Source organism: Arachis stenosperma, chromosome 9 (genome assembly GCF_014773155.1).
Source record: "Arachis stenosperma cultivar V10309 chromosome 9, arast.V10309.gnm1.PFL2, whole genome shotgun sequence".
Taxonomy (NCBI): domain Eukaryota; kingdom Viridiplantae; phylum Streptophyta; class Magnoliopsida; order Fabales; family Fabaceae; genus Arachis; species Arachis stenosperma.
In genome coordinates, this window is record NC_080385.1 from 65905269 (window position 1) to 65977357 (window position 72089).

Sequence of the window (72089 nt, forward strand, 5' to 3'; positions counted from 1 at the left end):
GAAGCTCCATGGTTTGCAGACATTGCAAATTATAAAGCTGTAAGGTTCATACCCAAGGAGTACAGCAGTGTGCAGAGAAAGAAACTAATTTCAGATGCCAAGTACTACCTTTGGGATGAACCATATCTCTTTAAGAGATGTGCTGACGGAGTGATCCGCAGGTGTGTACCCAGAGAAGAAGCACAAAAGATCTTATGGCACTGCCATGGATCACATTATGGAGGACATTTTGGAAGTGAGCGAATAGCCACTAAAGTTCTCCAGTGCGGCTTCTACTGGCCTACTCTCTATAAAGATTCCCGAGAGTTTGTGCGTAACTGTGACAGTTGCCAAAGAGCTGGTAACCTGCCTCACGGATATGCCATGCCTCAACAAGGAATATTAGAGATAGAATTGTTTGATGTATGGGGAATTGATTTCATGGGACCATTCCCACCATCATACTCAAACACTTACATTCTGGTGGCAGTGGACTATGTATCTAAATGGGTAGAAGCAATTGCTACACCCACTAATGATACCAAGACTGTGCTTAAATTCCTCCAGAAAAACATTTTCAGCAGGTTTGGCGTCCCCAGAGTGTTAATCAGTGATGGGGGCACTCATTTCTGCAATAAACAGCTGTACTCTGCTATGGTTAGATATGGAATCAGCCATAAAGTGGCAACTCCGTATCATCCACAGACTAATGGGCAAGCTGAAGTCTCTAACAGAGAGCTAAAAAGAATCCTGGAACGGACTGTGATGGCCCGAAGAAAGGATTGGGCAAAGAGCTTGGATGATGCTCTGTGGGCATACAGAACAGCATTCAAGACTCCTATAGGCACCTCTCCATACCAACTGGTGTATGGGAAGGCCTGTCATTTGCCTGTGGAACTGGAACACAAAGCTTACTGGGCAACCAGATTCCTAAACATGGATGCACAGTTAGCTGGTGAGAAAAGACTGCTCCAGCTAAATGAGCTAGAGGAGTTCAGACTCAATGCCTTTGAAAATGCAAAAATTTATAAGGAAAAGGCAAAGAAGTGGCATGACAAGAGATTGTCAACCAGAGTCTTTGAGCCAGGACAAAAAGTTCTGCTCTTCAACTCCAGGCTCAAACTGTTTCCAGGAAAACTCAAATCCCGGTGGAGGGGTCCGTATGTGATTACAGGAGTATCACCATATGGATATGTTGAGCTTCAGGATATTGATTCTGACAAGAAGTTCATTGTTAATGGACAGAGAATCAAGCACTATCTTGAAGGAAATTTTGAGCAGGAATGCTCAAAACTGAGACTTGAGTGATTCTCAGTGAAAGTCCAGCTAAAGACAGTAAAGAAGCGCTTGCTGGGAGGCAACCCAGTCATTAGAAAGTTGTATAAGTTGTTCTTACAGAGGCAAGTATCAAAAATGAAGGAATTCACAGAGTTACAGAAGGATTCAGCTCAAAAAGCAGAGAAAATGAGCTTACTGGCGAAAAAACGCCAGTAAGGGGCATTTTGGGCGTTAAACGCCAGAATGGGCACCATTCTGGGCGTTTAACGCCAGTAATGGTACCATTTTGGGCGTTAAACGCCAGAATGGGCACCATTCTGGGCGTTTAACGCCAGGTGTGCAGCATCCTGGGCGTTTTAGAAAAACGCCCAGTGAGGAAGAATTTCTGGCGTTTAATGCCAGCCAGGGTACCTGGCTGGGCGTTAAACGCCCAAGTGGGGCAACAGATGGGCGTTAAACGCCAGAATGAGTGCCATTCTGGGCGTTTAACGCCAGCTTGGTGGGGGGACCACAATTTTGTTTTCAAATCAGATTTTTTTCAAACTTTCCTTTTCTCACCCATACTTTTCTACAAAATCACACTTCAATCATTCATCATTCACTTTCAAATCTTCAAAAATCAAAACCTTTTTTTTAAATTTGTTTCAAATCAATTACAAACATTGTTCAAAAATTTCACCCTTTTCTCAATTTCTTCTCATATCTTCTCAAATCTCCTTTCAAATTCTTCTTTTTTTTCGAAAACTCCCTCCCCACCTTATAAATACACGTTTGTTCCCCTCTTCCACCACACCATTCGAATTTTCTCTTCCTCCCCCTCTCTTCTCTCTTCTCTTTTGCTTGAGGACAAGCAAACCTCTAAGTTTGGTGTGCTTTTCCGTGATCACTAAGCCAAGATTCATCAATATCATGGCTCCTAAGGGAAAACAAACCAATTTAAGAGGCAAGAAAGAGAATAATCCAAAGAATCTTTGGAATGAAGAGAAGTTCTTAACCAAAGAACATGAAGACCATTATCATAAAATAATGGGTCTGAGGTCAGTGATCCCGGAAGTTAAATTTGATCTGAAAGAAGATGAATATCCGGGGATCCAAGAGCAAATTCGAAACAGAGGATGGGAAGTTCTAACCAATCCTGAAACAAAGGTTGGAAGGAACATGGTTCAGGAATTCTACTCAAATCTGTGGCTAACAGATAAGCAGAGAATGACTGGAACTGCTTACCATACCTACAGAACCATGGTCAGAGGGAAAGTTATATACTTTTATCTGGACAAAATAAGAGAAATCTTCAAGTTACCTCAACTGCAAGATGATCCTGATTCCTTTAATAGGAGGATGGTGAGAGTAGATAAGGGGTGGATCAAGTTCTAGAGGACATATGCCTCCCTGGAACTAAGTGGATAACCAATTCTAAGGGTGTCCCAAACCAACTCAAGAGGGGAGACCTCAAGCCAATTGCAAGAGGTTGGCTAGACTTCATTGGGCGTTCCATATTGCCCACTAGCCACCGTTCTGAGGTCACCATCAAGAGGGCAGTGATGATTCATTGCATTATGCTTGGAAAAGAAGTGGAGGTGCATCATGTGATTGCTTGTGAGATTTACACAATTGCAAATAGGAATTCTACTGTAACCAAATTGGCTTACCCAAGCTTGATCTCCTTGCTCTGTAAAGAGGCTGGGGTGAAGATAGAAGAAGATGAATTCATACCCATTGAACATCCAATCACCAAGAAGACAATGGAAGGAGCAAGAGAAGCAAGGGCGTGAAATTCAAGAGATGAAACGCCAAAAGCTCTCCTCTCAAGCTGAGGGAGCATCCACTTCTCAAAATCAAGGTTGTTGAGTCCTAACTCTGTGAACACCTCTATCATTAGAAGCCTATGTTTGCGTTTTTTTTGTTTTGTTTTCTATTTTTATTTTTAGTTCATCTTATATCTATATTTGAGTTTTGTTCTTAGTTTATAATTAATAAAATTTAAGTTTATGCCTTAAAGCTATGAATGTCCTATGAATCCATCACCTCTCTTAATTGAAAAATGCTTTAATCACAAAAGAACAAGAAGTACAGGGTTTCGAAATTTATCTCTGAAACTAGTTGAATTAGTTTGATGTGGTGACAATACTTTTTGTTTTCTGAATGTATGCTTGAACAGTGCATATGTCTTTGAATTTGTTATTCATGAATGTTAAAATTGTTGGCTCTTGAAAGAATGATGGAAAAAGAGACATGTTATTGAGGATCTGAAAAATCATAAAAATGATTCTTGAAGCAAGAAAAAGCAGTGAATTCAAAAAAAAAAAAATTCGAAAAAAAAGAAGAAGAAAAGAGAAGGAAAAGAAAAAGAAAGAAATAAAGTTGTGATCCAAGGCAATAAGAGTGTGCTTAAGAACCCTGGACACCTCTAATTGGGGACTTTAGCAAAGCTGAGTCACAATCTAAAAGGTTCACCCAATTATGTGTCTGTGGCATGTATGTATCCGGTGGTAATACTGGAAGACAGAGTGCTTTGGGCCACGGCCAAGACTCATAAAGTAGCTGTGTTCAAGAATCATCATACTTAACTAGGAGAATCAATAACACTATCTGGATTCTGAGTTCCTAAAGAAGCCAATCATTCTGAATTTCAGAGGATAGAGTGAGATGCCAAAACTGTTCGGAGGCAAAAAGCTACTAGTCCCGCTCATCTAATTGGAACTATGTTTCTTTGATATTTTGGAGTCTATAGTATATTCTCTTCTTTTTATCCTATTTGATTTTCAGTTGCTTGGGGACAAGCAACGATTTAAGTTTGGTGTTGTGATGAGCGGATAATTTGTATGCTTTTTGGCAGTGTTTTTAGTATGTTTTTAGTATCTTTTAGTTAGTTTTTAGTATATTTTCATTAGTTTTTAGTTAAAATTCACTTTTCTGGACTTTACTATGAGTTTGTGTATTTTTCTGTAATTTCAGGTATTTTCTGACTGAAATTGAGGGTCCTGAGCAAAAATCTGATCCAGAGACTGAAAAGGACTGCAGATGCTGTTGGATTCTGACCTCCCTGCACTCGAAGTGGATTTTCTGGAGCTACAGAAGCCCAATTGGCGTGCTCTCAACGGCATTGGAAAGTAGACATCCTGGGCTTTCCAGCAATATATAATAGTCCATACTTTGCCCAAGATTTGATGGCCCAAACCGGCGCTCAAAGTCACCTACAGAATTTCCAGCGTTAAACGCCGGAACTGGCATAAAATTTGGAGTTAAACGCCCAAACTGGCATGGAAGCTGGCGTTTAACTCCAGAAAAGGTCTCTACACGAAATTCCTTCATTGCTCAGCCCAAGCACACACCAAGTGGGCCCGGAAGTGGATTTTTCTGTCATTTACTCATTTCTGTAAACCTTAGGACACTAGTTTACTATTTATAGGATCTTTTGACATTGTATCCGTACCTTATGACCTCATAACATTTTGTACACGTTTCTTTCCACAGTATGAGTCTCTAAACCCCATGGTTGGGGGTGAGGAGCTCTGCTGTGTCTTGATGGATTAATGCAATTACTACTGTTTCTTATTCAATCATGCTTGCTTCCATTCTAAGATAACACTTGTTCTTAATCCGGATGAATGTGATGATCCGTGACAATCATCATCATTCTCAACTATGAACATGTGCCTGACAACCACCTCTGTTCTATCTTAGATTGAGTAGTTATCTCTTGGGTTCTTTAATCGGAATCTTCGTGGTATAGGCAGGACCTGATGGCAGCATTCAAGAGAATCCGGAAGGTCTAAACCTTGTCTGTGGTATTCTGAGTAGGATTCAATGATTGAATGACTGTGACGTGCTTCAAACCTGTAACCTACTGGGCGTCAGTGACAGACGCAAAAGAGGGATTCTATTCCGGTAGGGGAGGGAACCAAACCGGTGATTGGCAGTACTGTGACAGAGTGCGTGCATTAGCTTTCACTGCACGGATGGGAGGTAGCCATTGACAACGGTGAGACCCTACACGAGCTTGCCATGGAAGGAGACTTGTGTGTTTGATGAAGAAGACAGTGGGAAAGCAGAGATTCAGAAGACGGAGCATCTCCAAAACCTCAACCTATTCTCCATTACTGCAATACAAGTAATCATTTCATGTTCTTTTGCTTTTCACAATCAATCCTGATAATTTCTGATCTCCTGACTAAGATTTACAAGATAACCATAGCTTGCTTCAAGCCGACAATCTCCGTGGGATCGACCCTTGCTCACGCAAGGTATTACTTGGACGACCCAGTGCACTTGCTGGTTAGTTGTGCGGAGTTGCAAAAGTGTTATTGCAATTTCGTGCACCAATATCCTCTAGCTCTGATTCGAGACTCTCAGTCATATTGACCTCTTTTACCAGAGAGTCAATAATATCAATGCTCATGCAGTCATTTGGGGTGTCTGGATGCTGCATAGCTTTGACAACATTCAACTTGAACTCATCCTCATTGACTCTCAGGGTCACTTCCCCTTTTTGGACGTCAATAAGGGTTCGGCCAGTTGCTAGGAAAGGTCTTCCTAGAATGAGAGTGGCACTCTTGTGCTCCTCCATTTCCAGCACCACAAAGTCAGTAGGAAAGGCAAATGGCCCAACCTTGACAATCATGTCTTCAATCACGCCTGATGGGTATTTAATGGAGCCATCAGCAAGTTGAAGACATATCCGGGTTGGTTTGACTTCTTCAGTCAAACCAAGCTTTGTGATAATAGATGCAGGTATTAGGTTGATACTTGCCCCAAGATCACATAGAGCTTGCTTGGTGCAAGTACCCTCTAATGTGCATGGTATCATAAAGCTTTCGGGATCCTTAAGCTTCTCAGGTAAGCTTTTCAGGATAACTGCACTGCATTCTTCAGTGAGGTAAACTTTTTCAGTTTCCCTCCAATCCTTCTTATGACTTAAGATCTCTTTCATGAACTTAGCATAAGAGGGTATTTGCTCAAGTGCCTCTGCAAACGGGATCTTTATTTCAAGAGTCCTGAGATAGTCTGCAAAGCGAGCAAATTGCTTATCCTGTTCTGCTTGGCGGAGTTTCTGAGGATAAGGCATTTTGGCTTTGTATTCCTCAACCTTAGTTGCTGCAGATTTATTGCCTACAGATGTGGGTTGAGAAGCCTTTTTAGATGGGTTATTATCAGCACTTGTATGTGTCTGATCCCTCACTGGCATTTGAATGCCAGGGGTGGAAGCTGGAGTGGCGTTAGACGCCAACTCCTTACTTGTTTCTGGCGTCTGAACGCCAGAGCTATGCTGCCTTTGGATGTTCAACGCCAAATCATTGCTTGTTTCTGGCGTTGAACGCCAGGACTGAGCATGGTTTGGGCGTTCAACGCCAGCTTTCCACCCATTCTCTGGCGTTTGAGCGCCAGAATTATTCCTCTCTGGGCTCTTACTGTCCTCAGAGGGATTTTGGGTAGTTTGCTTATTTCTTGGCTTCCTGCTGTCTTGAAGTGAGGTATTTAATGTTTTCCCACTTCTTAATTGAACTGTTTGGCACTCTTCTGTTATTTGTTTTGATAACTGCTGTTCTGTTTGCTTCAATTGCACTTCCATATTCATATTAGCCATTCTTGTTTCTTGTAACATCTCTTTGAATTTGGCTAACTGTTTTGTTACAAAATCCAACTGCTGATTGAATTCTGTAACTTGTTCTGTAGGACTCATTTCAGCAGTTACTGTTTTAGCCTCTTCTTTCATGAAAGGTTCACTGCTTAGGTACAGATGCTGATTTCTGGCAACTGTATCAATGAGCTCTTGAGCTTCTTCTATTGTCTTTCTCATGTGTATAGATCCACCAGCTGAGTGGTCTAGAGAAATCTGAGCTCTTTCTGTAAGCCCATAGTAGAAGATGTCTAACTGCACCCACTCTGAAAACATTTCAGAGGGGCATTTTCTTAGCATCTCTCTGTATCTCTCCCAAGCATCATAGAGGGATTCATTATCTCCTTGTTTGAAGCCTTGGATGCTTAGCCTTAGCTGTGTCATCCGTTTTGGAGGAAAATAGTGATTCAGGAATTTTTTTGAAAGCTGTTTCCATGTCTTTATGCTGTCCTTAGGTTGGTTATTTAACCACCTCTTAGCTTGGTCCTTTACAGCAAATGGAAACAGTAATAATTTGTAGACATCCTGATCTACTTCCTTATCATGTACTGTGTCAGCAATTTGTAAAAATTGTGCCAGAAACTCTATAGGTTCTTCTTGTGGAAGACCAGAATACTGACAACTTTGCTGCACCATGATGATGAGCTGAGGATTCAACTCAAAACTACTCACTCTGATGGAAGGTATACAGATACTACTCCCATATGAAGCAGTAGTGGGGTTAGCATATGACCCCAGAGTCCTTCTGGACTGTTCATTTCCACTTAGTTCCATGATGGAGCAAGGGAGATGATATGGATGTTGATATTATTTATTTTATTAAATATAAAAATTTATTTTCGGAATAATAAAATAAAATAAGATAAAATAAAATGAAATAAAATAAAAAAAACAAAATAAAAATAAAATTTGAAAATATTTTATGAAGATTTTCGAAAAAGATGAGGAGAGAAATTGGTTAGGATATTTTCGAAAATTTTGAGAAAAGATAAGATAGAAGATATAATTTGTAAAAGATAAATATGATAGGAAAAAGATGTATTTGAAAATTGAAAAGATATAAAAGATATTTGAAAAAGATAAATTTGTTTTGAAAAAGATATTGTGAAGATTTGAAAAAGATATTTATGAGTTGAAAAGATTTTAAGAAGGAAAAGATATAGAATTATTTTGAAAAAGATAAATTTTTTTTTAAATCTTAAAAGCATAAGATTTGAAAAATTTTGAAATTGAAATCTAAATTTTAAAAAAAAAATTCGAAAAAGTAGCTTAAAAATAGTTATAAAAGCTATATATTTTTTTTTGAATTTTGAATTTTATGATGAAAGAGAAAAACACATAAAAGATACAAGATTTAAAATTTTTAAATCTAATGCTCCTTGTTTTCAAAAATTTTGGAGGGAAAACACCAAGGAACACCAAACTTAAAAATTTTAAGATCAAAACACAAGAAAGACTCAAGAACACTTTGAAGATCCACAAGAACACCAAGAACAAAAGAAAGAACACCAAACTTAAAATTTTTAGAAAGCTTCAATAAAATTTTCAAAAATTATAAAAAGATTAACAACAAAACACCAAACTTAAAGTTTGGCACAAGATTCAATCAAAGAAAAATTATTTTTGAAAAAGATTTTAAAAAGAAGATACCCAATTGCCAAGAACATAAGCCAACGCTCCAGCCAACTGAGCTATAAATGTAACGTATTTTAAAGATGTATTATTTTTATAGATAAGAATAATTTTTTTTGAAAACTAATGTTTTGAAAAAGCACAAGAAAAATAAGAAAAGACACAGAACAAGACAAACCAAAGATCAAACAAGAAAAACTGACAAGAACAATTTGAAGATCAAGGAAAAACAAAGAACACTAATTCGAAAATTTAAAGGAAAATACAAGATATGCAATTGACACCAAACTTAGAACAAGACACTAAACTCACGAAAAAATTAAAATTTGATAAAGAAAAATAATATTTTTGAAAAATTTTTGAAAAGGGAATAAAGGACTCAGAATTTATTGACTCTATAGCAACAAAAATAAATTATTCCTAATCTAAGCAACAAAATAAACCTTTAGTTGTTCAAACTCGAACAATCCCTGGCAACGGCGCCAAAAACTTGGTGCACGAAATTGTGTATGCCAATATTAATGGACTATTTAACACAGCTTCGCACAACTAACCAGCAAGTGCACTGGGTCGTCCAAGTAATACCTTACGTGAGTAAGGGTCGATCCCACGGAGATTGTTGGTTTGAAGCAAGCTATGGTTATTTTATTATTCTTAGTCAGGATATCAATTATAATTATCAGTTTGAATTATTAGAAAAATAAAAGAGCGTGAAATAATTACTTGTTATGCAATAATGGAGAATATGTTGGAGTTTTGGAGATGCTTTGTCTGCTTTATTTCAGCTTTTCTCTTGTAATCCTCTTCCCACATGCAAGGCTCCTTACATGGCAAGCTATATGTAGGGTGTCACCGTTGTCAATGGCTACTTCCCATCCTCTCAGTGAAAATGGTCCAAATGCTCTGTCACAGCATGGCTAATCAGCTGTTGGTTCTCGATCATGTCGGAATAGAATCCATAGATTCTTTTGCGTTTGTCATCACGCCCAACACTCGCGAGTTTGAAGCTCGTCACAGTCATCCAATCCCAGAATCCTACTCGGAATACCACAGACAAGGTTTAGACTTTCCAGATTCTCATGAATGCCGCCATCAATTCCAGCTTATACCACGAAGATTCTGATTAAGGAATCTAAGAGATACTCATTCAATCTGATGTAGAACGGAGGTGGTTGTCAGGCACACGTTCATGGATTGAGGAAGGTGATGAGTGTCATGGATCATCACCTTCTTCATAGTTAAGCGCGAATGAACATCTTAGATAAGAACAAGCGTGTTTGAATGGAAAATAGAAGTAATTGCATTAATTCATCGAGACGCTGCAGAGCTCCTCACCCCCAACAATGGAGTTTAGAGACTCATGCCGTCAAAGAGTATAAAATTCAGATCTAAAAATGTCATCAGATACAAAATAAGTCTCTAAAAGTTGTTTAAATACTAAACTAGTAACCTAGGTTTACAGAATATGAGTAAACTAAGATAATTGGTGCAAAAATTCACTTATGGGTCCCACTTGGTGTGTGCTGGGGCTGAGACTTAAGCTTCTCACGAGCCTGGGCTGTTTCTGGAGTTGAACGCCAGGTTGTAACGTGTTTTTGGCGTTGAACTCCAACTTGTAACCTGTTTCTGGCGCTGGACGCCAGACTGCAACATGGAACTGGCGTTGAACGCCAATTTATGTCGTCTATCTTCGTGCAAAGTATGGACTATTATATATTGCTGGAAAGCCCTGGATGTATGTTTTCCAACCCAATTGAGAGCGCGCCAATTGGACTTCTGTAGATCCAAAAAATTTATTCCGAGTGCAGGGAGGTCAGAATCCAACAGCATCAGCAGTCCTTCTTTCAGCCTAAATCAGATTTTTGCTCAGCTCCCTCAATTTCAGCCAGAAAATACTTGAAATCATAGAAAAACACACAAACTCATAGTAAAGTCCAGAAATGTAATTTTTGTTTAAAAACTAATAAAATTCTATTAAAAACTAATTAAAACATGCTAAAATCTATATGAAATTACCCCCAAAAAGCGTATAAAATATCCACTCATCAGTCCCCCACGCGTCCGTGTCGCTTGCGCCGCACAACTTTTCCAACACAGCCAAATATCTTATCTTTTCTTCCCTGTATCTAATTCTTTTCTTCCTTTCTTATTTCTTTTCTTCTTTCTTCTCCCTTTTCTTACTTTCTTCTTCTCATCCATCTTCACTTCTATTTAATTTATTTGCATAGTTTCATTCATTGCATTATTTTCATTGGTGTTAGAAATTTATTTATTTTGCTTGTGTGTTATTCAAGGAATTGTTTGACAATTATATATTATTTTTTATAGGGCTTCTTGCATGTCTAATTTATATTTTCAATAACATATTCACCATGCATGCTAAGTGTTTGTGAAAAAGCCCGAATGGCATTGTGCATTATTTTAAATTATTCTCTTCTACTATTCAATGCTTGCTTTTCACAAATTTCCTTTACTATTTTATTTATTAAATATAATTGTCAATACAAACGTTATTGTTAGTTTCTCACGACTAACAATACATTAAAGCTTTTGATGTTTGATCTATGCTACTCATGCCCTTGCCGGCATGCTAATAAACATCTTGCATCCAATACTCCCCATGCCTTGCTATATTTCCATTGATGAACTGATCACATGGAATTGCGACCATGTCTTTCATTCACTATTTTTTACTTGGCATGATTATCACTCGTACCGCCCTCCTCTTTGCTCCATCCCTTTGACTTCATGTCCCTTTCTCTTCTCCCTTTTTTTTCAGGCTGGCTAGCAGAACGGGTAAAGAGAAAGCTTCTACAACAAGCAACAGCTGAGGAACCACAACACCCACCCACCTGTACATCTCAGCATGCACCGAGGACGGTGTAATCTTTAAGTGTGGGGAGGTCGATACCGATCTCCACGGGTTAGTTAGTCCCTTCTCAACACCAACTTTTGTTTTTCATTGTTGCATTTGCATGTTTGATTGCATGTCTGTTTTTTGTGCATATTTTACCACTTGTTAAAGTAATATTTTCTTTTTCAAGAAATTTCTATAGTATTTCACTAATTTGAATAAAACTTTTCGAAAAACTTGTTTGAAGAAATATTATTTTGGAACATAGTTTAGAGCTCGAACACACAAAACCAGTGAAATTTTGAGCCTATTTGATTGGTTTCATTTTATCAACCAATATTTTATTTTTGGTGTGTGTTTCTCTCTCTAAAAATTGTGATCTTTGTCTTGCTTAATTCTATATTTCCATTATTTGATGTATGCATGCACTTATATGATTGAGGCCTTGTTTCACTGAGCTTACATACCCTTATGGCCTTACCTTTTATTATCCTTTGCAAACCCATGTTGAGCCTATCTTACCCCTTGTTCTTTACTTTAGCTCATCACTAACTCTAAGCGGAAAACAATAATGTCCCTAATTTGAATCCTTGATTAGCTTAGACTAGTGAGATACTCATGAATTAAGTGTGGGGAAAAGTGGGTTTGGAAACGTTTGGTTTGGGAATTGAGTATGTTAGACTTTGTGTGAAAATATGAAAAATGTTAAGAACATGTTTATGCATTCAAAACCTTAATCATATGCATTGAAAAAAAAAAGCAAGTAATAAAAGGGGACAAAATGCCCCAAAGTAAGTGTTGGTATCAATGCATATGTACTAAACTCAATTTTAGGATGCATGAACATGTAGTAAACACAGTTAATGGGAAGTTAGATTTTGTATTTTAATTAAGTGGATTGTCTTGAGTTAGGTGGAAAGTTTATGTTAATTAAGGATTCAGATTTTAGTCCACTTGGCCAAATCCAATCCTACCTTGACCCTAACCCCATTACAACCCTTAAAAGACCTCTTGATTCGTGTATTGGTGCATTAAATTTTTGTTGATTGTTAGATGAAGAGCAAGCTATAGAAAGCAAGATTAGTAGAGAATTGAGAGAATTGACCCTAGACACTTGAGAGTTAGAATGATATACACTACTAGTAAGGGTTCAGTGCTTAATTCTATGTTCCCTACTTTTATGAGCTATCTTCTTCTTGCAAGTTATTTATATTGTATTTTGTGATTTGAATTAGTGAAATCCAGTTCATATTTATTCTTGAAAGATTTATTTACTTTTTCACCAAGTAGGTAGAATCATTTTAGCATGTAGTCGCATTCACATTCATAGGTTGCATTGCATGAGTCTTGCCTTTCCCTACACATTGATTTGGTCTCCTTGAATTTAGCATGAGGACATGCTAATATTTAAGTGTGGGGAGGTTGATAAACCACTATTTTATGGTTTACAATGTGTTTAATTGTGTGGTTTTATCATGGTCTTTACCCACTTATTCATATAATTAGCATGCATTTATATTTCCTTCCTAAAATTATTACATGATTGAAAACATGCTTCTTTGGTCTTAATTTAGCTAATCTTAATCCTCTCTTATTACCATTCGATGCCTTGATCTATGTGTTAAGTGTTTTAGACTTTATAGGGCATGAATGAGTGAGAGATTGGGAAGGAAGCTTGCAAAAATGGAAGGAACACAAGAAATTGAGGAGATGACCAGTGAGAAGTGACGCGTACGCGTCAGCGACACGACCGCGCGGAAGAAAGGAATTCGCAGTGACGCGGTCACATGGCTCACGCGACCGCGCGGATTGGAAAAGCACAAGTAACGCAGAAGCGTGGACGACGCGAACACGTGGTAAGGAAAAACGAGAATGATGTGTCCGCATGGATGACGCGATCGCATGACGTGTGTGATCTGCAGGATTACAAAAGTCGCTGGCAGAGATTCTGGGCCGCATTTCAACCCAGTTTTCGGCCCAGAAACACAGATTAAAGTCAGGGAACTTACAGAGACTCCGGAGGCTCTCATAATTCACTTTTTAGTTTTAGATGTAGTTTTTAGAGAGAGAGGTTCTCTCCTCTCTCTTAGGATTTAGGTAGGATTTTTAGAAATTAGAATTTAATTCGACTCTTCATCAGGTTCAATATTCCCTTTACTTTACATTTATCTCTTATTTTAGATACTATGCTTTTATTGGTATTTGATTTATGTTGCCCAATTGGCTTATGAACTTTTCATGTTAGGATTATATATTATTGAGATGTTTTTAGATTTATGATTTCAATTTCTTATCCTTTTGGTCTTGGTTAAGAAATCAGTAACTCAAGAGTTATCTTAGCTTAACATAATTGATAACTGTTATCTTTGCTAATTGAACTGAACTTCAATAATCTCAACCTTTTCTTAGGAAATAAATAGGACTCGAAGGTCAAACTAATTAGTCCCTTGACTTTTCTTTGCTTTAGCAAAGGTTAACTAAGTGGAATTAAGATTCAACTTTCATTATTATTGATAAGAATAACTAAGTCTGGACTTCCAATTTCTTGTACCTTGCCAAAGGTTTATTTTACAGTTATTATTATTTTATTTTACTTGTCATTCAACTAACCTTTTACCTTAATCCAAAACCCCAAAACACACTTTTTCATAACCAATAATGAGAATATACCTCCCTGCAATTCCTTGAGAAGACGACCAATTTCAAAGGGGTTTGTTACTTGTGACAACCAAAACATTTGTAAGAAAGGACTTTTGTTGGTTTAAGAGCTATACTTGCAACGAGTACTTAATTGTAAAGATTCTTAGACCACGCAAAAATCCTCTCTTCAATGGTCATGTTGGCATAGGTGAGAAAGTAGCAACTTTCTTGATCATATTAGCTCATCATACCAAAAATCACAGCGTACAAATTAGGTTTTATAGGTCTGGTGAAACTATTAGTAGGTAATTTCATAAGGTATTAGGTTCGGTTTTGCGTGTCCAAAGTGTGTTATTTGCAAAGGCAGACCCTGTACCAGAGGATTGTATAGATCCCAGATGGAAATGGTTTAAGGTAAGGTGTTGCATAAAGTTTAAATTTTTATTGGTCAAGTTTACTTGTATGTAATAACTATTTTATTTTGTCCATTTGATAGGGTTGTCTAGGAGCATTAGATGGCACTTACATAGATGTCACAGTCCCCAAGGGTGATAAATCTAGGTATCGGACAAGAAAATCTAGAATATCCACCAATGTCTTAGGAGTTTGCAATCGGAACATGAATTTTGTCTATGTCCTTAGCTGTTGGAAAAGATCGGCATCTGATTCAAGGGTACTGAGAGATGCAATTACTCGATGTAATGGCCTAAAAACACCTGTTGGTATGTTTAAATTCATCTTTTGATAAGTGCATTAGCTATCTATTAAAGAATTACAATATACCCCTTATAATTTTTCCATCCTTCAATTTTAGGGTCTTATTATTTAGTGGACGCTGGCTATACCAATGGTAGAGGATTTTTATCTCCTTATAGAAATGTCACTGTGAAGCAAATCAGAAATAAACATAAGCGATTAAAAGAAAAATATATGTATGTGGCTGAGATGTTGGGTTGTAGCGGCTTTGGATGGAATTCGGAAAAGATGTGTATTGAAGTAGATAGCAAGCAAGTATTAGAAGCTTGGGGAAAGGTATTATTTTCATTTTTAACTTTCATGTGAATTTCACTTTTGCTATATTTATTAATGTCGACTTTGTTTTATAGTTTAGGGTCGCAATGTCACTTTCACTTTCACTCCTGGCAAGCCATTTCCCTTGTTTGAACGTCTTGGCAATATTTTTGGTAAGGATAGGGCTACCGGTGTTGAAGCATGTAGTGGAAAAGATGCTGAAGAATATGTAACTCCGGGGTCTACATTTGCTGCGGCCACAACTGGTGGCTTGGGATTAGGTAACGAGGATATTGACATGGAGGATTTAGCTGCTGCTAAGAGTGAATTACCCAACACCTTTTCGACCTCTTTTGCTTCATCAAGTGAGAAAAATCAAGGACAGCAATCTGCAACTAAAAAAACCAATGATGCTGCAATCCTATCAAACTTGGTTGAAACTTTTAAGTCTGCAGTAGAAGATCAAAGAAAGCATGTGCAAGTACTAGCAAATGCAATGAGTGGGGTAAATGACCAAGTGAATCTGGGCCGAACATTGAAGAGTCTTGGCTTTGACACAATGGAGATAGTGCAAGTTGCAAAGAAATTTGTGCAAAATCCAGAATTAAAGGCAACCTTTTGGAGTTTGGATGAGAAAAAGGCGGCATTTGTACGAGATATAATGGATAACTTTTAGCAATTATTAGTGTAGTTAGTTTAATTAGTCGTTAGTTTGTTATGGTCTATTTGCTAAACATACTATGGGTACTTTGCTATTATCTATAAGGGTTTAAGTAATTGTTATATTATTAAAGTGTAATAGCTATATATGCACCTAATCTCTGCATGAACTGACTTTTAGTTATAATATGCAATTCTATGTGTTGATTTTTTAGTTTATGCACCTAAGTTATGCCTCTAGTGTTTATTAATTATATTATGCAAATTTACACTTCATATTGTGCAATTATGCATTATTGGAATCAAATTGTGTAATTTTATCCTTAAAGTTATTTAGTGTTGCATATTTACAATCAAATTTTGCATTCTCTTTGTTGATTTACATATTTATTATCTTAAACTTTAAGAATGTACATTTTTACAATTATGAAAGACAAAAAAAATTATAAGCCTTAAGACTCATGCATGCTGATTGTAACAGCTTTGGTTTTAAAATTCTGCACTTTATTATATTTGGACAAACCAATATAAATTAAATGTGGAGTACACCAGATACTGTTAGCTAAACAGAAACAATAAACCAAATACATTATATAAATACATTGTAAAAATACATTGTATAATAACGTGGAGTACATCAAATACTATTAGTTGTCATGTTTCATTGTATAAATACATTGCCAACTTACATAACAACAAAAATACAAGAGAAAAAATCTATGTCATCCTAAGAGCCATCAACATCTACTAGCACTTTTTTCTCACAACTTGTAGCTTTATTATTTGGTTCTTCCAACTTTGCTCCTTATTGTTTGCTTCTTCCAAGCCACCAAGTAGAGGTCAACTCTAATTACTCAACTAAAGTTTAATTCTTTTCCTATATGTAAATTGAACAATGTATTTAAAATATGAGAACTCAACTGGAGTACTAGAATTTAATTGAAGTACTAGAATTCAATTCTTTGATACAATAACATAAGAAACTCAACTGGAATTTAAAAAGTACAACGACATTGATGATGTATAAAAGGTACTCATTAACATACATAGGATAGTAATTGTAAAACATGCTTATAGCCAGCTCACATGCTAGAAAAAGATTGACTACAGCATTTCATCAAACCTAAAATGGAAGCTATGGAGAAATGAACAAATTAGTAAGTTGAGTAAGAGATTGGTGAGCATCAACATCAAGTGCTATCACAGTAGCTACAACTAACATTAACACAATCTATAAAGATTTTGTATGCCAAAATAAATTTCATTTTACTACTACATTCACTAATGGAAAAAATAAAATAATAAATTAAATAAAATACTAAAGAAAGAGAGGGGATCATAATGCCCATATGATTTTCAACTAAAAAGATACAAAATTTGAAGTGTCAAAGCAATCCCTATTGGAAAAAACACTGGGATCAAGGGCTTAAAGGCTTCAAATGTTATCCAATTTACATATATGTTTAGAAATCTAACACAATTAACACTCATTCAATGTCACCAATTCTTGATTTTTTCAGTATAACCAAAAAAATTAAGCAGCAACTTTTCTCCACTAATTCTCAATGAAACCTTGGAAGAGGAAGAAATTGATGGAAAGAAGAATATTATACCTGGCCTCCATGGAAATTGACGTATACACAGTGGAGAAGAGGAGTTCACGACAAACAAAACAATGGACAGAGCCACACGAGAAAACAAGCACTGGATACGGAGATGGAGGAAAGGGTTTAGGGTAAATGCGGCCAACGTGCAAGGTGAAGACATTCACGAAGGAAGAGAGCAACTAAGGAGAAGGAAGTGTTTTGGGGGTAGGGATGACTGGCGATAAATGGTGAAGAATAGGGATTTTTATCACTCTTTTTTTTTACTTTTTATATTAATTATTTTTTAATTTAATTTATGAGGATAAAATAGTCATTTTTAGTTATGTAGTGTTCTTGTGTTTTACAACCAAACATAATATTAGACACTACACTAGTGTCATGTCTATTAACTCCAAAAACTATACACAAACACAAATATTTTATGTCTATGTTTCAAGTGTCTATGTCTTAATGTCTATGTCCTAATGCATACACAAACCAAACAGAGCCTTATGGCACTGGTATGTGCGCACGACACCCTCTTTGATGTTGGAGGCCATAGATTTGGTGATGGACGGAAAATGAGTCCAAGGACTTCTATTTGTTGAATTTGGGCATCAAAGTGTGGCCAAGGTCTTGAAAGTGCAGCCAAAGGCTTCAAAGTGTGGCCTTGGCTTGTTGAATCATAAGCTTCTTTTTTGCTTCTCTTGATCTTTGTTTTGTTTTGTTTTTCTTTCAAAATCTCCTAAAACTAAAATATTCAAAACACTTCAAAGTATTGCTCACTAATCTATGAAATTATTACTCATAAAAACAAGAACTATTGACTTATTGGATGAAATTCTAACAAAAAAATAAAAGATGCAAATGCATCACAACACTAAACTTAAGATGTTGCTTGCCCTCAAACAAAAAAGTAAAGAAAAAATTAAATTGATTAAAAAAGAGTTAATCCTTCTTATAGTTTATGTCCATCTTTGTTAATGGAGTTTACTAGACTTGTGACTATGTATGGATTTTTCTTCTTAAATGAATCTTGAAATCCTGAGAATAAAGAGTTCTTAAAAACTTAAACTTGGATGATATTGTGAGACCCTTCTATAGGATATTGAATAATCCTTGAATCACTTTTTTTTTCTTTCTTTTCAAAGAAATTGTCTTCAATTGTTTAGCTCTAAGTATTTTTTCTAAAAACAGCTTTTGATAATACATTTTCAATTAGTAATCCTAAACCAGTTGATCCAAGTTATGAGGTGATGAAGTACTCCATGAACTTAATCACCCAAGTCTCTCTTTGACATAGTTGCACCACAAGCATATAGCCAGAGGATTGGATTCATAAATTGGTGCCCATTTCTTTGGACTTCTAAATGCCTTGTTGCAAGGTAACTTTTGATAGTGGACCTTCGATCGATAATCTCGGATCAGTTGATCCAAGTTATCGGGTGATGAAGCACCTATCAGATCTAGCAGTCCAAGCTTATCCTTGGAACAAGAACACCACATGCACATAACTGAGTCTTAGCCATTGATGCTCAGAGCTTTTTATTCATCCATGAACCTCTTTTGTTCTTTTTGTAGCTTATTGATTTTCTTGCTGTTTTATGTTTTCGCTTTTTTTTTCTTTTTCAACTCAATCAAAGAATCTTTAAAGGTCTAGAGATCTCATCAATATTCTTCTAAGCCTTAGTTAAGAAGAATCATCCTGTCATTCAATCTAGATCATTCATCGTTATTCACATTCTATGAATCATAATCACACTTCTTACACCACCACTTCCTAGAGGATTTTTTGTGAATTTAACTCATTTTTCATTCAATCAAAACTCTTTTATGACACTTACATTATTTTAGGACAATACAACTAGTGATCTCAATGAAACATAAACTAAACTGGAAAGACTTGATTAAAGTAACAATAAAAGAAATAGACAAGCCAAATAGGACAATAATATAATTGACAAATGCAACAAAGCAAGAAAAAGTTAAAGAACAAGACTACTTCTTTTCTCTTCAATTGGTTGCTTGCCTCTTGGATTCCAGAATCCTTTTTTCTCCTGTTCTTTCCTTCCTCGCTCTTCAAGTTCTTCCTTCTACCTTTTGAGTTCAATCGTGATTACTTGAGCAACTTCAGAGTATGGCTGCATACTTGGGTTTACATTATGAGCTGCCATACCAAAATAACTTATTTTGGAGTGAGTGTTTATCATGTATTCCTCTAGTTCTCACTGGCGATGTAAGAACCGTTTCAATTGATTAACCGCTTAATTAATTAATTTAATTGTCCAAAATAGGTTCTAAAATTTAGAATATTAAGTAAAAAATTAAATATGATATTTAGACTCAGTAGAATTTTCTAAGTTGGAAAATGTAAATTTTTGCGAAAAATTATATAAAAATACATACTGGTAAATTAGCTGGCAATACCGGCTTAAATCTGTTTGGTACTATGTGAGAGCAATAAAAAATGTAGAAAAACTTAAGAAAATAATTAAAGTTGAAAATCGGATGCTAATTTTAAAGGTTTGGCCTAAAATTAGGCCAAACAGGCCAAAAATGCTAACGGATTGGACCGGACCCAAGTTGTGCCCAAACCCAACATATATAAACACACAAATGAACCCATTTCAGTCTTGAAACTCATTAAACACTAAACTTAGCAGCTGCATTGAAGAAGAGGAAATACACTATTCATTCTCTTCTTTAATTGTATCTTAAGTTACGATGTTCCGATTCGCGAATGGGTTGCGGCCACGTGAAGCTCTCGCTAAGGCCGTTAGTTTCATCTAACCAAGTTGGTAAGAGTTTCAAAAATCTCTATTCAGTTTTCAGTGTAACACCCTAATTACCCTAAGCCTTACTTCATGCCGTAAAGCAAAGATTAATCAAGGGATATGACAATTCTAAGGCTCATACATATATAAGGAATAATAATTCTAAAAGCCTGATGAAGAAAATAAACTCAAAACAGGATTTGAAAGGCGCAAAACGTACCCACGAAACTATTAACTTAACGCACAAGATATACATATAATATAACAAAATATAAGAGTATAATTATCATAAGATACTAGCCACAGCCAGCGGAGTTTGGGCTGAGTAGTTAAATACTAACATACAAAATTTTGGCAATAAAACAGCTTATACAGAATATCTCTCATAAAGTAAGCCTCTAAGGCAAAAGTAAATATAAAAGTGAGAGTACTAATCAAAATAACCAAGTGACCATAAAAAGAATAAGATCCTCCACTCTGCTACCATCAAACAACTCACTGAGGTGGGTTGCGACCTGCATTTGAAAAACAACAACAACGTATGAAATGAGAACCGGAGGTTCTCAGTATGGTAACAGTACCCAGTATTGTAAGATGTAAGACCCCGGGATGCCAAAGGCAATCATAGAGCTTCATACCAAACAAATATTCAAGCTTAAACGAAATAAATAACTTAAACCATAAACAATAAACAGGGTTTCTAATCTTAGAGGATTTCTAACTAACTAGTCACCGCTGTCCCACAGCCTTCACCAACCTACCTTCCATGTGATCCCATCACCTCCGCCTACCTAACCTCCTCAGCACCAGACAAACACAGATAATGAAAGTAAGGAAAGCACGGATAGTATTCGTACATGTAACAAGTAATTCAAGAAGCAATTAGGCATATTATACAATTAGGCAAACTCAAGTAATCAAAGCAAGCAAGCATATAGAAGATGCATATGATGAATGTCTGTCCTATTGGCTGTGATATCACATGTCGATTATAGTGCCAAACCCGACATAGAATTTGGTCAGCAACTCCCGGATTAGTCTCTCTATTGTGCATACTCAAGAGGAATATTTCAGAGGGATAAGTGCTCTACCACCTTCTCCTTTCAAAAGGAAACGTTCCGAAGGAGAGTGCCCTACTGATGAGTGGATAATTTATACGCTTTTTGGCATTGTTTTTAGGTAGTTTTTAGTAGGATCTATCCACTTTTAGGGATGTTTTCATTAGTTTTTATGAAAAATTTACATTTCTGGACTTTACTATGAGTTTGTGTATTTTTCTATGATTTCATATATTTTCTTGCTGAAATTGAGGGACCTGAGCAAAAATCTGATTCAGGATGACAAAGGACTGCTGATGCTGTTGGATTCTGACCTCCCTGCACTCGAAATGGATTTTCTGGAGCTAAAAAACTCCAAATGGCGCGCTCTCAACGGCGTTGGAAAGTAGACATCCAGAGCTTTCCATCAATATATAATAATTCATACTTTGTTCGAGTTTAGACGATGCAAACTGACGTTCAACGCCAGTTTCATGCTGCATTCTGGAGTCAAACGCCAGAAACACATCATAAACCAGAGTTAAACGCCAAAAATATGTTACAACTTGGTGTTTAACTCCAAGAGAAGCCTCTGCACGTGTAAAGCTCAAGCTCAGCCCAAGCACACACCAAAGTGGGCCCTAGAAGTGGACTTTTGCACTAAGACTTATTTCTGTAAACCCTAGTAACTAGTTTAGTATAAATAGAACCTTTTACTATTGTACTAGTCGTCTTTTGACCACACCTTTGGTCTTTTTCCCTATTTTTCGAATTCACATATCATTTGGGGGGAGGCTGGCCATTCGGCCATGCCTAGACCTTATCACTTTAGTATTTTCAACGGTGAAGTTTCTACACACCATAGATTAAGGTGTGGAGCTCCGCTGTTCCTTGAGTATTAATGCAATTACTATTATTCTTCTATTCAATTAAGCTTATTCTTATTCTAAGATATTCGTTGCACTTCAACATGATGAATGTGATGATCCGTGACACTCATCATCATTCTCACCTATGAACGCGTGCCTGACAACCACTTCCGTTCTACCTTAGATTGAGCGCGTGTCTCTTAGCCTCTATTCCGAATGATCAAAGTCTTCGTGGTATAAGCTAGAATTATTGGCGGCCATTCCTAAGATCCGGAAAGTCTAAACCTTGTCTGTGGTATTCCGAGTAGGATCTGAGATGGGATGACTGTGACGAGCTTCAAACTCGCGAGTGTTGGGCGTAGTGACAGACGCAAAAGGATCAATGGATCCTATTCCAATATGATCGAGAACAGACAGATGATTAGCCGTGCTGTGACAGTGCATTTGGACCATTTTCACTGAGAGGATGGAAAGTAGCCATTGACAACATTGACGCCCTACATACAGCTTGCCATAGAAAGGAGTAAGAATGATTGGATGAAAGCAGTAGGAAAGCAGAGATTCAGAAGGAACACAGTATCTTCATGCGCTTATCTGAAATTCCCACCAATAAATTACATAAGTATCTCTATCTTTATTTTACGCTTTATTTAGCTTCATATTCGAAAACCATTATAACCATTAGAATCTGCCTGACTGAGATTTACAAGATGACCATAACTTGCTTCATACCAACAATCTCCGTGGGATCGACCTTTACTCACGTAAGGTTTATTACTTGGACGACCCAGTGCACTTGCTGGTTAGTTGTGTGAAGTTGTGAAAAAGAGTGACATTACAATTGTGCGTACCAAGTTGTTGGCGCCATTGAGATCACAATTTCGTGCACCAAATTGTTAGCGCCGTTGCCGGGGATTGTTCGAGTTTGGACAACTGACGGTTCATCTTGTTGCTCAGATTAGGTAATTTTCTTTTCAAAAAATTTTCAAAAATCTTTAAATTTTTTTTTCTCTTTTTCGTTTTTCTAAAAATTATTTTCAAAAAATCCAAAAAAAAATAATAAAATCATAAAACGAAAAATATTTTGTGTTTCTTGTTCGAGTCTAGTGAAAATTTTTAAGTTTGGTGTCAATTGCATGTTTTTAAAAATTTATGCATTTTTTTTTCGAAAAAAATTCATGCATGGTGTTCTTCATGATCTTCAAGTTGTTCTTGACAAGTCTTCTTATTTAATCTTCATATTTTCTTGTTTTGTGTTTTTTGTTGTTTTTCATATGCATTTTTGCATTCATAGTGTCTAAGCATGAAAAATGTCTAAGTTTGGTGTCTTGCATGTTTTTCTTTTCTTGAAAATTTTTCAAAAATAAGTCTTGATGTTCATCTTGATCTTCAAAGTGTTCTTGGTGTTCATCTTGACATTCATAGTGTTCTTGCATGCATTAAGTGTTTTGATCCAAAATTTTCATGTTTTGGGTCATATTTGTGTTTTTCTCTCTCCTCATTAAAAATTCAAAAATAAAAATAATATATTTTCCTTATTTTGCTCATAATTTTCGAAAATTTGAGTTGACTTAGTCAAAAAATTTTAAAACTTTGCTATTTCTTATAAGTCAAGTCAAATTTTTAATTTTAAAAATCCTATCTTTTCAAAATCTTTTTCAAATATCAAATCTTTTTCATTTTTTTATTATTTTCGAAAATTTTTAAAAATTTTTTTCAAAATCTTTTTCTTATCTTTATTTCAAAATTTCGAAAAATTTACTAACAATTAATGTGATTGATTCAAAAATTTGAAGTTCGTTACTTTCTTGTTATGAAAGGTTCAATCTTTAAATTCTAGAGTCATATCTTTTAGTTTCTTGTTAGTCAAGTAATCAATTTTAATTTTAAAAATCAAATCTTTTCAAAATATCTCTTTCAAATCATATCTTTTTCAAAATTTATTTCAAAAATCTTTTCTAACTTCTTATCTTTTCAAAATTGATTTTCAAATCTTTTTCAACTAACTAATTGACTTTTTGTTTGTTTCTTATCTTTTTCAAAACCATCTAACTACTTTTCTCTCTCTAATTTTCGAAAATTACCTCCCTCTTTTTCAAAATTCTTTTTTTTACTAATTGTTTCAAATTTTAATTTTTATTTTATTCCTTTTCTTAATTTTTGGATTTTAACTTTAATATTTTTATTTTATTTTAGTTAATTTTTGAAAACTCTTCTCTCTCATCTCTTTCTATTTATTTATTCATTTACTAACACTTCTCTTCATCTTAAAATTTGAACCCTCTCTTCCTCTCTGATTTTGAATTTTTCTCGTTTCCTTCTTCTATTCTTTTCTTCTTCTACTAACATAAAGGAATCTCTCTACTGTGGTAAAGAGGATCCCTATTATTATTTTCTGTTTCCTTCTTTTTCATATGAACAGGAGCAAGGACAAGGACATTCTTGTTGAAGCAGATCCTGAACCTGAAAGGACCCTAAGGAGGAAGCTAAGGGAAGCTAAAGCACAACCCTCTGGAAAGGACTTGACAGAAAATTTTGAAGAAGAAGAGGAGATGGCAGCCGAAAATAATAACAACAACAATAACGCAAGGAGGATGCTTGGTGATTATACTACACCTACTTCCAACTTTTATAGAAGAAGCATCTCAATCCCTGCCATTGGAGCAAACAATTTTGAGTTGAAGCCTCAACTAGTTGCTCTAATGCAACAGAACTGCAAGTTTCATGGACTTCCATCAGAAGATCCCTACCAATTTTTAACTGAACTCTTGCAGATCTGTGAGACTGTTAAGACTAATGGAGTAGATCCTGAAGTCTACAGGCTCATGCTTTTCCCTTTTGCTGTAAGAGACAGAGCTAGAACATGGTTGGACTCACAACCTAAAGATAGCATGGACTCTTGGGATAAGCTGGTCACGGCCTTCTTGGCTAAGTTCTTTCCTCCTCAAAAGCTGAGCAAGCTTAGAGTGGATGTTCAGACCTTCAAACAAAAAGATGGTGATTCCCTCTATGAAGCTTGGGAAAGATACAAGCAAATGACCAAAAGGTGTCCTTTTGACATGCTTTCAGAGTGGACCATTTTGGATATATTCTATTATGGTCTATCAGAGTTCTCTAAGATGTCACTGGACCATTCTGCAGGTGGATCCATTCACTTAAAGAAAACGCTTGCAGAAGCTCAAGAACTCATTGACATGGTTGCAAATAACCAATTCATGTACACCTCTGAGAGCAATCCTGTGAGTAATGGGACGCCTCAGAAGAGGGGAGTTCTTGAAATTGATGCTCTGAATGCCATATTGGCTCAGAACAAAATGTTGACTCAGCAAGTCAACATGATTTCTCAAAGTCAGAATGGATGGCAAAATGCATCCAACAGTACTAAAGAGGCATCTTCTGAAGAAGAAGCTTATGATCCTGAGAACCCTGCAATGGCAGAGGTAAATTACATGTGTGAACCTTATGGAAACACCTATAATTCCTCATGGAGAAATCATCCAAATTTCTCATGGAAGGATCAACAAAAGCCTCAACAAGGCTTTAATAATGGTGGAAGAAACACGCTTAGCAATAGCAAGCATTTTCCATCATCTTCTCAGCAACAGACAGAGAATTCTGAGCAGAGTCCCTCTAGCTTAGCAAACATAGTCTCTGATCTGTCTAAGACCACTTTAAGCTTCATTAGTGAAACAAGGTCCTCTATTAAAAATTTGGAGGCACAAGTGGGCCAGTTGAGTAAGAAAATCACTAAAACTCCTCCTAGTACTCTCCCAAGCAATACAGAAGAGAATCCAAAAAGAGAGTGCAAGGCCATTGATATAATCAATATGGCCGATTGCACAAAGAAGGAGAAGGACGTGAATCCCAGTGAGGAAGACCTCATGGGACGTCTCCCAGACAAGAAGGAGTTCCCTATTGAGGACCTAAAGGAATCTGAGGCTCATATAGAGACCATAGAGATTCCATTAAACCTCCTTCTACCATTAATGAGCTCTTTGAACTATTCTTCCTCTGAAGAGGATGAAGATGTAACTGGAGAGCACGTTGCTCAATATCTAGGAGCCATCATGAAGCTGAATGCCAAGTTGTTTGGTAATGAGACTTGGGAAGGTGAACCTCCCTTGCTCATTAGTGAACTAGATACATGGGTTCAGCAAACTCTACCTCAAAAGAAACAAGATCCTGGTAAATTCTTAATACCCTGTACCATAGGCACCATGACCTTTGAGAAGGCTCTGTGTGATCTGGGGTCAGGCATAAATCTTATGCCACTCTCTGTAAAGGAGAAACTGGAGATCTTTGAGGTACATGCAGCCACATTCTCATTAGAGATGGCAGACAAGTCAATAAGACATGCTTATGATTGGTAGAGGACGTGTTAGTGATGGTTAAAGGCCTTTACATCCTTGCTAATTTCATAATCCTAGACACTGAGAAGGAGGAGGATGAATGCATCATTCTTGGAAGACCCTTCCTAACCACAGCAGGAGCTGTGATTGATGTTGACAGAGGTGAGCTAGTCCTTCAATTGAATGGGGACTACCATGTGTTTAAAGCTCAAGGTTATCCTTCTGTAAACATGGAGAGGAAGCATGAAAAGCCTCTCTCAATATAGAGTCAAACAAAGCCCCCACAATCAAACTCTAAGTTTGGTGTTGGGAGGCCACAACCAAACTCTAAGTTTGGTATTGAACCCCCACATTCAAACTCTAAGTTTGGTGTTGGGAGGTCCCAACAATGCTATGATGATCTGTGAAGCTCCATGAGAGCTCACTGTCAAGCTATTGACATTAAAGAAGCGCTTATTGGGAGGCAATCCAGTTTTTATTTATCTATATTTCTCTTGTTCTTTTATGTTTTATTAGGTTTATGATCATGTGGAGTCACAAAATTGCAAAAATTTAAAACAAAATCAAAAACAGCAGAAGAAAAAGCACACCCTAGAGGAAGAGCTTACTGGCGTTTAAACGCCAATAAGGAGCATCTGGCTGGCGTTCAACTCCAGAACAGAGCATGGATCTGGCGTTGAACGCCAGAAACAAGCAGCAATCTGGCGTTTAAACGCCAGGATTGCACCCTAAGGAAAGCTGGCGTTTAACGCCAGCAACAAGCATCAGGCTGGCGTTTAACGCCAGCAACATGCTACATTTGGGCGTTTAACGCCAGAAACAAGCATCAATCTGGCGTTGAATGCCAGGATTGCATGCAGAGGGCGTTTTACACGCCTCATTAGTGCAGGGATGATAAATCCTTGACACCTCAGGATCTGTGGACCCCACAGGATCATCTCAAGATCTGTAGACCCCACAGGATCCCTACCTACCTCAACTCACCTTCTCTCTTCTTCACCCAATCCAATAACACTCTTCCCCATACACCTTTCACCACTCACATCCATCCACTCTTCCCCATAAACCTCACCTACCTTCAAATTCAAAACCTCTTTCCCACCCAAACCCACCTTACATGACCGAACCCTAACCCCTCTCCCTCCACTATATAAACCCCTCCATCCTTCTTCATTTTCACACAACACAACCCTCTCTTCTCCCCCTTGGCCGAATACACATCTCTCTCCCCCTCCTACATATCTTCTTCTTCTTCTTTTATTCTTTCTTTTTTTGCTCGAAAACATGTTTAACAAGCTCACTAATCATTAAAAATTGTCTTTGTAACATTAAATAAAAAAATATCAATTTCTCCACAATCGGATTATATTTGTTTTTAATTATGTTATCAACATTAGTATTAAAAACAAAGAATCACAAAAAATAAATAACTTCAAATTCAAAAAAAATTAATATAAATCGAATTTGATTATATTTTTAGTAATTTATTTATATTATATAAATAAATATATTCTAATTGATATTTGTCATAGACACATCGCTACAAATTAAGAACTATAACCATGAAACCACATTAAAGTTCCTAAATATGCCATTGCTAAAAGCTTAAAACCATAACAAGAACCATCCATTTTCAACTAAGATAATCACAGATCTAATGAGTAATGACAACTGTTAAGCCATTAGAGCAAACACTTTGCGTGCATAAAAAATAACAATTACGGAGAAAGAAATCCAACGGCAATAGCAAACTCCAACAAATCATAGGTACACAAGTAAATACTACATTCATCTTTAACAATACAACTTAAGTAGGTACACTCTAGAAAAATTTAGGAAAAAAAAGTAGCAAAATACATGGTGTGATAAACACGAGAAATTCTCTTCTACTTTGCCTCGCTCTCTAAATCCAGAAAGCACACCGAGACGTAAAACCCAAAACAGAAAAGAAAGTCAAAACAAGACACCACCATGAGCCCAACACAAAAAATAATAATAATAAAATAAAATAAATAGAGGGAGAACAGAACCATCACTCCATCATCTTCTCTTTGCCCAACATTGATGAAAAAGGGAAAGCGCCGTCCCACAACCATCCATCAACACCCGGCAACCATCCATCAACACCTTCCCTTTCGCCAGTGATTATTAACCACTTGCAACAAAATTTAAAATCCAACAGAAAGAGAGCAGCACAAACCATGACTCACCATTGACGGATGCTAGTGCAAAAGAGGGCCAGGGGAGATGGTGGAAGCCAATGACAGAGAGGGTGGTTTCAGAGAGTTTGAAGACGAGTGCAATTAGTTCTACTCCCCTTGTTTTAATTCTTTTCATCTTCACAATTTCAATCTCTTTCAAGACTGCTGAAAGTCCTCATTTTAGTATATCTTAGGCTCTTTACCTCAGACAGTTAGAGATGCTCCATTGTCTGCTGATGTGAGATTTAGTATCATGGTTGCTGCCTTCAGAGCCCTGATAAATGAAATAATAAATGCATCAATAACTGTCACTACACTGCATTGACCAAATACAAACACATCCATGTTACTTAAACTTTTCCATATGGTTAAACATATCTATTTTGTGTTTTCACTCATATTATGAGTGCTTCATAGATTGTCTTCTTGGAAACTTCAGTATGACCCCAATGTTTGCGTTCCCATTGCAGAAAGCCATCATGGCCCCCGAGCCTGAGAGTGCAGAAGCAACAAAGTGTTGCTTCTCTACTGAAACCCATGTTTAGATCTATACTTTAGATAATATATTTTCTCATTTTTATAGTTGAAGAAAAACACACATAGACAAACTAACACCTTTGTAAATTACAAATGCAAAATTTGATTTTTATGAATGCTATCTTCACAACATATATTATTTGAATAAAGTTATTGTTAGGGACTTGGGTATTATAGGGTGCTCAAAGCCCCACATCGAGTAGTTTGGGATGCTTGATGTTGTATATAAGGAGAGTGGTTCTTCCCCCTTATCAGCTAGCTTTTAAGGTGTGGTTTTCCACTTTCCTCAAATACTTAACAATGGTACCAGAGTGTGGTTGTTGGCGCCATGGAAAGGGCTACCTATAGGCTGGATTAAGGTGAATTCCGAATATTGATAGATGGTAGCTAAGTGGCTACAATTGGGTCAGTGTCAATAGAGTGAAGCCGCCATGGACGTCGGCTCTCCAAGGCGGTTCTTCCCCTTATCAGCTAGCTTTTTTAAGGTGTGGTTTTCCACTTTCACTTTCCTTAGATACTTAACAGTTATCTATTAAACATAAATTACGATTTAATCATGGCCCAGGTCCTTTGGTCATTCTAAAAAGGAGTAAAGTTAAGGGAAGGACATTAAGAAAACATTATTTGATGCCATGACATGCCATTCTATCTTGGCAACATATATTATTTGAGTAAAGTTATCCACAAAAACATATATTATTTGATTAAAGTTACCTACACTATCTAAATTAACACCTTGGCATTTTAGGTTTCTCATCATGAGCATGCCCTTCCCCACCTCCCACAAAGACATGGGAAGGAAATGATTTAATCAAGGCTCAGATCCTTTGGTCATTCAAAAAAGGAGAGAGAAAAAAGTTAAGGGAAGGACATTAACACAACATTATTTGACGCCATGTCATGCCACACCATTAGAAAACCGATTGTAAAATACGAGAAGGGTGCAGAGAAACTAAATGTGCATACCAAGCTTCAGGTGCTTGATAGAGAGCTGCAGAAGTACCAAAGCAGGAGGCAAGCATGTCGGTGTTGATCACACCTGGATTAAGTGCAACAATGGCCATTCCTTCTGGCAACTCCTTAGCCACAGACCTGCTCAGACCTTCAATGGCCCATTTTGACGCACAGTAAGGTGCAACCAATGCAGCTCCAGATCTGCCCCAGCCAGATGATATATTGACGATTATGCCCTGCTTCTTTGCGGCAATCATGAGAGGGACAAAGTGGCGAAGCACATTGGCAGTACCTTTGACATTTGTGTCTAGGACACTATCAAACTCTTCTGGTGGCACCTCCCAGATCTTGTTATTCTTGTTGATTGTTCCTGCATTGTTCACTATGATATCAGGAACACCCGTCTTCTCCATCACAGTTCGCGCCAACTCTTCAACACTGCTATTCAACCTCTATAAAAAATCACGTTCAATGACAATAATAAATAAATATTTGATCATAGAATAGAGAAGAGTGAAGAAAGGGATATAACCAACCACGTCGGCATTGAGGAACAAGTGATTGTGATTGGGATTGGAAGAAGAGAGTTGGGAGTGGAGGGAGTTGAGGGCATCTTGGGCGCGGGAACAGCCAATTATGTTGTGGCCTCTGTTGGCCAACTCAAGGGCCAGCGCTCTTCCCAGCCCTCTGCTGACCCCTGTTATCAGCACTGTTCGACTTCCAATTGCATCCATAGAAGACCTTAAGAGCAATATCACTTACATTAAAATACGTGCAGAGAAATAGCAAATAAGAATGTCTTGTTTATATTTTCAACATCCCAGCTGAAAGAACTACGCATGACCTGCAAAATACATGCCAAAAGAAAAAAAACTGAAAAATCAAATCTCAGTTCTAAACTAGAAAATCATAACGTTCAATCAACTCCATAACATCAATAGCAGTTACAAATACAGGTTACAAAAGTTAAACAAAATATGTAGAATCATGAAAAGTAAACCAGAGAGAATGTGATCTTGAATAATTGATCTGGAAACACTTCCCATCATTTTCCTATGAAAATTTGTTTTCCACACACAGCAGTAGAAACAGTGGGCTACTGCAAATTCACCTCACTTGACCTCAATCACTAAATTATAGACTATCAGAGGATTTACGAAATATCTATGCATTGCTCACACTATTCGCAGAAAAAGAAATAATAAACACCAACCAGAAGTAGGGATCGCAATGCAGTGGAGCAGGGTGGGGCGGGGGATGCCTCCCTACTCCCCACCCCAGAACCCTGATCTTCTCCACGTCCTCGCCCCCAATCCCCGCCCTGATGAGATATTTACCCCCATCTCCAGTCCCTGCATTCCCCGTAGGGCCCCATTCTCATCTCTTCCCTTGATAATTTCTTTGAAAATCATAATGAAAATTTTTTAAAAAAAAGTAAAAAAATCATAAAACATCAGAGCATCATACAAATACATCTTGTCCAAGATTACAAATTAATTGAAATTCAATATCACAATACATAACACAGTACAACTACAAGTTCTCTGTCCAAGTTATCTGTTATAATAACACAATACATAAATATGTTAACATACATCATGAACGAATACAAGATATTAAATAAGAATTTTTTCAGAAAAAGGTAATTACCTAAACCTCCAATTCCCTATCATCCAATATGGCAGAAATTGATTCAGCAATCAACAGAAATTAATTTCATTTATTCTATACAACTTATAATAAATAAGTAGCAATCAACAGAAATTAACCCAGCAAATCCAGATTTCATTGATTTATATATGCATTAAAAAAATTGAGAAGATCATCAATAAGAAATGGAGGGAATAAATAAATCCAACCAATGAATTGCATAGAGTACAAGACGAATGATATAGTTACATCCCACAGTAAAGAAAACCTCACCTGCTTATTTTCAGTTCTAACAAAAGATCAAACAATGCTAAACAAGGTGTAATCTCGTAGAAGCCTACTTTCACTTTTCTTCTTAAAACTCTCAAACATCTAAACTCCCTTAACACATTATTCTTCCTCTCCGCCTACCCTTTTCTTACCTTTTCTTTTTTGCCTACTATCTATCACTCAAAATTATGCTAGTTCAGGCAGGTTAATAGGTTACTACACACCAAAATGAAAATTTCCAAGTCTTAATACATTTATTGTAATCAAATTCCCATAACCAATGCAAGAGGCTATAAGTAAATACATCCTACTGATTCAGTGAATTTCAATAAGCTAAGAAAAATAACAAAGTTATGTAACTTCTCAATCAGCACATCAGTTAGAGAAAGCACAAACCCTAAGAGAAAGGGCCATAAACACAAGCCTATCTCATGAATGAAAGATCAAATACACACCTTTTGAAAAGATTAATAAGGAGTCATCAAGATAAACCCTATTATCAAAATCCTGACTAATACGGCTCAACTCCATTGGAAAACCAACCAGCTTGTCTACACTGGACCAACCTAATCCGATACCGCTAACTCAGGTGAATGAACTCATCCAGTACCAAAATAGGTCATCGATTTCTCACTGCCTGTTAGAAGTCGGTAGAAAAGGGAGGGCATTGGAGGCAACTTCACCCATATATAAAAATTCAAGCTGATAATAAAAAAAATCAATAGATCACAGCGAGAGAGAGATAGAGTATCCAACCTGAAGTGGAGGAGGAGGAAGAACAACCAGCAGGGGACGGCAAGCAGCGCAGATGCAGATACGGCGCAGTGACGGCGGGCGACGCGGTGAGGGTGAGGCGCGGGAGGGGAGACGGCGCGGTGAGGGGAGACGGCGCACAGTGATGAACGCGATGGCTGCAGAGAGCTGGGAGAGAACTGGAGTAGGAGGGCGCGGCGCACAGCTATGATAAAGGGAAGACAGATGAGGATAAGAGTTTGGCCTTATCTATATATATCACATTTGAAATGACTAAAAAGCCCCCAATTAGAAAAAAATGAGAGAAAATACTTAATTTAGACCTTGAACTCGAACCTCAATTTAGTCATTGACATTTCAATTGCTTCTATTTAGTCTCTAAATTTTATAAATTTTAATCACCTTAGTCCCTGCGGTGGTTTTCACCACAGAGTCATTACTAGAGAGATGATGTGTACAATAGAATGCCACGCTGGATTCCACTAAAACGGCGTCATTTTTGTTTGGTGCTCAAACAGTTCAAAACGACGTCGTATCATGTTATATGAAGCTGGAAACGTTTTAGTTAAACAAGTAACACCATATTCTCTCCCATAATAGGATTGTTCTTCTTCTTTCTCTTATCTTCAATGGCGCTGCGAGTCTGACTTATCAGATTCGTTGAAGTCGCGATTCTCTTCTCTTCTCTTCAACCACTTCACATTGCACCGGTCGTCTTTTCTTCACCTACGTTGACTAAGTTCGAGATAAACAAAATATTAAATAAAAAAACTTCTATACCCATGATGATGATTTACTTTTTTGCTTCACTTTTGGTTCCTCCTCTTTTCCTTTTTTATGCATTCTAGCTAAATGCATTTTGTTTTGCATGTTAGTATATGTTATTTTTTGTGCTTATTCTATGTTAGGGTTTATGTTTTCAGTGAATATCATTTAATTTCTTGACTTATTGGTTAGATGTTCGATCATTCCTATTTTTGTACCATTAATTTGATTTTAAATATTTTAGGAGAATTTTTTTTGGGTTAAGGTTTCAACATGCGTGAGTTTGTCTGATAATCAATGGATTAAGAAATAAAAATATGGAATCAGATTGTCATATGTAATATATTACATTTGATTCTTACTCTATTTTATTTAGAAGAGATGTGCAGTTTCATCAAAGGCTTAATCTTATTAAGTCAATTGCTTATTTCATCTTGTAACATGGAGTAATTGATCTGATTTTTTAACTAAACTTGTTTTAGTTTGTTGTTGTCTCATAACAACAATGCAATTTATGTGTATTATGAGCATGGAATCTCTGAACCGGATTATGTTGAGGAACAACAACCATCTAAGGGAAAATAATTCATGTATCCACCACTGCCACAAGTACACACCCCTACCCCAAATCTAACTCCCACACAAATACTCACATCTACTCCAAAGCCAACTCCCATCCTAATACCCACCCCTGCCCCAAATCCAACACCCACCTCTTCTCCAAAATTAATTTCTATCCCAATATTCACTTCTACCCGAACTGAAACTCCAAACACAGCAACTGAAGTTAGGCCTAAATCCAAGCCTAATTGCAATCCAAAGTTACAACACAAGAAATCAACTAAGGTAAAAAAATCAACCCAACCCAATAAATTTACCCAACTCAACAAATCAAACTAGCCCAACAAATTAACTGAATCCAAAGATAGTAGAGGAAAAAAGAATTTGACCAAGGGTGGAGAATATGTTAGAAGGCCTGCGACAAGGCAAGCAAGCAAGGGGCCCCCAACAAGATCATCATCTAAAGGGAAGCCAATTCATATAGAGATAGATTCCTCATCAGACAGCCATGATAGCTATGATAGCGTGAAAGACAGCCTTTATAAGCCTGGGGTGAGAAAAGTTCAAGTGAAGATGAAGATTCATTGAAGATTTCAACTGCTAAAATAAAGAAATTCAAATCAAAGCATGCTTCACAGAGCTATCTGAGTAAAGAGAAGAGAAAGATTTTGTTAGAGTATGATGGTTTAGTGGTGGGAGAGTATGATTCTGGTGAGGATGACAATTACTTTTTCGGTGGATTTGGTACTCATGATATGGTCGTAGCGTATGATGCTCATGATGGATATCATGATGATTCGGATGGAGGAGATTCATGGCATTCAGAAGAAATGAAGACACCTCCAGCCTCCGAAGATGAGCTATCTGAGGTGGAATCTGACGATGTATTTCCTGTGTTTAACGAAAGTGCTACATTTGGAGAGCTACGACTTGAAGTTGGTATGAAATTTAACACAAAGCAAGAATTTAGAGAGGCTATCCGGGAGTATTGTATCCAGGAAGGTAGGAGGATTTGGTACAAGAAGAATGATAAAGAAAGGTGTAGAGCCTTGTGCAAGACTAAAGAGTGTGACTGGGTGGTTTATGCCTCAAAGGATACTGAGGGGGTTTGCTGGCAGATAAAAACTTTTAATGATGATAATACATGTGCAAGGGAGTACAAAAATAGGTTGGCAAATAGAAGATGGTTAGCATGTAAGCTAGTGAAGAAGTTAAGGAAGTTTTCTAATCTAAAGCACTCTGAAGCTCTTGCCTACTTCAAGAGAAAATGTGACTTGGATCTTAATAAATCTTCTGTTACAAGGGCTTTAGGAGATGCAAGGCACATAGTATATGGAGATGCAGCTGCTCAGTATAATATGGTTAGAGACTACGGTTTGACTCTTCTTAAGAGAAACCCTAGGTCCACAATTAAAATTGGAGTTATCCCTCAACCAAACCCTGATGAAGCTCCTATTTTTTAAAAGATGTATATATGTTTAGATGAATGCAAGAGAGGATTTAAGGTTGGGTGTAGACCCCTTATAGGGTTGGATGGAGCTTTTTTAAAGACATGCTTTGGTGGACAAATCTTATCAGCCATTGGACAAGATGCAAACAACCAAATTTATGTCATAGCCTATGCAATTGTGAGTGTAGAAAACAAAGAGAATTGGAAATGGTTCTTGGATTTGCTACTTGAAGATCTTGGTGATTACCAACCTGGATGGTCCTTCATTTTTGACATGCAAAAGGTAATGTTTAATCATATTATGTCTTCCTAATTGAATTACATATTAATAAAATGTATTACTTTGGATCTGGATTGGCCTTGTTACTGATTCTCTGATGTTGGAACTGATTGTTATTGACTTTTATTTTATCATAGTGGTTGTGTTAGTTTGTTTTAGGGGACCATTTTGAGTTTATTTAAATTAGTTCAGAGACTAGTTTGAGTTCACTTAAATTAGTTCAGGGGCCTTTTTGAGGCTCGAGAGTAACTACAGTTTGCAGTTTTTTTTGTTTAACTTTGTACAGGGGCTTATTTCAGCACTTCGGGAAGTCATTCCAAATATGCATCACAGATTTTGTGTATGGCATTTGTGGAAAAACTTTAACAAGCAATGAAAGGACAATGAACTTAGAGAATTATTGTGGGAATGTGCAAGGTCAACAACACAAGAAGGGTGGATTGAGGGAATGAGAAGAATTAAGAGGCTCAATGAAGAGGAATGGTCATACTTGAGCAAGTAGCCAAACAATGCATGGAGTAGAGCTTTTTTTCAGTAATGTACCCAAGATGGACAATATTTGCAACAATGCCTGTGAGATTTTTAACTCACGAATTAAGGAGGCCAGAGCTAAATCCATCATCACACTATTGGAAGAAGTTAGAATGTATGCCATGAGGACAATTAAACTTAGGAGCCATGTTGAAATTTTACCCCTAATATAGCGTAGTAGGTTGGAGAAGATACGGAAGGAATCAAAGAACTGGAATCCTGTATGGTCTGGAGACGAAAAGTATGAAAAGTTTGATGTCATTGGCCACCCAACCAATATAGTAGTTAATTTGGGAGAGAGGCTGTGTTCTTGTGGTTTTTGGCAACTAAGTGGTAGTTAATGAATTCTTTTTTGTTACATGATCAATATTCATCTTATATGATACCATGTTTTGGTTTTCTGATACAAATATATTTAATTATTGTTGGTTGTATCTATTGTAATTCTATTTGTAGGGATGCCTTGTGTCCATGCTTATGTTGCGTTGGCTAGGGCCAGAAAACGTCCTGATAAAATTTGTCACAAGTGGTTGACAATGGATGCATATAATGACACATATGCATTCCATTTAAATCCTATTCCTTGCCAAGCAATGTGGGAGAAGTCACCAAACAATAGACCACAAGCTCCGAAATTCAAAAAGATGCCAGGGGCACCCAAAAAAAACGTAAAAAAGAAGCTAACGAGGACCCTGATGGAAGCAACAAGCAAAAGACCAAGATGAGGAGGATTTATAAAAAAGGTTCCTATCGTTATTGTGGGGAAAAAGCCCACACCAAGAGAAACTGCCCAAAAAGAAAGGTTGAAGAAATGGCAGCTGCTATAGCAGTTGCAGCTGCTGCTGCTGAAAGTGGTAATTCCAATCCTGCTGTTCCTACCATTGTTGCTCCAGTTGTGAGCCCCACCCATGCTATTCCACCTGCTGATGTACCATCTCAAGTTGGTGCACACCAAGAAATTCAGCATGAAGGCCAGGCTGAGGTTGAACTTGGCATGAGCCAACCAATTATGTCTCAGAATGAAGATTCTCTACAGGTAATTGTATATTTTAAATTATATCTTAACTTTAACCACTATGCAAATTTATTTTTTGTTCAAATTTCACTAACTTCACACTTTTTATAGATGGAGACTAGTCTAGTGCAACATAATGCAAGGCCCCCAAAGCTTACAACCAAAAGAATGGTTTCCAACCATCTAGGGTGTGTTTGGGGTTCACGTTGGGGAACATAAAAGCTCGTTTGAACGTCTTGAACGCCACATTGTTATGTTTGGCAATTTTTTGGAATCCCTAACCCAGAAGTGCTTTCACCTGTGAACGTACGTTCATGTGAAGCTAAAAATTCAAGCTTCTGCGTTCACTTTGGGAAGATTAATGACTGTTGGAGGAGTTAGGTAAATCTACCAACTATACCCTTCATTTCTTCTATGAAAATGATGCCCATAACCACATAATTTCACACAGTAGTTCTTTCTATGTTCTTCGTTACAGAATTTTTTTATCAAACTCTTTCAGATTTGTTTTCATCACTGTCAAGGTAAAGATTTTAATTTTCTTTTTAATATTTTTTAGTTCTTTCTTTCATATTTTAATTTTTATATTTTTTATTATATTTTTATTTATATGATAAATATTTTTTATATTATTTTTTTAGTGTTCTGATATTATTTTTTTAATTTTCTATTGTTATATTTTTATTATATTTTTTTATTTATATGACAACTATTATTGATATAAATTTTATTTTTATTAATTTTTGTTATTTTTTATTTATATAAATTATTTTTTCTATCCTTTATTGTGCTATATTTATGTTATGTATAAAATTTTTTATTTTTTTTATTGATTATATTCATATAAATTTTATTTACTTTTTATTATAATTTTTTTATTTATATGATATATATTATTGGTTGTAATTATTATATATTATGTTTGTATGATTTTTTTTGTTTTTATTTTTTATTTTTATTGTACTTTATTTGTTTTTATTATATAGTAATTATAAGTAATAAAAGAGTCATAAATAATAAAAATTTATAGTCCAAAATATACTAAATTAAAGAGTACTTATGAAACTAAAATAAATTATAAACTCTTTTCTTTTTGTTTGACATTATAAAATGTATAGTACTCTCTTTTATATTTTTATTTCTTATTTTTTTTAATTTATATGAATTTTTTATCATTTACTGTTTTTTATGTTTAATATGTAAGGTGTCTTTTTTATTTTTATTTAACTTTGTTCTTTTTTATTTTTTACTTATTTTTATCATTGACCTTTTTTATATTATTTTTTAGTGTTCTAATCTCTCATCTCTCATGTATGTTATTAATTTTTTTATGGTATTCTTATTATTTCTTGTTTATATGAGTTTTATTTTTCTTCTCTTTTATGTACTGTATTTATATTGTTGGTTTTATATGATATATATTGTTGATATATATTGTTTATATATGAATTTTATTTTTTTTCTCTTTTATTATATTTCTTTTATTCATATGATATATATTGTTGGTTTTATAAAATTTTTATCATTTTTTATTTACATGAATTCTCGTTTTATATTTTATTATATTTTATTTTTGTTTTGGCTGAAATTTTTTATTTTTTATTCAACTATGTAAAATTTATAATTATAATTTTCATATATTATATTTGATTGTAACTCTTTTTATAATATAGATTAATTGATTCCATAAAAAAAAGACAAACTAAATAAAAAATATTCATAAGTATTAATAAAATTATGAATGTTGGATGTCAAAAAAAGTCTTATATGAATAAAATTATTGAGAGTATACTGATTTTGTATAAGATATTATTTTTTATGTATTTCATTAGTGTTTTATCTTTTATTTTAATATTTATTAGTGTTTTTATGTATTAAAATATATTTTGTCAATTTTTATATGTTACTTTAATTTAGTAAGTAAATATTAACTTTATTATAAAATAAATTAATAAGATCTATTCAAATATTTAAAGTAAAATAATAGAATAATATAAAAAATAATATTTTAATTGATGTCTATTTTAGTAATTTTTTATCTAAAAGTGATTTTGAATAGTATAATCCAAACAACATTTATTTTACTATAATCAATTTTGATATAAAGATTGCCAAACATAAATCACGTTAACACAAACTTACTTTTCATCAAAAGCAAGTTTGCAAAATCACTTTTATGCAAACTCCCGTTTACAAACTGAAATCCAAACACACACCTAGTACTCCACCAGCAACCAATGTACTAGTTGATCCAATGCAAGGTGCATCTTCAGGGACAGCTACACGACTAGTTAGTTTCATGAAATTTGTCCCTACTCCCGGATTCAAACGTCCAAGAAAAAAGAATTGAATTGTTGATCATTCTGTCTTTGGGAGCTTCATATGTAATAGGGCATTATACTTTTGGATTAGTTACCTTGTTTTTCTAAGTTTGGATAACTTTGTAATGATGACTTTTGGTTAGTTATACTTGGAATGGTTCCTTTTGGATAATTTACTTTGTTTTGTTTGTATGATGCATCACACTAAATTTTTTAGTTGTGTTTGAATTCAGTATCAATCTGGATGTTTTATTAATGAATTATAAAGAATTTGGATGATATTCTTATTTGAAATTGTTATATTTTATTTTGGGTTGTTTGATTCATATTAACACAGGTGCAATTTTTATTCATTGAGACTTAAAATAAAAATAGATACAACAATACATATGGTGCACAAAAATTACACTCACACTATGTAATTCCGCACAACTAACCAGCAAGTACACTGGGTCGTCCAAGTAATACCTTACGTGAGTAAGGGTCGATCCCACAGAGATTGCCGGCTTGAAGTTCTGTAGCTCTAGAAAATCCATTTTGAGTGCAGGGAGGTCAGATTCCAACAGCATCAGCAGTCCTTTTGTCAGCCTTTTTCAGAGTTTTGCTCAGGTCCCTCAATTTCAGCCAGAATTTACCTGAAATCATAGAAAAACACACAAACTCCTAGTAAAGTCCAGAAATGTGAATTTAACATAAAAACTAATGAAAACATCCCTAAAAGTAACTAGATCATGCTAAAAACTACTTAAAAACAATGCCAAAAAGCGTATAAATTATCCGCTCATCACAACACCAAACTTAAATTGTTGCTTGTCCCCAAGCAACTGAAAATAAAATAGGATAAAAAGAAGAGAATATACTATAAATTTAGAATATCAATGAATATTAGTTCTAATCAGATGAGCGGGACTTGTAGCTTTTTGCTTCTGAACAGTTTTGGCATCTCACTTTTTCCTTTGAAGTTTAGAATGATTGGCTTCTCTAGGAACTTAGAATTTCAGATAGTGTTATTGATTCTCCTAGTTAAGTATGTTGATTCTTGAACACAGCTACTTTTTGAGTCTTGGCCATGGCCCTAAGCATTTTGTTTTCCAGTATTACCACTGGATACATAAATGCCACAGACACATAACTGGGTGAACCTTTTCAGATTGTGACTCAGCTTTGCTAGAGTCCCCTGTTAGTGGTGTCCAGAGCTCTTAAGCACACTCTTTTGCTTTGGATCCTTTTTACCCTTGCCTTTTGGTTTTTAAGGGCTATTGGCTTTTTCTGCTTGCTTTTTCTCTTTTTTTTTCAAAATATTTTTTTTTCGTCAATTAATTTTTTAATTTTTTTCGCCATTCACTACTTTTTCTTGCTTCAAGAATCAAATTTATGATTTTTCAGATCATCAATAACATTTCTCTTTGTTCATCATTCTTTCAAGAGCCAACAATTTTAACATTCATAAACAACAAGATTAAAAATATGCACTGTTTAAGCATTCATTCAGAAAGCAAGAAGTATTGTCACCACATCAATATAATTAAACTAAATTCAAGGATAAATTCGAAATTTATGTACTTCTTGTTCTTTTGAATTAAAACAATTTTTTTTTTATTTAAGAGAGGTGAAGGATTTATAGAATTTATTCATAGCTTTAAGACATAGTTACTACATACTAATGATCATGTAATAGATAAACATATAAAAAACAAAAAGTAGGAAAAAAATTTTAGAACAAGGAATGAGTCCACCTGAGTGAGGGTGGCGCCTTCTTGAAGATCTAATGGTGCTTTTTGAGCTCCTTTATGTCTCTTCCTTGCTTCTGTTGCATGATCCCTAGTGATTTTGGTGTTCCTATCCTTAGTTGCTTCCATTAATTATGTGGAGGAACATGTATCCCCTGAGGTATCTCAGGGATTTCTTAAAGAGGGAATTTCTCATGCTTTCTTGATGTGCAGTCAAATGCTCTTCTACTGAGCTATGGACCCTTTACATGAAACTTTCCATCTCCCATGACTTGGAGGTGGAAGCTTTTTGTCTTTCCTTTTCTCTTTTTTTTTTTGAGGTTTCTATGAATTGTTGATTTTTAGTTTCTCTTGACTTCCTCTTCAGAGTCTTTTCAGGTTCAGGATCTGCTCCAATAAGAATGTTCTTGTCCTTACTCCTGCTCATATAGGAAAGAAGAGAACAAGAAAAGAAAGAGGAATCCTCTATGTCACAGTAAAGAGGTTCCTTATTGTTAGTAGAAGAAGAAAGGAATAAAAGTGGAGAATCCAATCACAATGGTGAGGATAGAGACAGTGATTGGAGATGAAGAGAGGTGAAGAGAAGTGTTAGTAAATAAATAATTAAATAGAAGAAGAGGAGAGATAGAGGATTTCAAAAATAATTTTGAAAAATGGGTTAGTAATTTCGAAAATTAAAGGAAGAAATAAAATTAAAATTAAAATTTGAAACAATTAGTTAATTAAAAAGAATTTTTGAAAAAGAGGGAGGTATTTTCGAAAATTGAAGAGGGAAAAGTAGTTAGGTGGTTTTGAAAAAGATAAGAAACAAACAAAAAGTTAATTAGTTAGTTGAAAAAGATATTAAAATCAATTTTGAAAAGATAAGAAGATAAGAAGTTAGAAAAGATATTTTAAAATCAATTTTTTTTTTGAAAAAGATAAAATTTTGAAAAAGATATGATATAAAAGATATGATTAAAAAGATATGATTTTGAAAAGATAAGATTTAAAAAGATATTTTTGAAAAGATATGAATTTTAAAATCACAATTAATGACTTGACTCACAAGAAATCACAAGATATGATTCTAGAACTTAACATTTGAATCTTTCTTAACAAGAAAGTAACAAACTTGAAATTTTTGAATCAAAACATTAATTTTTGATGCAATTTTCGAAAATATGATGTAAAGATAAGAAAAAGATTTTGAAAATATTTTGAAAAAGGTTTTTGAAATTTTCGAAAATGATGAAAAAAAATGGAAAAGATATGATTTTTGAAAAAGATTTAAAAAAGATACGATTTAAAAAGTTAAGATATTTTTTTGATTTTTGAAATTTTTTTATGATGAGAGAGAAAAACACTAAAAATACTCAATGCATGAAAATTTTGGATCAAAACACATGTTGCATGCAAGAACACTATGAATGTCAAGATGAACACCAAAAACACTTTGAAGATCATGATGAACATCAAGAACATATTTTTGAAAAATTTTCAATGTAAAGAAAACATGCAAGACACCAAACTTAGAAATTTTTCATGTTTAGACTCTATGAATGCAAGAATGCATATGAAAAACACCATACAACACAAAACAAGAAAATATGAAGATCAAACAAGAAAGTTCATCAAGAACAACTTGAAAATCATGATGAATGCTATGAATGCATGAATTTTTCGAAAATTTTATGCAAGAAAAAGATGAACATGCAATTGACACCAAACTTATGACTTGACAAAAGACTCAAACAAGAAACACAAAATATTTTTGATTTTTCTAATTTTTTTGTATTTTATTTGATTTTTTCGAAAAACATATAAGAAAAGGAAAATAAGAAATTCAAAATTTTTAATATGAATTCCAGGAATCATGCAATGTTAGTCTAAAGCTCCGGTCCAGGAATTAGACATGGCTTAATAGCCAGCCAAGCTTTCAATGAAAGCTCCAGTCCAAAACACTAGACATGGCCAATGGCCAGCCAAGCATTAGAATACATAGTTCAAGCATGTGAAGAGGAAGCCTCAGTCCAAAAGAATTTAGACATGGCTTTACAGCCAGCCAGGCTTCAACATGCTTCATGAAGCTCCAGAATGCATAGTAAAAAAAAAATTTTTGAATAATTTTTGAAATTAGGGAGAAGATTTTGAAAAGTTTTTCGAAATTTTTTTTTTAAAATAAAATAAAAATTACCTAATCTGAGCAACAAGATGAACCGTCAGTTGTCCATACTCGAACAGTCCCCGGCAACGGCGCCAAAAACTTGGTGTTGTTGCCGGATTAAAAACTTGGCACCATTGTGGGTTGGAAACAATTGTTTGAATTGTTGTTCGAAATTGATTGTTCCCCGGCAACGGCGCCAAAAACTTGGTGGGCGAAATCGTGATTCATTCTTTTCACTTCAACAATCCAAGGTAATGGCTCCAAAGACTTGGTGCATAGAACCATGGTCCAAAATTAACTTCACAGTCTCGCTCAACTAACCAGCAAGTGCACTGGGTCGTCCAAGTAATACCTTACGTGAGTAAGGGTCGATCCCACGGAGATTGTTGGTATGAAGCAAGCTATGGTCACCTTGTAAATCCCAGTCAGGTTAAATAACTAAATTAAGAGATTATAGGATTAAATTAAATAAACTGAAAATAAAGATAAAGTTACTCATGTAATCCAATGGTGGGAATTTCAGATAGGTGTATGGAGATGCTATGTTCCTTCTGAATCTCTGCTTTCCTGCTGCTTTCATCCAATTCTTCTTTCTTCTTTCCATGGCAAGCTGTTTGTAGGGCATCACCGTTGTCAATGGCTACATCCCATCCTCTCAGTGAAAAAGGTCTAAATGCTCTGTCACAGCACGGCTAATCATCTGTCGGTTCTCAATCAGGTTGGAATAGAATCCCTTGATTCTTTTGCGTTTGTCATCACGCCCAGCCTTCAGGAGTTTGAAGCTCGTCACAGTCATTCAATCCCAGAATCCTACTCGGAATACCACAGACAAGGTTTAGACTTTCCGGATTCTCATGAATGCCGCCATCAATTCTAGCTTATACCACGAAGATTCTGTTGGGGAATCTAAGAGATATGCGCCCGGCCTAAGGTAGAACGGAAGTGGTTGTCAGTCACGCGCGTTCATAGGTGAGAATGATGATGAGTGTCACGGATCATCACATTCATCAAGTTGAAGTGCAACGTATATCTTGGATTAAGAATAAAATTGATTTGGATAGAAAATAATAGTAATTGCATTGAAACTTGAGGTACAGCAGAGCTCCACACCCTTAATCTATGGTGTGTAGAAACTCCACCGTTGAAAATACATAAGTGAGAGAGGTTCAGGCATGGCCGAATGGCCAGCCCCTAAAACGTGGTCACGGGATTAAAATACAATCCAGGGATCAAAACCAAGATGATAATATGATAGTAAAGAGTTCTATTTATAATAAACTAGCTACTAGGGTTTACAGAAGTAAGTAATTGATGCATAAATCCACTTCCGGGGCCCACTTGGTGTATGTTTGGGCTGAGCTTGGTCTATCCACGAGCTGAGGCTTTTCTTGGAGTTGAACTCCAAGTTATAACGTGTTTTGGGCGTTCAACTCCGGATCATGACGTGTTTCTGGCGTTTAACTCCAGACAGCAGCATGTACTTGGCGTTCAACGCCAAGTTACGTCGTCAATTTCCGAATAAAGTATGGACTATTATATATTGCTGGAAAGCTCTGGATGTCTACTTTTCAACGCCGTTGAGAGCGCGCCATTTGGAGTTCTGTAGCTCCAGAAAATCCATTTTGAGTGCAGGGAGGTCAGATTCCAACAGCATCAGCAGTCCTTTTGTCAGCCTTTTTCAGAGTTTTGCTCAGGTCCCTCAATTTCAGCTAGAATTTACCTGAAATCATAGAAAAACACACAAACTCCTAGTAAAGTCCAGAAATGTGAATTTAACATAAAAACTAATGAAAACATCCCTAAAAGTAACTAGATCATGCTAAAAACTACTTAAAAACAATGCCAAAAAGCGTATAAATTATCCGCTCATCAATTCACAAGACAGAAAGTGTTGCCACCACATATAAATAATTTTGAATTTTTCTTATTAAGAACTCAAAAAAATTGCCTCCTTATTCTAAAAATATCTGCTATTTATTCATGTTTAATGATGATGAGATAAATAAATTATAGCTTACTTGGAGATGATAAAAATAAAAATAAAAATACTAATTACTACTACTCATATAAATCCTAAGATAGATTTCTAATAGCAGAAGTTATCACAGGATTAAGATTAGGAATCAACAACCTTTATTTTGGGAGATGGACGCTCCTTCGATTTGTGGGTTGTCTGGACCTTCAAGAGAAAGCTTCTGGCGCTTTAGCTCTTGTAGTTCACACCCTTGCTTCTCCTGTTCCTTAAGCAGTTTGCAGATCATAAAATTTTGATTCTGCTGTTCTTCCTTAAGTTGATCCATAGTTTCTTGCAACTTGGTGACAGATGCTTCTAGGCGGGTCCAGTAGTCAATTTGAGGGATTTATAGGAGGAACTCCTGCGCCCTCCTTTTGATGGAGTTTTCTTGTACCTGTTGTCCCTCCATTGACTTCTTGGTGATTGGACGTTCGACTGGGATAAACTCATCTACTCCCATCTTCACCCTAGCCTCTTTACATAGCAGAGAAATCAAGTTTGGGTAAGCCAACTTGGCATCCTTGGAGTTCTTATTTGCAATTGTGTAGAGCTCACAAGTTGATCATCACTTCGTTTCCTTGTATAATACAGTGGATCATCACTGCTCTCTTGATAGTGACTTTGGAGCGATTGCTACTAGCTAGTATAGAACGCCCAATGAAATCCAGCCAGCCTCTAGTAATTGGTTTGAGATCCCCTCTCTTGAGTTGATTTGGAACACCTTTTGTGCTGGTTGTCCACTTGGTTCCAGGGATGTATATGTCTTCTAGAATTTGGTCCAAGCGCTTATCATCACATACCATTCTCCTATTAAAGGATTTTGGATCATCTTGTAGTTGAGGTAGCTTGAAGACCTCTCTTATTTTGTCAAGGTGGAAGTGAATCATCTTCCCTCTGACCATGGTTCGAAAGGTATAGAATGCGGTTCCAGTCATTCTCTACCTCTCTGTTTGCCACAGATTTGAGTAGAATTCCTGAACCATGTTTCTACCCACTTTTGTCGCAAGATTAGCTAGAATTTCCCAGCCTCTGTTTCGAATTTGCTCTTGGATCTCTGGATATTTGTCTTCTTTTAGATCGAATTTTACTTCCGGGATCACTGACCTTAGAACCATTATTTTGTGGTAATGGTCCGAATGTTCCTTGGTTAAGAACCTCTCTTGATTCCAAAGTGATCTTAGATTATTCTCTTTCTTGCCTCTTGAAGTGGTTTGTTTTCCCTTAGGAGCCATGATCTTAGTGAGCCTTAGCTCAGTGATCACGCAAAAAAACACCAAACTTAGAGGTTTGCTTGTCCTCAAGTAAAAGAAAGGAAAGGAGATGAGAAGGAAGAGAGGCAAATTCAAATTGTGGAGGAGAGGGGGTGGCCGAATGTGAATTTAAAAGGGAGGGGTGGGTTCGAAAATTTTTGAAAAAGATATGATAGAAGATATGATTTGTAAAAAGATAATTATGATATGCAAAATATGTAATTTTAAAATAAGATAAAAGAGAGTTTTGAAAAAGATAAATCTAAATTTTGAAAAGATATTTAAAAAGATATATGAATTTTGATAAAGATTTGAAGAGAAATTAAAAAGATATATGCATTTTGAAAAAGATTTGAAAAGAAGAAAAGATTTTTAGGATTAAGAGTTATTTTTTTTTTGAAATTTGAAATTGAAAAGATGAGGATTTGAAATATGTTTTTGCAAGAAATCATGGATGAAAACATAAAAATTGAAAATAAATTGGGTTAGAAAACAAAATTACCTCCCCTCCACATTCCTGGCGTTAAACGCCCAAACGCTGCTTGTTTTGGGCGTTTAACGCCCATTTGCTGCTTGTTTTGAGCGTTTAACGCCCAGCCAGGTACCCTGGCTGGCGTTAAATGCTAGAAAGTCTTTATCACTGGGCGTTTTTCTAAACGCCCAGGATGCTGTGACAGATGATTAGCCGTGCTGTGACAGAGCATTTGGATCATTTTCACTGAGAGGATGGGAAGTAACCATTGACAACGGTGATGCCCTACATACAGCTTGCCATGGAAAGGAGTATGAAGGATTGGATGAAGGTAGTAGGAAAGCAGAGATTCAGAAGGAACACAACATCTTCATGCACTTATCTGAAATTCCCACCAATGAATTACATAAGTATCTCTATATTTATTTTAAGTTTTATTTATATTTTAAATTATCAAACTTTATAACCATTTGAATCTGCCTAACTGAGATTTACAAGATGACCATAGCTTGCTTCATACCAACAATCTCCGTGGGATCGACCCTTACTCACGTAAGGTATTACTTGGACGACCCAGTGCACTTGCTGGTTAGTTGTACGAAGTTGTGATAAAGTGTGATTCACGTTTGAGAGCTCCAAATCTATTGGCGCCATTGTTGATGATCACAATTTACGCGCCCCAAGTTTTTGGCGCCGTTGCCGGGGATTGTTCGAGTTTGGACAACTGACGGTTCATCTTGTTGCTCAGATTAGGTAATTTTCTTTTCAAAAAGTTTTCAAAAATCTTTCAAAATTTTTTTATTTGTTTGCGTTTTTCCAAGATTAATTTTTGAAAATTTCAAAAAAATTATAAAATCATAAAAATAAAAAATATTTTGTGTTTTTTGTTTGAGTCTAGTGTCAATTTTTAAGTTTAGTGTCAATTGCATGTTTTTAAAATTTATGCATTTTTTCGAAAATTCATGCATGGTGTTCTTCATGATCTTCAAGTTGTTCTTGGTAAGTCTTCTTGTTTGATCTTCATATTTTCTTGTTTTGTGTCTTTTGTTGTTTTTCATATGCATTTTTGCATTCATAGTGTCTAAGCATAAAAAATTCCTAAGTTTGGTGTTTTGCATGTTTCTCTTTTCTTGAAAATTTTTCAAAAATAAGTCTTGATGTTCATCTTGATCTTCAAAGTGTTTTTAGTGTTCATCTTGACATTCATAAGTGTTCTTGCATGCATCATGTGTTTTGATTCATAATTTTCATGTTGTGAGTCAATTTTTGTGTTTTTCTCTCTCCTCATTAAAAATTCAAAAATAAAAAATATATTTTCCTTATTTTACTAAAAAATTCGAAATCTTTGAGTTGACTTAGTCAAAATATTTTAAAATTAGTTGTTTCTTGTTAGTCAAGTCAAGATTTCAATTTTAAAAATCTTATCTTTTCAAAATCTTTTTCAAAAATCAAATCTTTTTCATTTTTCTTATTATTTTTTGAAATTTTTCTTATTTGATTTTCAAAATATTTTTCTTATCTTTATTTCAAAATTTCAAAAACTTTACTAACAATTAATGTGATTGATTCAAAAATTCGAAGTTTGTTACTTTCTTGTTAAGAAAGGTTCAATCTTTAAATTCTAGAATCATATCTTTTAGTTTCTTGTTAGTCAAGTAATCAAATTTTAATTTTAAAAATCAAATCTTTTCAAAATATCTTTTTCAAATCATATCTTTTTCAAAATCAATTTCAAAAATCTTTTCTAACTTCTTATCTTTTCAAAATTGATTTTCAAATCTTTTTCAACTAACTAATTAACTTTTTGTTTGTTTCTTATCTTTTTCAAAATCACCTAACTACTTTTCTCTCTCTAATTTTGGAAAATTCCTTCCTCTTTTTCAAAATTCTTTTTAATTAACTAATTGTTTTAAATTTTTAATTTTAATTCTATTTCTTCTCTTAATTTTCGAAAATCACTAACCATTTTTCAAAAACAATTTTCAAAATTCTCTCCCTCTCATATTCTTCTATTTATTTATTCATTTACTAACACTTCTTTTCATCTCAAAAATTCGAACCCTCTTCTCTCTTCTGTGTTCGAATTTTTCTTTTCTTTCCTCTATTCTCCTCTTTTTCTACTCACATAAAGGAATCTCTATACTGCGATATAGAGAATTCCTCTTCTTTCTTTGTTTTCTTCTCTTTCATATAAGTAGGAACAAGGAAAAAGGCATTCTTGTTGAAGCTGATCCTGAACCTGAAAGGACCTTGAAGAGGAAGCTAAGAGCAGCTAAAGCATAGTACTCTGAAGAGGACCTAACTGAAATTTTCGAACAGGAAAAGGATATGGCAGCCGAACCCAACAACAACAATGCAAGGAAGATGCTTGGTGACTTTACTGCACCAAATTCCAACTTACATGGAAGAAGCATCTCAATCCCTGCCATTGGAGCAAACAACTTTGAGCTAAAGCCTCAGTTATTTTCTCTGATGCAACAGAACTACAAGTTTCATGGACTTCCATCAGAAGATCCTTTTCAGTTCTTAACTGAATTCTTACAGATCTGTGATACTATTAAGACTAATGGGGTTGATCCCGAGGTCTACAGGCTTATGCTTTTCCCTTTTGCTGTAAGAGACAGAGCTAGAGTATGGTTGGACTCTCAACCTAAAGATAGCCTGAACTCTTGGAATAAGCTGGTCACGGCCTTCTTGGCCAAGTTCTTTCCTCCTCAAAAGCTGAGTAAGATTAGAGTGGATGTTCAAACCTTCAGACAGAAAGAAGGTGAATCCCTCTATAAAGCTTGGGAGAGATACAAGAAACTAACCAAAAAGTGTCCTTATGACATGCTTTCTGAATGGACCATCCTGGATATATTCTATGATGGTCTGTCTAAATTGTCTAAGATGTCATTGGACCACTTTACAGGTGGATCCATTCACCTAAAGAAAACGCCTGCAGAAGCTCAAGAACTCATTGATGTGGTTGCTAATAACCAATTCATGTACACCTCTGAGAGAAATCCTGTGAGTAATTGGACACCTCAGAAGAGGGGAGTTCTTGAAATTGATGCTCTAAATGTCATATTGGCTCAGAGCAAAATGTTGACTCAGCAAGTCAACATGATTTCTCAGAGTCTGAATGGATGGCAAAATGCATCCAACAGTACTAAAGAGGCATATTCTGAAGAAGAAGCTTATGATCCTGAGAACCCTGCAATGGCAGAGGTAAATTACATGGGTGAATCCTATGTGAACACCTATAATTCCTCATGGAGAAACCATCCAAATTTCTCATGGAAAGATCAACAAAAGCCTCAACAAGGCTTTAATAATGGTGGAAGAAATAGGCTTAGCAATAGCAAGCCTTTTCCATCATCTTCTCAGCAACAGACAGAGAATTCTGAGCAAAGTCTCTCTAGCTTAGCAAATATAGTCTCTGATCTATCTAAGGCCACTTTAAGTTTCATGAGTGAAACAAGGTCCTCCATTAGAAATTTGGAGGCACAAGTGGGCTAGTTGAGTAAGAAAATCACTAAAACCCCTCCTAGTACTCTCCCAAGCAATACAGAAGAGAATCCAAAAAGAGAGTGCAAGGCCATTGACATAATCACAATGGCCGAATCCAAAGAGGAGGAGAAGGACGTGAATCCCAGTGAGGAAGACCTCCTAGGATGTCCTCTGAATAAAAAGGAGTTCCAAACTGAGGAACCTAAGGAATTTAAGGCTCACCTAGAGACCATAGAGATTCCATTGAACCTCCTTTTACCATTCATGAGCTCTGAGAACTATTCTTCCTCTGAAGAGGATGAAGATGTAACTGAAGAGCAAGTTGCTCAATATCTAGGAGCCATCATGAAGCTGAATGCCAAGTTGTTTGGTAATGAGACTTGGGAAGGTGAACCACCCTTGCTCATTAGTGAACTAGATACATGGGTTCAGCAAACTCTACCTCAAAAGAAACAAGATCCTGGTAAATTCTTGATATCCTGTGCCATAGGCACCATGACCTTTAAGAAGGCTCTGTGTGACCTGGGGTCAGGTATAAATCTTATACCACTCTCTGTAATGGAGAAGCTGGGGATCTTTGAGGTACAAGCTGCAAGAATCTCGTTAGAGATGGCAGACAAGTCAATAAAACAAGCTTATGGATTGGTAGAGGACGTGTTGGTAAAGGTTAAAGGCCTTTATATCCCTGCTGATTTCATAATCTTAGACACTGGGAAGGATGAGAATGAATCCATCATTCTTGGAAGACCCTTCCTAGCCACAGCAAGAGCTGTGATTGATGTTGACAGAGGAGAGTTAGTCCTTCAATTGAATGGGAACTACCTTGTGTTTAAAGCTCAAGGTTATCCTTCTGTAAACATGGAAAAGAGGCACGATAAGCTTCTCTCAATACAGAGTCAAATAAATCCCCCACAATCAAACTCTAAGTTTGGTGTTGGGAGGCCACAACCAAACTCTAAGTTTGGTGTTGAACCCCCACATTCAAACTCTAAGTTTGGTGTTGGGAGGTTCCAACAATGCTCTGAACATCTTTGAAGCTCCATAAGAGCTCACTGTCAAGCTATTGACATTAAAGAAACGCTTATTGGGAGGCAACCCAATTTTTATTTACCTACATTTTTATTGTTCTTTTATGTTTTATTAGGTTCATGATCATGTGGAGTCACAAAACAATTGCTAAAATTAAAAATAGATTAAAAAAAAGCAGAAAAAACAGCACCCACTGGAGGAAGAGCTTACTGGTGTCTAAACGCCAGTAAGGAGCATCTGGCTGGCATTCAACGCTAGAACAGAGTATGAATCTAGCGTTGAACGCCAGAAACAAGCAGCAGTCTAGCGTTTAAATGCCAGGATTGCACCCTGAGGCAAGCTGGCGTTAAACGCCAGCAACAAGCATCAGGCTGGCGTTAAACGCCAGAAACATGCTACATTTTGGCGTTTAACGCCAGAAACAAGCTTCAGTATGGTGTTAAACGCCAGGATTGCATGCAGAGAGCATTTTACATGCCTAATTGGTGCAGGGATGATAAATCCTTGATACCTCAGGATCTGTGGACCCCATAGAATCACCTCAGGATCTGTGGACCCCATAAGATCTCCACCTACCTCAACTCACCTTCTCTCTTCTTCACCCAATCCAATAACACTCTTCCCTATGCACCCTTCATCAATCACCTCAATCTCTTTTTCCCATCACCTCTTCACCACTCACATCCATCCACTCTTCCCCATAAACCCCACCTACCTTTAAATTCAAAATCTCTTTCCCACCCAAACTCACCCTAAATGACCAAACCCTAATCCCTCTCCCTCCACTATATAAACCCTTCCACACTTCTTCATTTTCACACAACACAACCCTCTCTTCTCCCTCTTGGCCGAATACACATCTCTCTCCCTCTCCTCCATATCTTCTTCTTCTTCTTCTTATATTCTTTCTTCTTTTGCTCGAGGGTGAGTAACATTCTAAGTTTGGTGTGGTAAAAGCATATCTTTTTTTGTTTTTTCATAACCATTGATGGCACCTAAGGCCGGAGAAACCTCTAGAAAGAGAAAAGGGAAGACAAAAGCTTCCACCTCCGAGTCATGGGAGATGGAGAGATTCATCTCAAAAGCCCATCAAGACTTCTTCTATGAAGTTGTGGCCAAGAAAAAGGTGATCCCTGAGGTCCCTTTCATGCTCAAGAAAAATAAGTATCCGGAGATCCGACATGAGATCCAAAGAAGAGGTTGGGAAGTTCTTACCAACCCCATTCAACAAGTCAGAATCTTAATAGTTCAAGAGTTCTATGCCAATGTATGGATCTAGGAACTATGATCAAAGCATGAACCCAAACCCAAAGAATTGGCTTACAATGGTTCGGGGGAAATGCTTAGATTTCAGTCTGAAAAATGTAAGGTTGGCATTCAACTTGCCTATGATGCAAGAAGATGCACGCCCCTACACTAGAAGGGTCAACTTTGACCAAAGGTTGGACCAAGTCCTCATGGACATATGTGTGGAAGGAGCTTAATGGAAAAGATACTCAAAAGGCAAGCCGGTTCAATTGAGAAGACTGGACCTTAAGCCTGTGGCTAGAGGATGGTTGAAGTTCATTCAACGCTCCATCATCCCCACTAGCAACCGATTCGAAGTAACTGTGGATCGGGCCATCATGATCCATAGCATCATGATTAGAGAGGAAGTAGAAGTTCATGAAGTCATCTCTCTAGAACTCTACAAAGTAGCCAAAAAGCCCTCCACCTTGGCAAGGCTAGCTTTTCCTCATCTCATTTTCCATCTATGCTACTTAGCTGGAGTTGTCATAGAAGGAGACATCCTCATTGAAGAGGACAAGCCCATCACTACGAAGAGGATGGAGCAAACAAGAGAGCCTATTCATGGATCTCAAGAGACGCACGAGGAAGCTCATCATCAAGAATTCCCTTAGATGCCTCAAGGGATGCATTTTCCTCCAAACAACTATTGGGAACAACTTAACACTTCTCTAGAAGGATTGAGTCATGACATGAACCAATTAAGGTGGAACACCAAGAACACTCCATCATTCTCAATGAGATTAGAGAAGATCAAAGAGCTATAAGGGAAGAGCAACAAAGGCAAGGAAGAGACATAGAGGAGCTCAAGAACACCATTGGTCCTTCAAGGAGAAGGCGCCACCATCACTAAGGTGGACTCATTCCTTAACTTCCTTGTTCTTATCTCTCTGTTTCTCGATTTTTAAGCTTCATGTTTGTCTATGTTTGTGTCTTTATTACATGATCATTAGTGTCTAGTAACTATGTCTTAAGGCTATAAATAATTCCATGAATCCTTCACCTTTCTTAAATGAAAAATGTTTTTAATTCAAAAGAACAAGAAGTACATGAGTTTCGAATTCATCCTTGAAATTAGTTTAATTATATTGATGTGGTGACAATACTTTTTGTTTTCTGAATGAATGCTTGAACAGTACATATTTTTTATCTTGTTGTTTATGAATGTTAAAATTGTTGGCTCTTAAAAGAATGATGAAAAAGAGAAATGTTATTGATAATCTGAAAAATCATGAAATTGATTCTTGAAGCAAGAAAAATAGTGAAAAAGAAAAAGCTTGCGAAAAAAAAGTGACAAAAAAAAGAAAAAGAAAAAGAAAAAGAAAAAGCAAGCAGAAAAAGCCAATAGCCCTTAAAACCAAAAGGCAAGGGTAAAAAGGATCCAAGGCTTTGAGTATCAATGAATAGGAGGGCCCAAGGAAATAAAATCCAGGCCTAAGCGGCTAAATCAAGCTGTCCCTAACCATGTGCTTGTGGCATGCAGGTCCAAGTGAAAAGCTTGAGACTGAGTGGTTAAAGTCGTGATCCAAAGCAAAAAGAGTGTGCTTAAGAGCTCTGGACACCTCTAACTGGGGACTTTAGCAAAGCTAAGTCACAATCTGAAAATGTTCACCCAGTCATGTGTCTGTGGCATTTATGTATCCGGTGGTAATACTGGAAAACAAAGTGCTTAGGGCCACGGCCAAGACTCATAAAAGTAGCTGTGTTCAAGAATCAACATACTTAACTAGGAGAATCAATAATACTATCTGAACTCTAAGTTCCTATGGATGCCAATCATTCTAAACTTCAAAGGATAAAGTGAGATGCCAAAACTATTCAGAAGAAAAAAGCTACAAGTACCGCTCATCTAATTAGAACTAATATTCGTTGATATTTTGAGATTTATAGTATATTTTCTTCTTTTTATCCTATTTGATTTTCAGTTGCTTGGGGACATGCAACAATTTAAGTTTGGTGTTGTGATGAGCGGATAATTTATACGCTTTTTAGCATTATTTTTAGGTAGTTTTTAGTAGGATCTAGCTACTTTTAGGGATGTTTTTATTAGTTTTTATGAAAAATTCACATTTCTAGACTTTACTATGAGTTTGTGTATTTTTCTGTGATTTTAGGTATTTTCTGGCTGAAATTGAGGGACCTGAGCAAAAATCTGATTCAGGCTGAAAAAGGACTGCTGATGCTGTTGGATTCTGACCTCCCTTCACTCGGAATGGATTTTCTGGAGCTACAGAACTTCAAATGGTGCACTCTCAACTGCGTTGGAAAATAGACATCCAGGGCTTTCCAGCAATATATAATGGTCCATACTTTGTTTCAGTTTAGATGACGAAAAATGGCGTTCAACACCAGTTCCATGCTGCATTCTGGAGTAAAACACCAGAAACACGTCACAAACCAGAGTTAAACACCAAAACACGTTACAACTTGAAGTTTAACCCCAAGAGAAGCCTCTGCACGTGTAAAGCTCAAGTTCAGCCCAAGCACACACCAAAGTGGGCTCCGGAACTGGATTTCTACACTAAGACTTATTTCTGTAAACCCTAGTAGCTAGTTTAGTATAAATAGAACTATTTACTATTGTACTAGGCATCTGGTCCTGTCTTGTCTTGTCTTTTGTGGAGGCTAGCCATTCGGCCATGCCTGGACCTTGATCACTTATGTATTTTCAATGGTGGAGTTTCTACACACCATAGATTAAGGTGTGGAGCTCTGCTGTACCTCGAGTTTTAATGCAAAGTACTACTGTTTTCTATTCAATTCAAGCTTATTCTTATTCTAAGATATTCGCTGCACTTCAACCTGATGGATGTGATGATCTATGACACTCATCATCATCTATCCTTATGAACTTGTGCCTGACAACCACTCCCATTCTACCTTAGATCGAGCGCATATCTATTGGATTCCTTAATCAGAATCTTCGTGGTATAAGCTAGAACCCATTGGCAGCATTCTTGAGAATCTGGAAAGTCTAAACCTTGTCTGTGGTATTCCGAGTAGGATTCAAGGATTGAATGACTGTGACGAGCTTCAAACTTGCAATTGTTGGGCGTAGTGACAGACGCAAAAGAATCAATGGATTCTATTCTGACATGATCGAGAACCGACAGATGATTAGCCGTGCTGTGATAGAGCATTTGGACCATTTTCACTGTGAGGATGGGAAATAGCCATTGACAACAGTGATGCCCTACATACAGCTTGCCATGGAAAGGAGTATGAAGGATTGGATGAAGGCAGTAGGAAAGCAGAGATTCAGAAGGAACACAGCATCTTCATGCACTTATCTGAAATTCCCACCAATGAATTACATAAGTATATGTATCTTTATTTTACATTTTATTTATATTTTAAATTATCAAACTTTATAACCATTTGAATCCGCCTAACTGAGATTTACAAGATGACCATAGCTTGCTTCATACCAACAATCTCCGTGGGATCGACCCTTACTCACGTAAGGTATTACTTGGACGACCTAGTGCACTTGCTAGTTAGTTGTGCATAGTTGTGATAAAGTGTGATTCACGTTTGAGAGCTCCAAGTCTATTGGCGCCATTGTTGATGATCACAATTTACGCGCACCAATGGCTGGGTTGCCTCCCAGCAAGCGCTTTTTTATTGTCTTTAGTTGGACCTTACTGAGCTTTAATCTAGTCTCAGTTTTGAGCATTCTTGCTCAAAATTGTTTTCAAGATAATGTTTGACTCTCTATCCATTAACAATGAATTTTTTGTCATAATCAATATCCTGAAGCTCTACATATCCATATGGTGATACGCCTGTAATCACATATGGTCCTCTCTACTGGGATTTTAGTTTCCCAGGGAATAGCCTGAGCCTAGAGTTAAACAGCAGAACTTTTTGTCCTGGCTCAAAGACTCTGGATGACAGGTTCTTATCATGCCATCTCTTTGCTTTTTCCTTGTAAATTTTGGCATTTCAAAAGCATTGAGTTTGAATTCCTCTAGTTTATTCAGCTGGAGCAATCCTTTCTCTCCAGCTAATTTGGCATCAAGGTTTAGGAATCTGGTTGTCCAGTAGGCTTTATGCTCCAGTTCCACAGGCAGGTGACAGGCCTTCCCATACACAAGCTGGTATGGAGAGGTTCCTATAGGAGTCTTGAATGCTGTTCTCTATGCCCATAGAGCATCATCCAAACTCTTTGCCCAATCCTTTCTACGGGCAATTACAGTTCGTTTCAGGATTCTTTTTAGTTCTCTATTAGAGACTTCAGCTTGTCCATTGGTCTGTGGATGATATGGAGTTGCCACTTTGTGGCTAATTCCATATCGAACCATGGCAGTATAAAGCTGTTTATTGCAGAAATGAGTGCCTCCATCACTGATCGGTGCTCTAGGGACACCAAATCTGCAAAAGAAATGTTTCTGGAGGAACTTCAGTACTGTCTTAGTATCGTTAGTGGGTGTTGCAATTGCCTCCACCCATTTAGATATATAGTCTACTGCCACAAGAATATAAGTGTTTGAGTATGATGGTGGGAAAGGACCCATGAAGTCAATACCCCATACATCAAACAACTCAATCTCTAGGATCCCTTGTTAAGGCATGGCGTAACCATGAGGCAGATTACCAGCTCACTGGCAACTGTCACAGTTATGTACAAACTCTCGGGAGTCTCTATAGATTGTAGGCCAGTAGAAGCCACATTGGAGGACTTTGGTGGCTATTCGCTCACCTCCGAAATGTCCTCCATATTATGATCCATGGCAATGCCATAGGATCTTATGTGCCTCTTCTCTAGGCACGCACCTACGGATTAGTCTGTCTGTGCATCTCTTAAAGAGATATGGTTCATCCCACAAGTAGTATTTCACATCAGAAAGCAGTTTTTTCTTTTGCTGCCTGCTGAACTCCTTGGGAATGAACCTTGCAGCTTTATAGTTTGCGATGTCTGCAAACCATGGCACCTTCTGAATGGCAAAGAGTTGCTCATCCGGAAAGGTTTTAGAGATCTCAGTGAGGGGTAGAGACATCCCTTCTACTGGTTCTATCCCGGACAGGTGATCTGCTACTTGATTCTCTGTCCCTTTTCTGTATCAAACTCTTGCATAAGTAACACCCATCTTATGAGCCTGGGTTTTAAATCCTGCTATGTAAGTGGATATTTAAGAGCAGCATGGTCAGTGTACATAATCACTTTTGATCCTACTAAATAGGATCTGAACTTGTCAATGGCATAAACCACTGTAAGAAATTCCTTTTCTGTGGTTGTAATTTTTTTGCGCATCATTTAGAACACGACTAGCGTAGTAAATGTCGTGCAGAAGCTTGTCATGCCTCTGTCCCAATACTGCACTAATAGCATGGTTAGTGGCATCACACATTAGTTCAAATGGTAATGTCCAGTCCGATGCAGAAATGACAGGCGCTGTGACCAGCTTAGCCTTCAGAGTCTCAAAGGCCTGCAAACACTCTGTGTCAAAGACAAATGGTGTATCAGCAGCTAGCAAGTTACTCAGAGGTTTTGCAATTTTTGAAAAATCCTTTATAAACCTCCTGTAGAATCCTGCATGTCCCAGAAAACTTCTGATTACCTTAACATTGGTGGGGGGTGGTAATTTTTCGATTACCTCCACCTTAGCTTGATCCACCTCTATGCATTTGTTCGAAATTTTATGCCCAAGGACAATTCCTTCAGTCACCATAAAGTGACATTTCTCCCAGTTTAAAACCAGGTTGGTCTCTTGGCACCTTTTCAGAACAAGTGCTAGATGGTCAAGACAGGAGCTGAATGAATCTCCAAATACTGAGAAGTCGTCTGTGAAGACTTCTAGAAAATTTTCTATCATATCAGAGAAAATAGAGAGCATGCATCTCTGAAAGGTTGCTGGTGCATTACACAGACCAAATGGCATCCTTTTGTAGGCAAATACTCCAGATGGACATGTGAATGCTGTTTTCTCTTGATCTTGGAAATCTACTGCAATCTGGTTGTAGACTGAGTAGCCATCCAGAAAGCAGTAATAGTCATGACCTGCTAGTCTTTCTAGCATTTGGTCTATGAAGGGTAAAGGAAAATGATCCTTTCTGGTGGCTGTATTGAGTCTTCTGTAGTCAATACACATACACCACCCTGTAACTGTTCTTGTAGAAACCAGTTCATTTTTTTTTATTATGAACCACTGTCATGCCTCCTTTTTTGGGTACAACTTGGACAGGGCTCACCCAAGGGCTATCAGAAATGGGATAAATAATCTTAGACTTTAGTAATTTAGTGACCTCTTTCTGCACCACCTCCTTCATGGCTGGATTCAGCCACCTTTGTGGTTGAATCACTGGTTTGTCATTATCTTTCAGTAGGATCTTGTGCATGCATCTGGCTGGGCTAATGCCCTTGAGATCACTAATGGACCACCCAAGAGCTGTCTTGTGTGTCCTTAGCACCTGAATTAGTGCTTTCTCTTCCTGTGGCTCTAAGGTAGAGCTTATGATTACAGGAAAAGTTTCACCTTCTCCCAAAAATACATATTTTAGGGATGGTGGTAGTGGTTTGAGCTCGGGTTTAGGAGGTTTCTCCTCTTCCTGAGGAATTTTCAGAGGTTCTTGTATTTCCTCTGGTTTCTCCAGATTAGGCTGAACATCTTTAAAGATATCCTCTAGCTCTGATTCGAGACTCTCAACCATATTGATCTCCTGTACTAGGGAATCAATAATATCAACACGCATGCAGTCTTTTGATGTATCTGGGTGCTTCATTGCTTCAATAGCATTCAGCCTAAACTCATCCTCATTGACTCTCAGGGTTACTTTCCCTTTTTGGACGTCAATGAGGGTTCGTCCAGTTGCTAGGAAATGTTTTCCTAGAATGAGAGTTGCACTCTTGTGCTCCTCCATTTCCAGCACTACAAAATTAGTGGGAAAGGCAAATGGCCCAACTGTGACAATCATATCTTCAATCACGCCTGATGGGTATTTAATAGAGCCATCAGCAAGTTGAAGACATATCCCAGTTGGTTTGACCTCTTCAGTCAAGCCAAGCTTTCTGATAGTGGATGCAGGGATTAGATTGATACTTGCCCCAAGATCACATAGAGCTGTCTTGGTACAGGTTCCCTCTAATGTGCATGGTATCATAAAGCTTCCAGGATCCTTAAGCTTCTCTGATGAGCTCTTTAAAATGATTGCACTGCATTCTTCAGTGAGAAAAACTTTTTCAATTTTTCTCCAATCCTTCTTATGACTTAAGATATCTTTCATGAACTTAGCATAAGAGAGTATTTGCTCAAGTGCCTCTGCAAATGGAATCTTGATTTCAAGAGTCCTGAGATAGTCTGCAAAGCGGGCAAATTGTTTATCCTGTTCCGCTTGGCGGAGTTTCTGAGTATAAGGTATTTTGGCTTTGTATTCTTCAACCTTGGTTGTTGCAGGTTTATTTCCTACAGAGGTAGGTTGAGAAGCCTTCTTGAGGGAGTTATTATCAGCACTTTCAAGTGTCTGACCCCTCATAGGCATTTGAACGCCCGGATTGGGGGCTGGATTGGCATTTAATGCCAGATTCCCTCCCCTTTCTGGTGTTTGAACGCCAGAACTGAACATAGTTTGGGCGTTTAACGCCACTTTTTCTCTTTTTTCTGGCATTTGAACGCTAGAACTGGGCGTCCACTGGGCGTTTAACGCCAGTTGTTCACCCTTTTCTGGTGTTTGAATGCCAGAATCATTCCTCTCTGGGCTCTTACTGTTCTCAGAGGGATTTTGGGTAGCAGTCTACTCATCCTCTATTATTTTTTCTTTTCTTGGCTTTCTGTTGCTTTGAGCTGAGGTATTCAATGTTTTTCCACTCCTTAATTGAACTTCTTGGTACTCTTCTATTATCTGTTTTGATAACTGTCGTCTTGTTTGGTCAAGTTGTGCTTCCATGTTCCTGTTAGTATCCTTAGTGTCTTGTAACATCTCTTTAAATTCTGCCAACTATTCTGTCAGATAACATAAATGCTGATTGATTTTAGCAACTTGTTTTAGAGGACTAAGTTCAGTGGATACTGCCTTAGCCTCTTCTTTTACGGAGGACTCACTATTCAAGTACAGATGCTGATTTCTAGCAACTGTATTAATGAGCTCTTGAGCCTCTTCAATTGTTTTTCTCATGTGTATAGATCCACCAGCTGAGTGGTCTAGAGATATCTGAGCTTTTGTTGTAAGCCCGTAGTAGAAGATGTCTAACTGCACCTATTTTGAAAATATTTCAGAGGGGCATTTCCTTAGCATCTCTCTGTACTTCTCCCAAGCATTGTTAAGGGATTCATTATCCTCTTGTTTAAAGCCTTGGATGTCCAGCCTTAGCTGTGTCATCCTCTTAGGAGAGAAATATTGATTTAGAAATTTTTCTGACAACTATTTCCATGTTCTTATGCTAGCTTTATGTTGGTTATTTAACTACCTTTTAGCTTGGTCTTTTACAGCAAATGGAAACAATAATAATCTGTAGACATCCTGATCTACTTCCTTATCATGTACTGTGTCAGCAATTTGTAAGAATTGTGCTAGAAACTCAGTAGGTTCTTCCTGTGGAAGACCGGAATACTGGCAATTTTGCTGCACCATGATAATGAGCTGAGGATTCAACTCAAAACTATTGACTCTGATGGAGGGTATACAGATACTACACCCATATGAAGTAGTAGTGGGGTTAGCATATGACCCCAGAGTCATTCTGGACTGTTCATTTCTACTTAGGTCCATGATGGAGTAAGGGAGATGATGTAGATAAAAATTTTATTATATTGATTTATTAAAAAGCCTCTTTTTTTTTGAAATAATAAAATAAAATAAAAAAAAACTAAAATGAATAAAATAAAAGATTTGAAAATATTTTATGAGGATTTTCGAAAAAGTGAGGAGAGAGAAAGTGGTTAGGATATTTTTGAAAAAGATATGATTTTAAAAAAAATCTTAAAAGGATATGATTTGAAAAATTTTGACCAAGTCAACCCAAAGGATTCGAAAATTATGAGCAATTAAAGGAAAAGATATTTTTTTTTGTTTTTTGAATTTTATTATGAAAGAGAAAAACACACAAAAGACACAAGACTTAAAATTTCTAGATCCAATGCTCCTTATTTTCGAAAATTTTGGAGGAAAAAACACCAAAGCACACCAAACTTAGAAATTTTAAGATCAAAATACAAAGAAGACTCAAGAACACCTTGAAGACTCACAAGAACAACAAGAACAAAAGAAAGAACACCAAACTTAAAAATTTTTTAGAAAACCAAAATAAAATTTTCAAAAACTAAAGAAAAATTAACAAGAGAACACCAAACTTAAAGTTTGGCACAAGATTTAATCAAAGAAAAATTATTTTTGAAAAAGTTTTTAAAAAGAAGATACCCAATTACCAAGAACACAAGCACAATGCTCTAGCCAACTGAGCTATAAATTTAATGTGTTTTAAAAAGATATTTTAAAGGAAAATAAAAACATGCAATTGACACCAAACTTAAGATATGAAACTAAACTCAAACAAAAGACTCCAAGAAAAATTTAAAACTAATAAAAAAATAATATTTTTGAAAGATTTTTAAAAAGGAATAATAAAATATGCAATCCTAGTGACTCTAAACCAAAAAGACAAATTTTTCCTAATCTAAGTAACAAGATAAACCGTCAATTGTTCAAACTCGAACAATCCCCGGCAACGGCGCCAAAAACTTGGTGCACAAAAATTACACTCGCACTATGTAATTCCGCACAACTAACCAGCAAGTGCACTGGGTCGTCCAAATAATACCATACGTGAGTAAGGGTCGATCCCACAGAGATTGCCGGCTTGAAGCAAGCTATGGTTATCTTATTATTCTTAGTCAGGATATCAACAGGGTTCTTAGTTTTAATTGTGAAAAGTGAAAAAGAATGAAAGGAATATTTGTTACACAGTAATGGAGAATGGGTTGGAGTTTTGGAGATGCTTTGTCCTTTGAATTTCTGCTTTCCTACTGTCTTCTTCTTCATGCACGCAGGTCTCCTTCCTTGGCAAGCTGTATGTTGGTGGATCACCGTTGTCAATGGCTACCAGCCGTCCTCTCAGTGAAAAGGGTCCATGTACATGGCTAATCATCTGTTGGTTCTCACTTGTGTTGGAATAGGATCCAACGATCCTTTTGCGTCTGTCACTACGCCCAACGTTCGTGAGTTTGAATCTCGTCACAGACATCCCCTCCCAGATCCTACTCGGAATACCACAGACAAGGTTTAGACTTTCTGGATGTCAGGAATGCTGCCAATTGGTTCTAGCTTATACCACGAAGACTCTGGACTCACGGATTGAACACTCTGTTGTTAGGAGAGCTAGTCAAACTCGTGAACCAGAAGCCCAAGAGATATATGTTCAATCTAAGGTAGAATGGAAGTGGTTGTCAGGCACGCGTTCATAGGTTGAGAATGGTGATGATTGTCACGGATCATCACATTCATCATGTTGAAGTGCGAACGAATATCTTAGAATAGAGACTAGCGAGATTGAATAGAAAACAGAAATACTTGCATTAATTCATCGAGACGCTGCAGAGCTTCTCATCCCCAACCATGGGATTTAGAGGCTCATGCCGTCAAAGATACAAGTTCAGATGTAAAAATGTCATGAGATACAAAATAAATCTCTAAAAGTAGTTTATATACTCAACTAGTAACCTAGGTTTACAGAAAATGAGTAAACTAAGATAGATAGTGCAGAAATCCACTTCTGGGGCCCAGTTGGTGTGTGCTGGGGCTGAGTATTGAAGCTTTCATGTGCATAGGCCATTCTTGGAGTTAAACGTCAATTCGTAACCTGTTTCTGGTGTTTAACTCTGCTTTGCAACTTGTTTCTGGCATTTGAGGCCAGAATAGGGTAGAAAGCTGGCGTTAAACGCTAGTTTGCATCGTCTAAACCTGGGAAAAGTATGAACTATTATATATTGCTGGAAAGCCCTGGATGTCTACTTTTCAATGCAATTGAGAACGTGCCATTTGGATTTCTTTAGCTCCAAAAATTCCACTTTGAGTGTAGGGAGGTTAGAATCCAACAGCATCAGCAGTCCTCTATTAGCCTCTGAATCAGATTTTTGCTCAGGTCCCTCAATTTCAGCCAGAAAATACCTGAAATCACAAAAAAATACACAAACTCATAGTAAAGTTCAGAAATGTTATTTTTGCATAAAAACTAATAAAAATATACTAAAAAGTAGCTAGATCCTACTAAAAACTATATTAAAACACCCCAAAAAGCGTATAAAATATCTGCTCATCAACATATAACAACATACGTTAATTTTTTTTCAAAACTTTCCTGCAATTTGAATCAAAACCATCAAAATTTGGCTATTTGCCAAAAAACATCAGAACAATCTTCACCATTTCCATAATAACATAGCAACTACAAGCAAATTTATTACAATCAACAAAGCCCCTCCCAATTTCAAAGCCCTAACATCAGATTCCAAACTTCCAATCTTCCAAGCAAAGTTCATCCTCCATTCTTCATCATTTTCATTTTTTTGGTACTACTCTGCCTCTTGATTCTCCTTCTTTATGGAATTCATTAGCCCAAACAAACAATCTATACCACCTCTTGCCAACACTCTGCAAACAGATTCAGTGGAGATGGAGAAAGAATCAGATACTACAAGCTTTGAAAAAAGTTAAGAATAATCTTGCACTTAAGTTGTAGTTTAGACACCCAAAAAAGGGTCTCCTTGGATTTGTATCTGTTCCTGACCATCTCAGAACGGGTCTACACCCACACCCACACCACTCTGAAATAGTTCTTCTCTGCTTCGAGTGGTTCTCCAACCTCCATTACAGCGTTGATTGCTGGAACTCCCGACGGATTTACTGTCGCTATCCATCATGGACTTCATAAAAATGTCTCCCAAAAGAGGAGTAAGAATCGATGAAGAAGTTAAGGGGCTTCAAATGAATTTGGGGATTAGGGATTTAAATAGTTCCTAGGGACTAAATTGATGCAAAAATTTCAAATGCCACGTAGTATATCCGTTAGACGTCTAGCGTGGCATTCTATTGTACACGTCATCTCTTTGATAATGACTCTGTGGTGGAAACCACCGCAGGGACTATGATGCCAGGGCATCTAGGCCAGTTTCACCGACCTTTTCTTTACTGTTTTAGGGTAGTTTCATGCATTTTCCTAGTAAACAAGGCAAGTTTTGGGTGAAAATACACTTACACCTTCATTCAAGCAACTATTGTGAATTTTGCATGATTTCATGAGATTTTTGCCAGAATTACATGATATTTTAATGATGCATAATCTCATGATTTTGGCTAGAGCTTTGATGCACTTTAATTGCTTGATTTTAGGACAAATGAAGCATAGAAGAATCACGTTAGCATTCACGTTAACTTAGTTAACGTGACTACTAACGTGGGATGGCAATTGGCTTGCAACGTTAATGAGAAAAGTGATCACCAATAACGCCTGCGAAGCCATTCATAGCCTACATTAAGAGCCACGTTAACTAAGTTAACGTGGTACTTAACGTAGAAGGAAAGGAGGAATCCACGTTAATGAGAAATGTGAACTCCAATAACGTTTCTCCTCAACGTTAGTGGTAAAAGTGAACACCACTAATGTTGGGAAACTAGGCAATGCCCCACGTTAAGAGTCACGTTAACTAAGTTAACGTGAACTCTAACGTGGACAAGGATCAACAATGCCAACGTTAGTGACACTCACTTTTGTCACTAACATTGGATCATTTTCATTGCCTACGTTAACTCTCACGTTAATATTGTTAATGTGAAAGTTAACGTGGAGTGGGGTTCAAAGAACCAACGTTAGTGACACTCACTTTTGTCACTAACGTTGGAAGATGGCTTCATTACTACGTTAAAAGCCACGTTAACTTAGTTAACGTGGGTTCTAACGTAGGGGATTAAGGCAATTAGAGCGTTAGTGACAAAGGTGAGTGTCACTAACGCTCTTGAAGGTGATAGATGCCCACGTTAAGAGCTACGTTAGCTAAGCTAATGTAAGACCTAACGTAGGAGGCAAAAGGCAAGCAACGTTAATGGAAAAAGTGATTCCCATTAACGTTTGCAAAAAGGGGCACAAGCCAACGTTAATGGGAAAAGTGAGTCCCATTAACGTTGGCGAAGAATTGAGAAGGAACGTTAGAAGTCACATTAAGACTTCTAACGTTGAGAATAACGTGGGCATATAAGGGTGGAACGTTAGTGGAAAAGGTGAATGCCACTAACGTTCTCGCACCTAGAAATGTATTCCACGATTAATCTCACTAAATGCCCAAGCCTAATTCATATTTCTCTGCAAGCTGGGCCCACTAAAGATGAGAATTGCTTCAACTCAAGGTCCAAAGCCCACATCCAAGACTTGAAGAACTCACTAGAAGAGCATGAAGAGTAGTATATTTAGGAGTAGTTTTGAACTAGATAGAAACTTTTGGCATCTTGGAGAACTACTCTTTGCATATTTACTTTTCTGTACTTCTAGCATGGATTCTTCTTTTCTGCCATTTTTGATTCCTAGAGCTATGAACAACTAAACCCCTTTCATTGGGTTAGGGAGCTCTGCTGTAATTTAATGGATCAATATTAGTTTTCATTCTTCTTCTTCTATCTTTTCTCTTGATTTTACTAGAAAGCTTTCAATCTTAATTCAATTGGTTAGTTATCTTGGAAAAGAAACTCTCCATAATTAGATCTCTTTGGAACCTTGGAAGAGGAATGAAGAGATCATGCTAGAATTGCTTTCTCATGCTGGACCAATTTGGGTTGGGATGGATATGTGACTATAATCCCCTCAATACTTGAATTGGGAAATGTATGTGGTATAATCAGTGACCATACTTCATCTCTTCTCATGAGCAATTGACCAAGGAATTGGCTATTGATCAAGATTTGAGAGATTGGATTACCAAGAAATTGGGATTCAATCAATTAAGATTGCCAAGGAGATCAATGAATGCATTGATTGAGGAAGAGATGAGAATGAACTTGATCCGGAGAATTGCAACATCTCCTAAACCCAATGATCTCCCCATTTCTGATCTTACCCATTCTCTTTAATTTCTGCTATTTACTTTTATGAGCATTACCCCAATTCCCCATTTAAGATTCTGCACTTTAATTTCTGCTATTTACTTTCTAGTCATTTAAATTTCTGCATCTCAATCTAAATTCTGTTTAGCTCAACTAGCATATTCTTCTAACTAAAGTTGCTTGACCAATCAATCCTTGTGGGATTCGACCTCACTCTATAGTGAGTTTTACTTGACGACAATTCGGTATACTTGCCGAAGGAAAATTTGTTGAGAGATAAGTTTCCATGCATCAGACTATGGTGATTAAAATTTATAAAGTTTAGGGACTGAATAGAGGCAATTGAAACGTCAAGGACTAAATTGAGGCTCGAGTGTAATTTCAGGGACTAAACTGAGTATTTTCTCAAAAAATTATTAAGAATAATTAAATAAATTTAAATATTTTAAAAAATTAGCATGGACGAAGTAGTTTGTTTTGCGGGGGGATTTCACTCCCGATATTTGTTTGTGGAAATAATTCTCTGTTTTTGAGTTCTTATTTGAAGTGATATTATTGAGAATTTATGCTTTGTAGAGAGTTGTGCTACCTCTAATCATAAGTCCTATTAATGTATGAATATTATTAGTACTCAAAGACATGGATAAGGTTAGCTGTGGTTGAACATCAATTATGTTGGAAGGAGTATTTGGCAATGTATGTTGAATGGGATGTAAATTTAAGATATGGGAAGATAATGTGCTGCTATTAAAGACATCTCTAGGATCATGATTATGTAATGTAGGTTTAATGTCTTGATTAGAATTGGAAACATATTAAAATTGATAAGAAACTTGATTATTCTTATATAGAAAGAAATTTTTTCATTAAAAATTATATTTCTAGATATGAAAAATTGTTTGTTATTTATGTCCATCAAAAGATATCCTTTTGTTCCTATTTTATAGTCAAGAAACATGTATTTTCTTCCTCTTTTATCCAATTTCTTTCTATTTGCAACTAAAGTTGAAGCAAATGTAAGACATCCAAAGATTTTGAACTGTTGAATGTTTGGCATTTTACCAAAAAGAATCTGATAAGGATTTTTATTATTAATAGATGAACTAGGCACTCTATTGAGAATATGTGCAGCATGAGATGCAGCATGTCTCCAAAAAATTTTAGGAAGATGAGCCTTAAAAATGAGTGCTCTAACAATATTTAAAATATCTTGATGTTTTCGTTCTACAACTCCATTTTGTTGAGATGTCTCAACACATGAAGTCTGATGAACTATTCCCTGTTTTTCATAAAAAGAATTTATGATGAATTCAGCTCCATTATCAGTTCTGATGTTTTTTATTTTTGTTTGAAATTGAGTTTCAATTAGTTGCACAAATTGTTTAATAAAAAAAGAAGTTTCACTTTTATTTTTCATAAAAAATAGTCAAGTGAACCTGCTTTTATCTTCTACTATTGTTAAAAAATATATGGAGTATAAATAGGTCCCCAAATATCCATGTGCACTAAATCAAATAAATTGACAGATTTTGTTTGACTCAAATGAAAAGGCAATCTTCTTTGTTTTGCATAACAACATGGTTCACAAGGTTCATCTTTTAATGGACATACAATAAAAGGATAACTCTTTTTCATTTCTTGTAACCTATCAATTGAGACATGTCCTAAACTACAATGTCAAGTTTCATGATTTATAGTGTCTGTGATAGCAGCAACACTAACTGAATTGCTGGTGTTGACTAGTTCTCTTTTCTTTTCTCCCAAGTTGACATAAGTTGCATCTATATTGAAGATATACAAGCCACCTTTTTGTATAGCATGATCAATTATCTTTAAGGAAAGGTTGTCCTGTATCTCACAGTGTGTATTGTTAAATAAAAATTGACAAGGTAAAAAATTAGTTGCTTTAGACACAGATATGAGATTAAAATTGAAAGAGGGCACATATAACACATTTGTAAGGTAAAAATTACGGGTTAAAATTATAGTTCCACTAATTGTTGCTGTGGTCTCAACTCCATTTGGACATTTGATTAACACATGATCTATTGTGTGATGAGAGTGAAAAGTATCAAGAGAAAAAGTAACATGTGCAGTGGCACTAGTGTTAATTATCCAGTCATGTGTGTGTAAAGAAATGTGAGAGATTGATAAAATATGGTGTATACCTGCTGAAGGAGCTATCACTGTGTATGGCTTATGTTTGAAGAGAACTATGAGCAGGATCACTTTTATGTTGTTGGAGTAGAGAAATCAATGCTTGTCTTTTATCTTCGGAAACAAGTTATCTAGGCTTTTACTATTCCCCTCTTGAGTTGAACGCACATCAGGTACGTTTCCATCTCCACATGTTTTCTCAGCAACAATAATATTGTTCACATTTGCTACTCCAAATTTCTTTTGCAAATGATGAGGAAAGCCATGCTTATGGTAGCAGGTCTCTATGGTGTGTCCAGCCTTCCTGCAATGAGAACAACCTCTCATCATTCCTCTTCCACTACTAACTCTGCCTTGGCCTTGGCCTCGGCCACGTCCGCCTCTGCCTATTCGATTTGTGATACCATAATTTACATTCAAGGTCATACCAAAAAATCACCTTCATAGAATCTGTGCTTGAGATCGTTCCAGAGTTCCAAGGCCACGTTACACCAAAGAACACTCTGAAGAATCTCCGTGCTTAGGAAATAATGCAACCACGATAGTACAAATGTGTTACATCTGTCCCAGGCTTCATAGGTTGAGTCAGTTTTTTTAGGTTTCAGAATGCTTCCATGAATGAATCCCAACTTATTGTTCGATTTGATGGATAGCCAAATCGATCTCGCCCATGAGTGATAATTTCGAGTTGTAAGAGGAGTTTGAGTTAGTGATAAACCTGGGCTTTCATTTGGATGGAGGTAAAAGGGACTCGTTTGGTCTTGAATCGGGTTTAATATTGATCTCCCTACTTGCGTTTGAAGACTGGAAAGTTGATTTATCAATCTTGTGAGATTTTTTAAATCACCCACTGAAAATGTTTGCAGTTGCAAATTTTCTGGATTATCCACTCCAGCTTCTCGATTTTCCATGGATGTTGCAGAAGGAAGGGACAAAGTTCACAATTCTTGCTTAACAATATTTACAGCTCTTCCACGCTCACCGTACAAAGATGAATTCCGTTCTTAGATTTTTAGTGAAAAGCAAGCTAAAGAAGAGAGAAATGTGTCTGTTGTATTAGTGAAAAATCACACCTTTACAGAGACAAAAGGTACAACTATATATATCCAAAAAGAAAGAAAAAAGAAAAATAAAAATTATACTAACTACCTCTTCATATTTTATTATACAGCTGCTCTTCAATTAGTTACATCGTGTTCCCGTATCTTGTAAGATTTTAAAATTCATATGTCCGAGTGTCCCGTGTCCCGTATCGTGTCGTATCTCGTGTCCCTGTCAGTATCGGTGTATTATAAGTTTAAATTTAAAATGGGCTAAATCGGGCAAAAGTTGTTTTTTTTAATAAAAGTAGATTTTCTATAATGGTCTAGTTTAGTTTTCAATTTTGAGATAAAAAAAATTATACCATAAATTGGGATTGGTTTGTGGTAGAGTTTGAGACTGTTTTAAAACAAAAGTCAGTTACATTGAAAGATAAATGTAATTCAAGTTGGTAAAATAAAAGTAACTAAATAATAATTTTATTTTTTTAGAGAAAAAGACAAATTGATCCCTTAATTTTCATGTAAGAACCTGATTTTTGGTAAATTGATTTTTTTTGCTATTCTATAATTTATTCTGTGAAACCCGTGACCACGATCCATTAAGAATTGGTGAAGCAGGTCCAATGATAAAAAATAAATAAGAAAATAGTAATTAATAGCTCAAACTTGACCTGAATACATTTAGTGATGGTGTTACACGCTCAAGAAGAAGTCAATGTCCTAAAACCACAGAACTAGTTGTAAAAATAATTTCTATCTTATTAATTATGTCCCAAGAATAATATTAGTCATTCATGCATGATTTATTCCTTTAATAATAAATCTCATCCACTAATTATTTTACCACGCAGTAAAAATTAATCCAAAGCGAACTTCTGACTAGTATTCCGTAAATACCTCCTAGAGACCACGAATCCTCTTGCTTGTTTCCCAATCAACTCGTTCCTCTCTCTCACTCATATAGCCAAGATGATCTCTGTTATTTACCCTTGTCAGCTGTGTTTTTAACCCCGAGTAACTAACCGTAGTTAACTGCACATAAACACGTCATTATGAGCCTGATTGTGCTTCTTTGAAATCACGCCCCTTCTCTCTTATTCTCAGCCCATTCTTCTCTGATTTTTCAAAACCCTTTTACCACATTAATTAAGCTAAACTTCAACATTTTGTTTAAAAGAATATCGCTAAGCAAGAAATTTATAAGAAGTTACCACGAGAGAGAGAGAGAGAGAGAAAGAGAGAGAGAGAGAAAACTTTGCACCTTTTCTCTACACTTCAAGCCCACATTCAAGTTCTTCACTTGTTCTTCATGTGTTCTTCAAGAATCCAAGCCATTCAAGCACAACTACTTACTCGTTCTTACTAATTCTTGAACTTTTTGCCAAAATTCCAACAAGATAAGCCCTTGTTCTTTACCCTCTTCTTTTTTATTTTTCTAACTGAATTCAAGGTAAATTCTTTCTCTCTTACATGTCGGGAAAATCCCTCTTGAAGCACATATAGAGCACACCTAAGGAGTCAAGAAAATTTAAGTTCAAAGTGATTGAAGCTCATCACTTTTTGTGATACTATTTTGGCCAAGAAGCACTAAAAATATTAATCATCTTCCTCCATTTGTTTGAGTAATTTCTGAAATTTAAAGTATTTAAGGGATGAATTAAACAAGAGATAAGGGTTAGGATTAGTTAGAATATATTTGTGTGTAAGACCCCAGATTTAGAAATTAAATTATAAGTTAATTGAAATTATTGATATATATTTATGATTTATATTTTCAAAAAATTATCTTATAAAAGGGTAATTAATTGAGATTTTGAACTTTATTTTATGAATAAAGGAAATTAATTTGATTATCTCTAATTCTTGAATTATA

General features: G+C 36.3%; 2 protein-coding genes and 2 non-coding genes across 9 annotated transcripts; 1 reads left to right on the plus strand and 3 right to left on the minus strand.

Annotated features, from left to right (window-relative positions):
• Positions 1–24894: 24894 nt before the first annotated feature.
• On the minus strand, positions 24895–25002 carry LOC130952941 (small nucleolar RNA R71). Its single transcript, XR_009075116.1, has one exon. It is a non-coding gene; the product is annotated as a small nucleolar RNA R71 (small nucleolar RNA).
• Positions 25003–27992: 2990 nt separating this feature from the next.
• LOC130951284 (NADPH-dependent pterin aldehyde reductase) lies at positions 27993–32874 on the minus strand. Of its 6 annotated transcripts, XM_057879936.1 has the most exons (6): positions 32655–32869; positions 32354–32535; positions 31192–31377; positions 30515–30822; positions 29991–30430; positions 27996–28761 (listed from the first exon to the last, which is right to left on the minus strand). In XM_057879936.1, exons 4-6 carry the CDS (start codon positions 30710–30712, stop codon positions 28692–28694), a joined length of 708 nt encoding a protein of 235 aa, XP_057735919.1. In that variant the 5' UTR covers positions 30713–30822; positions 31192–31377; positions 32354–32535; positions 32655–32869; the 3' UTR covers positions 27996–28691. The 6 variants fall into 6 exon arrangements, with proteins under 6 accessions (XP_057735924.1, XP_057735919.1, XP_057735922.1 ...); XM_057879939.1 differs by lacking the exon at positions 31192–31377; XM_057879937.1 differs by lacking the exon at positions 32354–32535 and having other exon boundaries at positions 32655–32862.
• Positions 32875–34732: 1858 nt separating this feature from the next.
• On the plus strand, positions 34733–36159 carry LOC130949574 (uncharacterized). Its single transcript, XM_057878253.1, has 3 exons — positions 34733–35351; positions 35460–35710; positions 36007–36159. The coding sequence occupies exons 1-3, from the start codon at positions 34733–34735 to the stop codon at positions 36157–36159; spliced, it is 1023 nt and encodes a 340-aa protein (XP_057734236.1).
• A 13754-nt stretch (positions 36160–49913) lies between these two features.
• LOC130953960 (small nucleolar RNA R71) lies at positions 49914–50020 on the minus strand. The gene has a single exon (XR_009076119.1). It is a non-coding gene; the product is annotated as a small nucleolar RNA R71 (small nucleolar RNA).
• Between the last annotated feature and the right edge of the window lie 22069 nt (positions 50021–72089).

Coding starts and splice junctions, on each gene's coding strand:
- LOC130951284 (XM_057879940.1), bottom strand. CDS start 30,712: ATGGATGCAATTGGAAGTCGAACAGTGCTGATAACAGGGGTCAGCAGA. Junction 30,431..30,514: donor TGTTCCTCAATGCCGACGTG/GTTGGTTATATC, acceptor GATTTTTTATAG/AGGTTGAATAGCAGTGTTGA. Junction 28,762..29,990: donor TATCAAGCACCTGAAGCTTG/GTATGCACATTT, acceptor TTCATTTATCAG/GGCTCTGAAGGCAGCAACCA.
- LOC130949574 (XM_057878253.1), top strand. CDS start 34,733: ATGGTCGTAGCGTATGATGCTCATGATGGATATCATGATGATTCGGAT. Junction 35,352..35,459: donor TAATATGGTTAGAGACTACG/GTTTGACTCTTC, acceptor ATATATGTTTAG/ATGAATGCAAGAGAGGATTT. Junction 35,711..36,006: donor TCATTTTTGACATGCAAAAG/GTAATGTTTAAT, acceptor GGCTTATTTCAG/CACTTCGGGAAGTCATTCCA.